This window comes from Scomber japonicus, chromosome 1 (genome assembly GCF_027409825.1).
Source record: "Scomber japonicus isolate fScoJap1 chromosome 1, fScoJap1.pri, whole genome shotgun sequence".
Lineage (NCBI taxonomy): Eukaryota > Metazoa > Chordata > Actinopteri > Scombriformes > Scombridae > Scomber > Scomber japonicus.
In genome coordinates, this window is record NC_070578.1 from 31546191 (window position 1) to 31618279 (window position 72089).

Consider the following 72089-nt stretch of genomic DNA (forward strand, 5'->3'; position numbering starts at 1 on the left):
TGGACCTGCCAGTCACATCTAACAAAGACTCATTTCTGTCTGTGGATGAATGATGGAGGACAAGAGTCACTGCTGCAACCAAAACTACTAACAACTGCAACTTTCACAAATAATCATATTAAAACAGAAACAGTGCTCTCCTGCTCATGTTCACTGACTGTGGAAAAGAAAACCTAAAGACTGAAAGAAATGAAGAAATGTTCAACTGTGCAACCGACCTGCAATCTGTGTTTTTGTCTTTGCTATCAGTGGGTCAACATCGTCTGAGCACACTCCACCTTAGCTGAACCTAAAGAACACCTGAAAAGGGGACATAAGGTGATGAATGTGTCCTCTGTTTTTAAAGTCCATATTCTGTACTCACATGATTGCCATCACACCATTTGTCTAACCCATCTAAATATTAGGAGAGGAAGTAACATGTAGTTTATACAGTAGAGTCTAATGTAAATGCTACAGGAGTATGTAAACCATGTGCAGATATATTCATGACACAGGTGCAAAGGAGATACAAAACTTTCCTTTAACTTAGATTTGAACATTTTTTTCTCTTTAAATTAGAGCTGTATCAATATTTCACAACTACAACTAACATAAATTATAAAAAAAATGTTTTGAGAGAAAATAAACTATATATTTGTATGTAAGAGGTCAATATGAATTGTGCTGACGGACATATGTGAAAGTAACTAACTGAAGATGAACAAATAATGTTTGTCTACTCATAAATACAGTGATCAAAGGATGAAAGAGGACGACAGGATTAAAAATTACTTTATAGGATAAAAACTCACTCTAACTTAGACTAAAATGAAAATAAAATACTAAAAGTGCACTTATTTCTTTGGCCATTGTTTATTAATTTATTTTTCAGTTCAACATTTTTGAGAAAATCACCTTTTTGCTTTCAGATTTGCAAAGGAAACCTGAAAGAAAGAAAGTGAATAGGTGTATTTCCAGACATGTCAAACACTTATAATAATAATTATTTGAATCCCATTTTGTGACATGAATAAAAGCCATTCGTGACCTCTGAGTAGAGCTTCACGCAAAAGCCAACATGCTGCAATATGAGAGTTTTTAGCCCAAAATGCCTAAAATATATTGATACGATAAAAGGTATTTTTTAGACAAAAACAGAAAAGCGTCTAAAGTGAAAGTTATCTAAAGAACACATCTGAATCATCTTTGAATATCCACCTCACTCCCAGAAAGTGCAGTCTTCTACTGTCTATTAGAAATCATCTGCACTCCTCCTGCTGCATGGATTTAATTTGGGAAAGTGGAAGTCCTGTGTACATCAGGGGGACATTTTAGGGCGGTGGCAGGTGCTGTGTTGAAAAAGGCGGGGGCAGTAATGGGGGAACTGAAGGAGAGAGAATGTTTTTGGGGGTAAAGTGAAGTGCATTACCCGCGGGCAGCCAATACGTTGGCACTATCCCATCGCCCTCCATCGCCTCCACTCAGCTCCTCCAGCTGAGGCATACTTAGCACCATCCATAATGCATGGTCACCACCCCCCTCCACACACCGGCCTGTCATGGCTTGTTCCCTTCGACAACTCAGCCCAACTCTACTTTTTCCCCTAAGAGGATGCGAATGGTTGCATAATTTAGATGCTGCCCGCTGTTTTCAGGGCTCGTCTCTTATCAAAAATGTAACAGACTGAGTTTCTGGGGGAGTTTTATCTAAAGGGGGCAATGGAAGATGTTCCAGTTTAGACAATGGACGTAGGCGTCGACCAAAAGTTCAGTAACTTCTTCTCTGAAACTTTTCGGAAACAGGCTAACATCAGTAACATGTATAGCTGATTGCCCGCATGTATGTGCAGTACATAAACCTCAACGCAGGAGATGCTGCATATTTAAAACCAAAAATATCAACATGGAGTAAAAAGTAAAGTGAACTAAACATTCCTCTTGAGATGTCTCTGAATGTCTAAACATGAAACTATGTGTGTGTGTGTGTGTGTGTGTGTGTGTGTGTGTGGGCGTGTGGGGGGGATCAAAGTGAAACATATTTTATAAATCAGCGTATTGTTTTAAATAGAGTTGATGAGGGGAAACAAAAGGCCCATTGAAGGTAATTCATGCAGCCGGTGTGGCCAGCTGCAGTTGGGCAGGTCAAGGTGACTAAGGTCACAAGGAGAAGAAAGATATTTCAAGAAAGTTGCACCTGCTGGAAATATCTGACTTCACTCACATGGATCTCATTGTATGTGCTAATGTGTCTGTAGTTAATCCAGTGTACCTAAATGTCTGACTTTTTTTTTCAAGATTTTGGAATACAGAGTGAAGTTAAATGTTAAATCTTTCACAGTTTCAGCCTTTTTAGTGAAAAAAGAAAATTGTCTTTGTTCAGCTGCGGTGGAAATATATTACAAAAAGAGGGAACATAGCACTAAATATATTTGAAATCTGAAAGAAATTGACTTAATTTCACTGAAGCTAAAGACTCTTATTAGATTCAAATAAACTTGTAAACACATTTTTGCACAGAAGGACTGCAGATTTTGTCCCCCATGTCTAATGAAGCGATTTTCTAATGGTCCTTATGAAGAGGAGGAATGATTATAGCAAGAAAAACATGTGCAAACGTTCATTTGGGCTCCTCTACATTGTTTTACTATAACCTTGCAAAATTGTGAACCTATCCTTTAATCTGGCCTGATTTATGAGTCAGATTTCTGTCCAGTGTGGATCATACTTTGTTAATGAATGTAGAAGATGAATATCTGTTTATTCAACTTGAGGATCCCACAGAGAATTAAATGTTTTATTTTATTGTGTGCTCTTGAAAATACAAGCAGATGTCCTCTCAGACTGTGTGAAAGTGGATGTGAAAAGTTAACTGGTCCAACTGGATAATCAAAAGTATAGTGCTGTTTCTGACACAGGCCAAGACTGATGACGCTAAAGGCTGAGCAATGATTACTTCATTTCAATCTGTTCCACAAGCAGAGACACTAACCAGAAAGTAAAATAGAGTAATAAAGAAATTATATTACAAAATTGAAAGTGAAAAAATCTATTTTGGGCTTCAGAAAGTCTGGTTGTTGTTTGTTAAATCAGACTAAATAGTAATGTCATGTATATGAGACTGGGTTTGGGTTCTGGCTTCAATTTTACACTAAAACTGGATTCAAAGACACCCTTTTTAAACCCTGTGACCCTCAATAAAGGTCTCAGTAAACACCACATCTTCACACAGCTGGTGGCAGCAGCTTTCATAAACAGAGAGACGATAAACTCACCAAGTATCACACCTCTGATGTCAACATACAGTAAACAAGGCTCTAGCGTCATACATAAATAATGAACTCCGTGATGCAAAAAATGAGCTTAATGACTAATATGAACAATGTGGTACACGTGAGCAAACATTAATGAAAATGCTGCCATATTGTCACTTTTTCAAGACTAAATTCAAAAATGATGACTGCACATGAACATATTGTAAATGCAGGAGATTTTATAGGAATATATATTGTATTAAAATCAGCAGTAATTGATTTATTCTACAACAAACTGGGAATGCATGTCATGAGATATTTTATACAGTACATTGAATATCATTAAACCCTAACCCTAACCCTAACCCATATTTCTGTTGTATAAGAGATGTTTGTTCAGTTGTTTTCTAACCTTTCATGGTAGAGCACACAGTATCCAGCAGAGGAAACACGACAAGCACAGTTTAACATCACGCTTGGCCTGTTTCCTCTCCAACTCAGAAAAGATTTAATGCTGATTAAGGTGTTGCTGCGGTGCTTTTAGTGAACTGATATTATTCACTCTCAGTGCTCAAGCTTCACATGTAGCAGTCTGTAGCATGTGAGCTATATTCATATCAAGTGCTTTTTTAATAATTGAACTAGTCATGGCTGCAGTTACCATGTCATAAAGTTACTACCTGAGCGAAACAGCAAGAAATATGTGACAATAGTTTGGACCGAGCAGTTTAAATGCTGGAAAGCAGCATGGAGTGGCATCAGTAAGTAGGTTTATATAACCTGTAATCCAGTTTTGAGTCTTATCCTGGTTTTGATCATATTTAGGATATGCTATTTACATGGAAGTCCTAGTTTGAGATCTGTGTGATCTTTTTTAACACCTCATTTACTCACTGTCATTCTTGTGCTGAGTGAGTTAGCTTATTATTTGAAGATTAACTCAGTTTAGTTTCTGGCTGTCTGACCACTGCTGTATTAACCTCTCTGCTGCTGGGTCTGGCCTCTCCATCTGATCACCAATAATAGAAGACAATAGCGACAACGCAATTAGTGCAGTGTCAGACTTGGATCATTTATTTATCATATTACACACATGCAGCAGACATATCCAGTGACCTGAATAATAACAACATTTCTGTTCAAGTACTCGAGCTAGCATATCCAGGTTTCCCTAAAGTCAAGATTAAAGTTTTGAGACGTTTACATGTAAACACAGACACACCAGGATACTCCAAAAACTAGATCATAACTGGGATACTAGTGTGAAAATAAGCACACTCATCATGTCATTTAGTGAAAATCTGATCAGTGCTGTTGGAAATATTGCTCATGATATGTCACACAATGAGACCGATCTTTCCCCATGTTTAAAAATCTAAATTATTATGCATTATAGACAACTGGACAGATGTGGTGCCTCCTACTAAGGTTATGAATGAGGTGATAAATAAATTAGCACAATAACAACACATTTAATTGAGTGTCTGAAATACTGCCTGACAAGGGGGCATCTTGTAAAATCTCACTGGACAAAAAGGCCATGTCTGCCACATCTCTTTCTACTGAAATAATCCAAATAATTCCAGCAAACTCACAACATCTCACTTTCTTTTCTACTTTAGGACCGTTATGTGATATTCTAAACTTTGATCTGCAGATCTAGCTGTAGTTACGGGGCATAAATTGCTGCTTATTTGGCTCTCCTTCCCTATGACAACTTTTCTAAAGGGGTCATTTCCGAAAGCATGAATGTATTGCATCAGACCTGGATACACTGTATGATTCAGATCATCGGAAACACTTCAGTAAACTTGAAATAATAAATTCAACGTATTCGTCATTTCTGTCAGTGGTATAAAACAGTGCAGGGCATAGGCTAGTTTTTTATTTTGTCATATGAGGGAAAAATATGAGCAGATTGCACCTAAGTGAACTCAGTTGTTTCCATGAGATTGCCAACAACAAATGCAGAAAGAATTCAATTAATTAATTAATTAAGATTCTCAATAAAATTATCCTTTTAAACCTTTCACAAAACTTGGAATCACCTTTCAGACTTTATAATAAGAGTGTTACTGTCACTCCTGAGATGGATCTTTACCTTTAAGATTCACAGATTCTTAACTTACTATCAGTCCTGCTGTTTTCCTTTTTAACATTTATTTATTACTAGTAATATTATAACTATTCTTTATCAGTTTCAATATTCAGTTTTGAGTGTTATGTGTATATGTTTTCATGTCTATCCAACTTGAGGGATTTGAATGATTCTGATACAGACATTTTATATTATCTGTATGTCGAAATTGTATTGATTTATCTGTCAAAAATTCAATGAAAAGCAATACATTACAAAGTGTAATAGGACTAAAATTGAAATCTGCAAATTGAGTCCTGTGCCCTGTAAAAAACTAAATAAAAACAACCACAACACATGGCTAGACTGAACGATTGCTGTTTAATGTGATGCTACTGTTTGTTGTATAATATTTGCTTAATTCAGGTTTATAATGTATTATAAAGTACATGTATTATTGCAACCTTTCAACACTCTACTCAATACTCTAAATGTTTGAGGTTTATTTCCTCCAGATGTGAAAGTGGTGTAAAGTGAGTTTTGACAAAAGTAAAGTGGATTGAGAGCCTGACTGTGAGCTTTTTTTTTTTTTTTTTTTAAATGCATGCTCTTAATTCTTGGACACCCCTCCACTACAACCAGAGTCCATCCCCACTATACCTTATTAGGTAAACAGTGACAAGCGGCCATTGTTTCAAGCAGAAACAGACCAGCACATGTCTGCCAGAACATTTGAACTGTGTTGAGAACAACAAGTGAAAATAATGGGAACAGACCACTTAAACAGACTACAGTTTCAAATAAATAATCACAGACATAACAGTCATAACAAACTACCTCTGTGGTGTTTGTTTGGGAAATAAGATTCATCATTGCTGTGGGTCGTGTCTCCAAAATATCTTTTTACTATCTACTTAATATGAGCTTCTCCTCATATTTTTTACTTTTCCCAGAGGGCTCGGTAACATATTTTACATGCCTCACGAGTCGAACATTCTCCTTTAACTGACAGGAAAATGAGTAAATATTACAGCTTATTACAGGTTTTTTACATCACAACAACCATATGAAGTTATTTTAAAGCCAAGTGAATATTGAGCCCAAAAACCTGCCCAAGTCAATTTACTGTACCACAATCCCTGCTATTATGTGCCAGCAGCAACATAGGCTTCATATTGGTCTCCATAATAGGTCATATCAGCACACGGCTTGTAATTATTGTTTACAGCGACTGGAGTCCATTTATGGTGAAGTGTGTTGATCTGGCGGTGAGCAGTGAGTCTGTAATCTCAAGGACCTGCAAGCAGCTCACAAAATTACTGTCATGGATGAGAAGATTATTTAATTTCTGATTCCCAGTAAGGTCAGGATTTCACCCATCACTGAGTGGCCTTGGCTTTTTTTTTGGTCTTTTTTTTGTTGTTGATAGTACTCCACAATGAAGCTCAACCAAAAATACTTAGGGATTTGTACAAAAATAAAATAGCAAAATAGTGATAATGACAGTAACAATAATGAAAAAACTAATAATATAAAAGTACAATTTAGAGAACAAATATAGAGTGCAAAATAAATAAATTATAACTACATAAAATAGAAATAAAACAAGAATTAACACAAATAGATTACTAACCCCAACCCCTCCAATCCTTATGCCCACGCCCGCACACACACACACACAAGCACACACACACACACACACACACACCTTCACCTAACTCCCCACTGTGACTGACTGTGGCTGGAGTGTGATCACACACCTAAAAAACAAATAACCTCAACAAGAGAATAAAATGAAGAAAGGACGAACTGAACAAACAAACAAACAAACAAACAAACAAACAAACATACATAAGCAGGCAGGTACACAGTGAGATTAATAGGAATACAAATGGTCCAAAACGTTTAAATAAGTTATTAAGAGTTGGTATATATGAAAAAATGTATCAGTTGTCCTCTCAGTGTACATGTTATTTTCTCAAGTTTGAGAAAAATGATATGTTTAAGTCATTGGGACACTGAAGGACTCATGGCAGGGATCCACTGTAACAGTATGATACGTCTGCAATTTTTTGTTTTGGTTTAGAATTTAGTGCCAATGTTTTATGAGGGGAATTTCAAAAATTGCTATCAGTGTACATGGCTGCAAGTGGAAGTTGAGACTGGTGATGACGTAGTTTTTAAAAATCCCATCCTGACAGGTACGCAGTTCTGTACATGGGAAAAACACATGACTCAGATTTCAGGGAGTGTTATGACTTTTACTGCTTTCATCTGAAACATCTGGAAATTTGGAAAGATGAGCAGTATGCAATATATTAAGTCGTATGAAGTTGAGCCGAGCACAATGTAGTATGTACTCTGTTTATGGCTGCCTCCCACCACACATTATTTACCTCCATCCCAGCTCCTGTTCCCATTAAGTTTTAGGGTTAATTGTAGGCTACCATTGTCTTTAAATGACATGAAGGTTTTATACATTTTAGAAATTAATGTTCTTTGTTGTGAATTTAAAGAATGAAGATCGACTTGCTTGTTTAAGGGTCGTGATGGAAAACTGGTAGAAAAAATGGTAGAGGTACAGCATCTCATTTGAAAATATCTGAAAAGATGAGATGGAGGTGTCCAAATGTGGATGATAAATATGAAAAACACTCATCCAAATAAGAGTCTTGAAAATTCTCGAATCTAAAGATGAGGAGAAGAAATAAATTAATGATACATATTTGAACCAAGGTTGATGCAGATAAGAATTTAAAATGATGTCAGAATTGCTGCCAGATTTATAAAGTGGTAAGAACTGCTGGGCTATCTGTATAATGTGTGATTTTCACAGATATGGAGGAGTGCAGCAGGGTAGAGAGGATGAGGCATGAGAGAGTATCTCCAATCCAAACTAAGGAGTGCTAAGGGACTCAAGCCAATAAATATTATGAACGTCTGCAATCATAGAAACAAAAAAATCCCTATTGTGTTTGCAACTCTGAAGTAGAGATTTAGAGATTCTAAATGTTTCCAACCCCCAATATGGAAGACCTCATCATTCAGTCAAGCAACTTTGAGACAGTAATAAAGGGACAGTTTGAAATAAATAAATACATTTGGGTAAAATGTTGATTTTTACAGCATTTACCCTGCTGATCAATAAGATTGGATGGTTACTCCAACTCTAGAAGTCTTTGTCTTGGAGATAAGGGATGTAAAGTTAGCCAAAGAGAGACTAGGTAATGTATGATTAAGCTGAATGCAAATACAATTAAAGCCAGATTCATAAATTTAAACACCAGATGCATGATCAGTCAGGAACAATAATCAATCATCTGCATATAGAAAACGTCTGTGCTCGAATCCTGCATGTATACCTTTAAAGTTCACCTGTGATTCCTCATGCCTGAAAGATTAGAAATAATATTTTACACACTAACCATACAATATCATCATGTATCATAGTAATCTGGGGCCATTTGCACTAAAATGTGTTTTAATCATTTTGATCTCATATGTATTTGATATATGTAAAGCTAAAGGGTTTTTTTAATCATTTCAATATCTTCCATAAGTCTTCTTAAATTTTACTCATCAATTCACAGCAGCTGAACTGCTTTAAAGATAACAGAACTTGGACTTAAACTTTCTCAGTCTTAATGAAAATAAGACTGAGATTGTTATGTTTGGACAACCTGACCTGTTGGATGAGTTTAATGGTAGTCTTGGCCGTTTAGCTTCTACACTTGATCTTTGGTTGAAAATCGTGGTGTGATTTTTGACAGCTTGATAAACATATCGATTGTCAAAAACTGGCTTTCTTTCATTTAAGACTTTTAGCCAAGGTAAAGGCCTTTCCCTCTCCCAAAGACTTTGAGAGAATTATTGATGCTTTCATTACCTCTCAGTTAAACTATAGTAATTCTTTGTATGTGGGTGTAAAACAGTCGTCTCTTCGTCGTCTGCAGTAAAATACAGTCACTCTTCTTCTAAGTGGAAAAAAGGAGTTGTCACATAACACCATTATTGACCTTTCTCCACTGGCTTCCTGTCCATTTTAGGGTTGATTTGAAGATTTTATTGCTTGTTTTTAAGGTTTGAAATGGCCTTATCTGGCAGTATTCCTAAAGCATCATACTTTAGTCAGAGTATTGATGCTGACAAACCAGATGCTCTTGGATGTTCCAGAGATCCAAGCACAAAAATAGAGGCCTAATCTGCCTAATCTCTGGAACAGTTTACCTATTCATATAAGGACTTCTCAGACCCCAGAAACTTTTCAGTTGCTGCTGAAGACCAACCTCTTCTCGTTGGCATTCATTATTGTTTTTCTTTTATTCTTATTAGTTATTTACTTTCGTATTTATAGTATTTTTATCCTGTTGAGAAATACAAATCACACCTGGACCACACACATCCTGAACACCAGTGTCTCCCAGGACTGTGTGCTGAGCCCACTGCTATACTCCTTGGTCACTGTGTTGCCAAGCACAGCACAAAGTCCCTCATCAAATTCGCTGCCAACATCATTGTGGCGGGCTTAATCAACAACAAGGACAACATGGCTTATGAGGAGGAGATCAAACTACTAGCAGACTGGTGCACAAACAAAAAACTTTGGCTCAACATCAGCAAGACAAAGGAGCTGATCCTTGATTACAGATTCATCCACATCAATGGAACTGCTGTGAAGAGGGTCCAGATCTTCAAGTTCCTGGAAGTCCACATCACTGAGGACCTCCACACCTTTACCCTCATCAGAAAAACACACTGGCACCTGCACTGTCTTAAAGGACTGGGGGAGGTCAACCTACACCCCAGGACTCTCACTAACTTGTATCGATGCACAGTGGTGAGCATCACGGTTTGATATGGTAACACCACAGCGTCTGACCACAAGGCACTGCAGTGGGTGGTCAAGACAGCCCAACGAATCACAGGGACTACTCTACCACCCATCTTCAACAAGAGATGCCTAAGTAGAGCCCACCATTATCAGTGACCCCACACACCCGAGTCACCACCTGCTTGTACCCCTACCTTCTGGTAGGAGGTTCTGAACTGTAGAGACATGCAAACCCAGACTGAGAAACAGCGTCTATCCCAGAGCATTCAAACCGCTAACCCCACACAACTAAACACTGGACAATGAGTCACCCTGTCATCCCTGATCCACTAACATTATTAATTCTTACATACATGATTACATTATATTATATCAATCCAGTATATTTAAAGTCACTTAAAACATAATACACAATACAATACTGCAACTGCTTGTGGTGGTCCTGCATCTTTATGTTGCATCGCTGTATGTATTGTGTGTTTCATGTACGCCGTACAATGACTGAGACCAGTGTTCAAGCTTTTCAGTGTAATGACAATAAAGTTGAATTGAATTTACTAAAGATTGTCACATACATTTGTGCAGTATATGTATGTAGACTGTAAAAACATGACTTTCTCCATGAGTAGTGGGCAGGTATCGAGGAAGAAAGTGATGAGTAGAGTCAGTAAAAAAATAAAAATAAGATACAGGCCTGGTATACTGTATGAATGATACAATAAATATAAAGTCAATAAAAACATCATGAAACATTAGTCTACAAGTGAACATCTACTGGCTGCACTTCAACGAGATCAGTGATGGGATCAAGATCAAAGGCTTTGAAATAGCAACAAGTCTCATGTTTAGCCTTGTATGCTAACTAGTGTTTTTCCCCTCCGGGACCTGAGAGAGAGAGATGGGAAGATGATTGCATTGTGGGGACACTCCCACTCGTTCCTGTCTGCCCCAGCCCTCATACACCCCCCGCCCCATTTCTCTCTTTTCACTCTTCCTTCCTCCTCTATCTCCTCCTCTTGCTCTTCCAGTGCTAGCAGGACAACATACCGCCTGCCTCTTGTTTGGATAAGTTAATGCTGAGATGTCAGCCTCGATTCTGATGTATACCACCTGCCTTGGCCTTTGGCTGACCTCGTACTCCAGCTCCCACTGCAGAGACATTCCAGTGCTTTTCTGGGTCTCTGTTTACACTGCAACAGATTGCCCTGAACTCCCTATCTGCTTCATCACATTGGACAGAAGTGGGCCTCTACACCTCAGTCGAGGATCATCCTAATATGTGTGTAATGGGTCGGAGTAGTTAGATCTTAAATTAAGTGTCAACAAAAAATTTGGATATGAAAACCTAAATTCCGTTATCCATGTTCTGCCAGAATTAGCGAAAGAGAAACGTGGGGGAAGTCGGAGGACTGGGCATCTCCACCTCTCCTCTGTCTTAGTTTGTTCTCAGAAGGGGAGGCCTGTCAGCGGCTCAAGTCATTCAGATGCCAAGATCCTCCCACTCAAACTCATGTGAACAACATGACCTCACTGCGCCTGCCCTTTAAATGAATTAGCTCTGTTGATTTACAATTTTAAGTCCATGTAAGATCCTAAACTAAAGATTGACATCAAATGAAAAGAAGTTTTCGTTTTAGGGGGCTGGCAAGGATTTTATCTTGGACTTGACTCCACATATCTCCAGCTTTAATGAGGCGACGTCACTTTCAGGGTCTGCTAATACAAACTTGGCTGGTGAAGGACGTTTTTGTACTGTACTGTTTATTTTCATGTTAAATACTAAGACTACAATCCCATGTACAATCTACTAAACATACAACTTTATCACTTCTAAAACATGCAGACAAACTGGAAAACTTCCAGAGCCATGGGTGATTGTAATAATACATTGTGATTGTTGAGTATGTATGCTGTTGCTGTGTTAGAAGCCTTAAAGCCCCCTCCACTCAAAAAAACATGTTTTGCTTGTCGCTATTTCAGTTGGATGTTTAACTTTCCTGAGTTCAGTGTTCAGTGAAGTAGTAGACATTTTGTATCTAGATGAAATTTACATATTCATTGATTTTAAGGGAGGAGGGGTAGATGTAATTTTAAGAATTTCTAGCAAGTTTTTTCTTTTCAATCATTATTATTCAAAGCAAAAGAATTTGTACATCATAAAATATGTCTGGGGTGAATTTTTAAATACTGAGTCATAAAATTAAGTGCAGAATGTGAAAATGTAGCTGAGGCTGTGGAGAGACATCCTCTGCTGCAGTCGCTAGCATCTTCATATTTATGTAAGATGACAGATAGGATCATGTCAATGTCTCTAAAAGATCACATTTAAATTCTGAAAGTCCTAAACTTTATTTATTTTAAGTGGAGAGTTGTAATGAGCCTACTCTAAACTGCAGTCTGCCACTGACTGATGCTTCATTTGACATACTGTTTAAATTTGTACATACATTTAGTCTGGTGGAAATGAAAACTAAAACAACACAATATTCAGAAAGAGCAGCACTGGTGACAAAAGGGAGGTTTCAGACATATGTCTCTACAGACCGTAACCTTATGGTGACCATGTCATTATGTATGGTTCAGCATTAACAACAGCTGTTTTTTCTCCATGACCACCTACATAGTGTGTAAGAGCGTGCCCATTAATGATCGCACACTGATCAGACAGACACTTGGACGCTGTCCTATTCACCACCTGCTCCTCGACTCAACAAAACTATTTGTTTATTCGGGAAATTATATTTAAATAATCATCTTCAACACTGCTGACTGTTTAATAATGCAAAATTGATGTTAAAAAAGAAATTTCATCTAAGTAACAAAATATTGTGGAGTTGTAGCAACCAGACAGCATTACATCCATCAGTCTTTGTCTTCACGTTAGATCTGCAAGTCAGTGATTGTGTTTATCTGAAGTGTTTGTGCTTCACTGATTGGATCGCATCTGACTTCTTGACTTACATTGATATATAGCTGTAATTACTCAAAATATGTGTTGGTAACTATACATTTCTGAACATGATATGCTTTAATTTAAAATCAACTGTTATTTTTTCTGACTCAGTATCAGAAATATGTCAGTCTCAAGAAAGGTCATCACTGAACAGTATCGCCATCAAGTGGTGAGTCGAACAAATAACATCTAAAGGGGGAATCACATGGAGGGATGGAAAACTGGAGGATGTGATGTTATGTGGGCCTGTCAACACTTAACAGCCACACTGATTTTCACACTTTGACAAACAGATGGTGCTTCTTGTTCATTGTGTCGTTGCACCTCTAGATGGCTAAAAGCGGAGACCTTTGTTAGTCACTTTGCTATCCAGCAATGAAGCTCAATATTACAGAAAACTGGTCAAATGTGGTTAAAGCAGATAAAAGGTAAATGAAAGGAAAATGGTTTATAATTTTCAATGTGATTGATTTCCACCTTGGATTCAAAAACCCAAATCCACAGAAGAGCATCTGTGAAACTATGACCATGTTCTTGTACTATTATTGTTGTGCTTGTATGAATACTGTTTCTTTTTATCTTCCAGGGCCATGTAGGGCATTAGATGTTTGAAGCAGAAGTTTCACCATGAGTATAAATATAATTCTTGCCTTGGTCTAAAGAATCCATGTCTTAAATTCTTGTTACCCTGTTAATTTTATGCGTTACCTTGTTATAGCCTCTGAAAGTACAATATCACTAATTGAATGATAATAATACTGGGAGCAAAATGTTGAATTTTTATGAGGCAGTAAGTATTTGAATTCAAGCTTGAAATGATCTATTTACCGCTGAGCAACTATCACAAAAACAAACCAGACCTGGTCCTTTTGCACATCACAGACCATTTGCAGGACTGATAGCACCACCTTGTGGCAAAAAACCCTCTCACTATACAGAGAGCAAGAATTCAAGTAATCACTTGGTTTATGTAGAAACTCTTAAAAGGCAGCGTGAGGATAAAAAATCCCATTATGTTAGATACAAAACTGACACAGCGTAAGATGTTTGAAGAATACAAACCTACCATAAATTCTACCCACTCTGAAGATTATAGTTGTCAAGTTTTGGTTGAGATTTTTTAAAGAGGAGTCTTGATTCAACTTCATGATCATTTTGGACACTTAATACTATTTCTGTCGCTGTTGAATTATAACAGAGATGTCACTATTACTAGTGATCAACAAACAAATAACACGTCCATCCATCAGTTATCAAACTTTTAATGTAAAAGACAAAACAATACAGGATTCAGTGAACTAAGGAAGAAAAACAACTATTTCGCTCATTTGTCCTTCTCTTTCTGTTCCTTCTCCTTCTTGTCTTTTTCAGCCTTGGCCTCCTCAGCTTCGTGCCGCTTGATGAGCTCTTCTACTTCTTTCTGTTTCAACACCTTGATCTTTGTTTTTCCATTTTCCCGAGTCAGGGTGGCAATTTCCACTGAAACAGACAATGTACAGAATCATGTTAAATATGTATTTTAACCTTAATTACTTTTTTAGAATTACAATATTTCCCTTATCTGGTGTTAATTTCAGACTCAAGTTACAACTACTGTAAAGATACGTCCTACATAAACAACTACATGTCAATAATAGTCATTTCATATTAAACTTAACCAGAAGATGTAGACAAAATTACAAAGATGTATATTGTGAGATACTAGTGGCTTGACCTCACCTTTCTCTGCTGAGAGCTTGCTGACATCCATCGTTTTGTTAAGAACTTTGACGGCCAAGGCCAGAGCAGAGGACAGAGACATCTCTCCCTCTTTGTAGTCCTGCTTCAACATGGACACTGCAGCCTGAAGCCAAAAGAGGGAAGACATCAAACACCATGCAGAGGAAGAGTATAACTCACTTTGAACATAATGTATGAATATTTGTTATTGCTTCAACTGGTTTTTTCCTGCCTAACAAACTCAAAAGGCGGCCCCCCTTTTTGTTACTGGCTGCTGAATTTGCTGAAATTACGCATGTGATATTGATGGAACAAAAGAAGCAGAAGTCAATGTGAGGGTGGTACCTGGACAGTCTACAGCGTGCACACACTAGAGTTATTTTGTAGGTCATCCTCAAAAACAGCCACGGTTGCAAGCATGGTATGAATAAATAATTACCTTTGTGAGACAAGCGTGTAGTATATTGTGAACAGGGCTGGGCAATATATTGATATTATATTGATATCGTGAAATTAGACTAGATATCATCTTAGAATTTGGATATTGTAATATCATGATATGGCAGAAGTTTTGTCTTTTCATGGTTTTAAAGCCTGCATTACAGTAAAATGATGTCATTTTCTAAACTTATCAGACTGCTGTTCTATTATTTGCCTTTACCCATGTCATTATATCCAAATTACTGATGATTACAATATTGTTGTGATATCAATAGAGGTATTTGGTCAAAAATATTGTGATATTTGACTTTATCTATAGCGCCCAGCCCTAATTGTGAACTTGTATGCCATCACTCAGAGGCTAATAATTGCGGTGAACTCCAGCAATAAGACTTGTCTGTCAAATCATGATTTTTTTCATGTAAGCACATGGCTCTCTAAAAGCTGTGCACACCAACTTTGCACACTTCCTACTCTAATATGAACTAGAGTTAGAAGAAGACAGACTTTAATGCCATCAATGTTGCTGTGTACCTGACAATAAAAGCCCTTGAATCTTTATACAATATTCTTAATTTAATGTATAACAGTACACCAACTGCCTGATCTACCTGTTGAGATCATCTCAGATTTTCATTGTCTGTGTCATTTTAGACTTACAGCGCTGTTGTTGCCGATGCAGGTTGCTTTCCAGCCTCCATAGTTGCCGCTGGGGTCACTCTGGTACAGCTGGAAGCCGTAGTGTTTGTCCCAGCCCATGTACAGCAGAGAAACACCAAATGGCCTCTTCCCTGTCAAGATAATGCAGACTGTTAACTGACAACGCAGACTGTTAACTGACAACAAAATCAATGCACTGGTGCTTTAGTTCCCCCAAAATATTTAATTAACCATCATTAAATTGTTTTGTTACTTAATTACATTTTTTTTAAAAAGGCTGTTAGGAATATAAACACCCTTTTCTGCCTTGTAAGTGAAGACACAGGTTAAGCAGAGTGATCTTAGCAGCTTTGCACTGTGTGATATCAATGTGAAGCACATCAATCTGAGGTTAATTTAAAGGAAACTTCCCCCCAAAATTGTTTTAGGTCCAGAGGAAGGATAGGTGTTACTCTTTGAGATAATTCAAAGCTTCCACCATTAAAGCAATGGGGAGATACATGATCAGAGTCAGGACAAAGTCATTTCACCAGCTAGAATCGCTCAGCATGTAAGGATCTGAGCAATAAACAAGGAGACTGCTGTGAATCTTACCTCCAAACTGTGTGTAGGCTTGCTTGATGTCACACAGAGCTGTCACCAACTGCTCACAGGGGATTGGCTCCTGGTACTGCAATAAATATCTGAGGAGGAATACATTCGACTGGTCAACAGCTGGTGGTGTGGTTGCCACTTTTTTTCTCTCAAGATAAAATATTTTCGGTTATTGAATTAAGTTAAATTTTAGATAAAGCCTTGAAATTTGAATGACTCCTCTGAAACGTACCTCTGTGCAATTAGCCGCAGTTCATTTGTCAGTACATTAGCATCTGATGTGATTCCAGCAACACTGCAGGCCATGTCTCTGAAAGATAAATCACACAAAAACACAAGACCACGTCACAACGTTAGGACAGCTGAGGTGTTTATTTTTGGATACTGAGAGTCTCTCTGTGGTTCAGTTCACTCACTCGTTGAGCTTGTAGATCTTCTCTGAGAAAAAGACCTCATCCAGCAGCTTGTGGATGTTGCGTCTCTCGGCTGCTAGCAGCACTCCGTCATTTGCTAGAATGCCAAGACACGTTCCAGCATGACCGATTGCCTCCATGGCATACTCCACCTGATACAGGCGCCCTGTTAAACAAAGTCACAAAGTTTATATTAGTCATACACAGCTAAACGAACCCACTAAAACCTTAAAGACAAGTAAGGTGAAATAGTCTTACAAAAATAATCTCAATTCAGGGTCCTTTATACCACAACTTATGGTCTCTTTCAGCACATTTAGCATTTATGGAGTCGGTTTTATTCAATTCAGCTCATTGTATAACTGAGTTGAATCAACTCCATGACAAATTAGCAAATGTCTCTCACTAATTATACCCGTGAGATACAGCTGGATGCTAGTGGAGGGACCTTGAGTTAAAATTATTTTATGAATTACTGTTACCAAATACAAGAAAGATCCTCTAGCCTAAATTAGTAAAAGTAAGAGTCTGACCATAATCTCTTTAACTACATCATCATTAACAAACCCACAACATTATGGAAAATCATTGTTCAACACAACGCACTTTACAGTTAATTTTTAGCCAGGATTTGGCAAAAAAAAATGTCCCAATTATCCAGGCTGATATTTTGGGAGATCACATGACATAATACACATATGGAGGTATAATACCAGGCATCTAGGATTTTAAGACCTCGCTCAATTATCAGACAATCAAAAGAAATAACACTTGCCTTCAGGAGAAAATATGGTTGTCCGGGAATCATATCGGCGAGACTGAACAACAAAAGAAACAACAGATATTATTATTACTACAGATTATGATGACAGACAAATATGGTATTGAGAATTATGTTGTATATACATTTTTAAAAATAAAAATATCTCTATGCGCCCAGCTGAGATCTAGTATTTTATCAGACAGTAGAAACTAAACTGTATGTTAATCTAGAAGAAGAAAAAGCAGACTTGTTCAATGTTTGTGATCAATGATACAGAATTATTAACTATTTTTTACAGTCCTTTTTATTGGGAACTGTACAGTGCTTTATTTAGTAAGATAAAATTTGGGTGATGTACAAAGAGTATGTTGGCAGTATCACATATAAAACATATAAATTAGACCTTTACTTGGAGAAATCGTGGGAGAAAATAATAAAAAAGCCCTTTATCAAGGCAATTCATAGATATGTAGTTACCAGTTAATTTGTTTTGTTTTCATTTTGTTTGTATTCGTTTTCTTTTTCCACATGCTCTGTGCACGATATACTGCAAAATGCATGATTCCTAATACTAGTGATACCTTGTGGGATGAAATCTGACCATAAATCCAACACTACTGATATTATTACAAAAGCAAGACATATAAGAAACAAATATTTGCATGCTTTGTGAATTATAAATATAAAAAACCTACCATTTTATCCTGTGAATGGAATTATCCTGCAAAAAAACACAAAACAAGTTGTTTAATTACACATTACACAGTGAAGCAAAGTTTCAGCTTGTTTGACACCGAGATAACTTCTGATTTCACAGATCAATTAAAGGGAAATACACATTTCCTATTTCTAAATAGAGCCAAATATCTACGGTACAACAGGTCTATGATAATGTGTTTGTGTGTTTTGATAATTCACTCCTATGTCTCAGTGTGTGACAGCTAAGCTAATGTTAGCTCTCTGTTGCTGCTGCACGCAATGAATCTGCAATATCTGAGCATGCTAGCTGGTTAGCTTCATAATAAAGAAACACTACAGAGTCATCAGGGTCAAACTCTACTTATACACAATTAAAATGATGCGATAACAACAAAACAACACTGTGGTGAAAGGGGAAATGTTTATATTGTATTACCTTGGCTGTAAAGGAGTAATTTGATGTACTTTTCCCCGAAGCTGAAGCTCCTCTACTTTCTGTTTGAAGCTTCCTCGCTTCCTCTCCTCCTCGCTTCCGCCCTCTCTGAGCTCACAGCGCCTCCTGTCGGTAGGAGGACTACTCACTTCATAACATACAGGTGGAAGTAAAGTGGTGGAAAACTTACTCTGTTACTCTACTTACTGAGAAAAAAGCGTATCATTGAATTACAGTTAGGCCTATTTATTTTTTAATTTAGTTATCTTATTCCACACTCCAGTCCAGTAGGTGGCGGTAAATGCACCTAAAAGTTGGTTGCCAACCACCAATTAAAACCAATAGAAGAAGAAGAAGCTGATGAAGTGTAAAAAATGACGTAGAAGAAGAGAGAGCGGCTGCGTCTGATTGGCTGATTCACCAACATGGAAGCAGGAAGGCTTTTTTAGTTAGCTGATGAGCTAGCACACTGCTAATCACAACTGCGTCCTTATGATAATATGTTATAAAAACTTAATGGCGTTATTCAGAATATCTATTGAATCGGATACTGACATGACGTTAAAACCCTGACGACTGAAAATAAAACATCTGTCCGAAGAGGTGAGTGTTTTGAGTAAGACTGATATTTAACTATAACTAGCTCATCTTTGGTTAATGCTGGCTTTAAGCTGCACTCACCAGCAGCTGATCATTGCAGGGCTCATTGTTAAATTAACAGCTGCTGATTTCATTGTGTGATTTACTCTGTTAGGTTTTTAATAAATCAGCTCACTCTCGGCTCACACAGCTGTCTGCAGGCTGCAGGGTACACAGTGTCCTCTGCACTGTACCAGCATAGGGTCAAGTACAAACATCCTCATCTGGGTTTAAACATGTGGTCAAATTTGGTCATAACACGGACCGGCTTCTCAGTGTTTTGTTAAAACCTTTTTTAATTTTTAATTATCTTCAGCTTGTTAAGATGTCTTTTATACAGTCTGACCTTTGAACCTTCTCATCCAAGTGAAAGGAGGGAGATGTTGCTCAAGAAGAAGAAATGTTAGGCAATATATTGACTATACTGACTTAAATTTGAGAATGTGTAACTCACTATTGATTTTCAAACGAAGGGCTTATAGGGCTATTTTTGTGAGTTACACATTGAAATAGGTAGTCTTTTCTTTTTTTCTCTCATTTTCATTATAAGTTTTTGGTGGGTAGCTTAATTTAATGTGGGGTTTTATGTAGGATGGGCATATATAAGCATTATGCTTCTGCCTATACCCTTTTAGTCATTATCATACATGAATTACTTTATATTGTTATTTAGAATCTATATACTTATTGTATACTGTAAGTACATTTCTGTTTGTTGTGTTGTGATGACTGAATAAACACTACTACTAGATATTATGTGAAATGAGACTAGATATTGTAATATTGTGATATGAAGTGATGTCATTTTCTGAATTTAACAGACTGTAGGGCAGGGTATCATTTAAAAATATATGATACCAGTATAAATTCAAATACCCTTAAAGTGATACCGATACTAAGTGAGTACTTCATTTGATACACATCATGCATTGCAAAAAATGACACCACTCCTCCTGAAAGTCCTCAAATTATAAGTATTTATGAAGTTAAAGAACACTTGTGTTGATTGGCTGTGAGCAAGTCCTATTAGACTGTTTTCTTTCCCTTTACCCACTTAGTCATTATATCCAAATTACTGATGATTTATCAAATTATCTCATTGTGTAAATATTTTGTGAGGTATTTGGTCAAAAACATCATGATATTTGACCTTGCTCATATCACCCTCAACTGTACTTTGAACCTTATTGTCCAGATAACAGGAGGAAGAGATATGGTTCAAGGAGAAGAAATAGTTCAGTTAGTAGTAGATGTTTTTACTGTAAAATCTTATGCAAAGAAATGACATACTTTCAACACTTTGGCAATCTACAAACTTAAAAGTGATTACAGAAAATGAATTGCCAGCTATTTTAATAGTTGATGAATCATTTTGAGTCTATTTCTTTAAAGAAGAAATGTCAAAACTTCTGATTGTAGCTTCACAAATGTGATTATTTTCCATTAAATTAAATGTTAAAAATTGATGAACATTTGAGGGTGTCACCTTGTAACAATGAGAAAATAATAAATATATCAACCAAGAAGGAAAATGATTGCAGCCTTGTACTAGTATGATACTCAAGTAATATTGTGAGGGGTTGCTAAATACAGAGCAACCTACTGTTATAATTTTGTAGATAATACGATGGTTGCAGTTAAGAGGATTTTCCATTAAATGAGCTCGTGTCTCTTTGCTCACAAGGAGGGGAGTGTCCGAGGGAGCTTTGATATTATAAATAAATCGTCACCGTTTTAGAGAGCAGAGTTAGACTGTATGGTGATTCACGGTTGTCGGGCATTGCTTCCTGTTTATTTGACCAATTAAAAGCTGTTCAAATGTAGTTATCTCAATATCACTACAACAAAAGCACATGCACTGATGTTATTTATATCACCCACCCCGTCAAACTTCCACTCCAGTAGCTTTTTTTTGCCTCTGGTGTTGATTTGTACAGACAAGTTAACTGACCTCACTGTTGATGTTGTTTCCGCTGCCAGGCAGGGATCAGTCTGATGAGGGGGCTCCTACAGCTGGCACGATGCAGCAGAAGAGGAACATCCAGATCATTGAATGGGAGGACCTGGACAAGAGGAAGTTCTACTCCTTCGGGGTGTTCATGACCATGACCATCCGGGCCACCGTCTACCCGGCGACACTCATCCGCACTCGGCTCCAGGTCCAGAGGGGCAAATCGCTCTACAGTGGCACCTTCGATGCCTTCTTCAAGATCCTGCGGACGGAGGGCGTACGAGGCCTGTATCGCGGCTTCATGGTCAACACCTTCACCCTCATCTCAGGCCAGGCTTACATTACCACCTACGAGCTGGTGAGGAAGTACGTCTCCCAGTATTCTGACGACAACACGGTCAAGTCGCTGGTGGCCGGCGGCTCAGCCTCACTGGTCGCCCAGAGCATCACTGTCCCAATAGATGTGGTTTCTCAGCAGCTGATGATGCAGGGCCAAGGGGAGTACCTGAGCCGCTTTCGGCTCGCTTCAAGCACAGAGACTGGAAAATCCAAAAAAATGTTTGGCCAAACGAGGAACATTATGACTCAGATATTTGCTGCTGATGGTTTCCGGGGCTTCTACAGGGGATATGTGGCTTCCTTACTCACCTACATCCCAAACAGCGCTGTCTGGTGGCCTTTCTATCACTTTTATGCTGGTAAGGTGCCCTGTTCTCTCTGTTAAGACCTTAAGCTTGATTTTTTTTGTCTTGCCTGTGTCTGCTGTCCATATACTGAGAATAAAATGCAGAGTTTCTGGCTGTGTAGGTAATAATGTATCTGATTTTGTGATAATCAACAGAGCAGCTCTCCAAACTGGCTCCCAGTGACTGCCCTCATCTGATTCTACAAGCCATGGCTGGGCCGCTTGCTGCTGCTACTGCCTCTACTGTCACCAACCCGATGGATGTTGTCAGAGCCAGAGTGCAGGTAGTCATCATTTACATCTATCAGGATGTGTTCAAATGCATAATGGGTATTTTACATGTACAGGTAGGGGATCTGCTTTGTTACATTGGTCACTCACAGCACAGTAAAACTTATTTTTTCTTGAGACCACAGTGAAGTCAGTGAATCCAGGAATGTTTTAATGTCTAATGTTTGGTGATATTGATATTGGCTGTAGCTTAATCCTTTATGAAAGAGATCGGTGGCTTTAATGTATCACAAAATTAGTTTTCCTTGTGTGTGAAGTTAGCTGGCAGTGTTTAAGTCAGTTACATATTTTTAAATGGCTGACACAGTAACCGTTACTGATTAGTCATCTTTCTTTTTATGTGTGTTTAACATTTCAAGTTATAAAATGACTGCTGTAATTTGCATATCTCAACACACTTGAGAAGCTTTCTTGTCCGTTGGAAGAAAGTGAAACTGATGCTCTTGAGATCATTTCAGCGTAAGAAAAGTCCAAAAGTCAAGAATGAGCCTCTTTATTCTCAAACATGTTACACTGAAGGCTACAAATAATTCATTTACCACACTAACTCAGCCTCTAGTGTTGGGTTAACGGTCGAACATTCACTATATTCAGTTAAACGTTTAGAGGAAGTCGTTATACTGCGACAATGACTCAACACCAACATATGTGTGCTTTATTTAGGTTGAAGGAAGGACTTCAGTCACCGAGACGTTCAGGCAGCTGATCAAAGAGGAGGGCTTCTGGGGATTGACCAAAGGGCTGTCGGCACGCATCATTTCATCCACACCCACCGCCATCGTCATGGTCGTCGGCTACGAAACGCTAAAAAAAATGAGTTTGCGGCCCGAGCTGGTGGATTCGAGACACTGGTAGAAGCTACCTGGACATTCTTCAACATGGATGTGCCATTTAAGCTCTCAGCCCCCTAATTAGAGCAGCGTGAGATTGGAAAGTGGCAGGTGGTACGCCTCTCTTGCTCTTTTAACACGTGCTTGACTCTTGAGTGGTATGTTACTGTCAGTTTTTGGTATGCTGGTAAAGAGTTGGTGACGAGTGGTGTATGGGAGTGACTGTTTTCATGTACCGGTCAAACAGCAGAAATATACCACTTAAGATCAGCATATGACACTAAAAAAAAAAAAGGCACACTACGGGTATAGCAGGTGGACGGTGGTATCTAGAATGGGAGCGGTGTATCATCAGCCACTTTCAAACTCGGTATCACTCCTAACTTTGACTTCATTTGGAGGCACCGGCCTGGGGATCAAAAATGCAGTCAGGCACTTTTAAAAGACAAACCCGATGTTTAAATATGCATCTGACTATCTGTACTAACCCATTAGTCATTGTTTAAACATCTGGCTTAAACAGTCACACCACACCCATGTTTGCAGTTCGTTTAAGTCGCTGCTAAACAGGATTATTGCTTCGTAGTGCAATTAGAAGGGGCCAGTACAGTGTTTTTTTTTTTTAACAGTGGAAGAAATTAACAAATCATTGCAGCTTTATACGATTTTATTTTCTTAACTTGAAAAAAAAATGAACCTGTGCTCTACAATCTGCATCTTTTGCGGTGGATGAGAGTGGATTGGTCTCTGAGAGAGAAGCTGTCATTATCCTGCTGTAGTGGTATTGGCCTGATAGCTGCTAGTTGTCATGTGTGTTTGTGCCGTCTTTCCAAAAAAAAAAACCAAACAGTGCTGGGCCCACATCTCAAACCTGGTTTTGACACAGACACATTATATAACTTCATGGTAACGCATTTAGATAACCTATAAACAAATCTTTCCTGTTTGTTCCCTCGCTCTCACCAAAACTGGCTTCTAACATCTGTTCATTGTTGGCCTTTTTTTTAAAAAAATCGCTGCCTTCATAGTGTGAATTCATTACGAGCATTCTGCTTTTTATTTAGTTTTATCTGCTGGATATTGTTGCGAGAAGAACAGTATGTGTTAGACTTAGTGCAATGCAGTCTGTGTGTAGTAGGTTTCTTCTTGATTTACAGATGTTGTGTACGCCTCAGTCCAAAATTAACGACTTGACAAATTCCATTCAAACAAGTTATCTGCATAAACACATAGTGCAACAAAAAAAAAAGCATAAATATAACATAGTGGTATGTTTTCCTACTGTCAGTGTAGAAAATATTGCAGTTAAACATCTGGTTAACAAATGGCTGATTCAGTTGTACAGTTAACTACCAGGAAGTAGAGCATCATGTATGTGAAATTGAAAGTTTTCCTTATATTGTGACACTAAATGTTGAGTGCAATAACTTAAATGTTTGATCCTTTCTCTGCACAAAAATGTGACGATACATTACTTGTAAAATTGTGTGAATAACATGTCTTCAAAGAATGTACTATACCTAATTTATTCTGTTGCTTTTTTGGGGGGAGTTTTTCTTTTAAGATTATGAGATTATGACCACAGAAGTGTCACAAACGTCACATTTTAAAGTTTTTTTTTTCTCTCTGACTGAAGATCAATAACTTTTTGATTAGATGGGCTCATGTTGTTTATTGCTTTTGTATGGTTATTGTTGTTGTTTTAAATGATGTTTTTGGTCACTTTGTAGAACTGATTGCATTTTTAAAAAAACTGAATAATGTTATATTTCACTTTGTCACTGCAGCTGTTTTCATTAAAAAAGGAAGCAGCTGTTTCAGGTAGTTTTGAAGGCAAACATCAACAAAGCCATAAACACCCTGAATTTTCCAGTAATTATATTTAAATTTGTAAAATGACTCATCAAGAAGTGTCATTAACATTTAAGTGATACCCACTAAACTTTGGTATTCAGGCTGTCGTGCATTGACAGTCTTTTTTAAAAGGCACATTTCACTAAACTTGCACCCTGGGGAGAGAAAGGTAATGAATTAAGGTTGACTACTGTCTGGAGTTTTTATTTTCTTTGCGCAGCTCACAGTAATGAGTGAGATTATGTTGTCAGGAAGCTGTGGCAGCGATCCACAGAGAGTAGTCCCCTCAACGTAAATCAGAAGTCAGCCGTCATGTATAGAGTACACCCGGTTTTACATCATGTTTTATGTGTTGTCTCTGTGTTTTGGTTCAACTGAGTCGGCCAATAAAACATCACAACTGCTAAACAAAGTCATTTCATGCCTTTTGTGTTGCAAATAAATCAAGCTACTGGACTTGTGCTGCTTTATTCACTTTAAATTCAGACATTTCACTGCTTACTCTGAAAAAAAAAAAAAAATAGACAGATGAAAATACTGATTAATGGGTTTGTAAAGGGATGAGCAGATATCCTGTCAAATTATGTTGCATGATCATGTGTAACCTCAGTTAAAAGACTATTTTCACATTTATCAATTTAACACAAAATTCATATATTCACCTAGAGCCTGATTGATAGAGGATTTTAAGCTAATTTAAAAAAGTAGATCATGGTAAATCAATTGATATATTTTTTAAAAGAAGATGATGCCGATACTTTTTTTGGGGGGGTGGAGCCAAATCCGGATACGGTATTTGGAAAAGTACAAATAGTGGGTTTTTTATGAATATTTGAATATTTTAGTACATACAATTTTTTTTTTAATTATTTGTTTTCAGAAAGAAAACGTTAAATAACAATATGCAGGTCTGGACTCATAGCATAGTTACATTGATGTGGCTGTCTCCGTCATGGATGTTTAAATAGCTGCACGTCCGTCTGTGTGTCTGGTAAAGATGAGCTTGTCAGTGCTCTCTGGTGGACAAACTCTATTGGTGACACTTGTCTAAATTACCTCAAATATGTTAACCATTGATGTACTGAAATTCCTATTTAAATATCAGCTGTTTGAGTTCTTCTATAAGACACTAGTCAAATATGGTGACATAGTGTGGAAGGTACTGAATGGTATTTTATCTTTTAATATATGTATTCAATACCAAAATTGTCAAAGCACTGATTTGACATGAGTGACATAAAGACAAGATTTTAGCAGACTACTTTGAAGCTTTAACTTTTTTTAAATGAATGATGCCTGAAATCACTGCAGACATTTATTTCCTTATTTAGACATTTAAAAAGTGATCAGAGGGGAAAATGTGTTCCTTATGTTCCTAACTCCTGCAGATATAAATGATACATAAGAACGCTGTATTACTAATTTAAAGGCTTTGTTTGAACAATATCAACTGCAACAATTTAGAGAAAAAGTCAATATTGTCCTGTCCCGTTCCTCGGGGAGTTCATTGTGCAGTTCAGAAAGTCCGTCAGGGGAAAATGTGATTATGTGGCCCGAGAAGCTAATGTGTTTCCTTGATGTGCTCATAACCGAGGGGCGTCCATACATCTTGTCGAAGGTGACACTCTGACAGCAAAGGTCATATCTCATTATGTTAGTTAGGTAATGAGATGAAAGGATCTGCTGAGGGAAAGTCAAACTTAGTTTTAATCCAAGTGTTTCTCCCGACACTTTTATCTGATTTGGCAGCAAAGATAAACCTGCAACATTCATGTTCTGAGATGATTCTTCAGGGAATTTAAAGGTTTAACATGTTTGAAGTTACGATGTGATATGGAGGATTATATTTCTTTAAAAAAAATGATATTAGATAATTACGTTTAACATGAAATACAAAAACTACATCCAGTGTTAAAGGGGAAAAAAGGGCTTTAGGTTGAAATCCAATAAAGGAGCAACTTGTTTGGATTCATTTTACTGAAGATGAAAGTGATTTAAACTTTGAATATGACATTTAAGGTTTATCTTACTGGAGATATAATTGTGTATGAGTAAAAATGCTGTTTTTTTAATACATTTAAAGCCACAGAAATACCAGGCACAAATGTTAAAACCCACCCTTTTTCGAACAGGGCGATAGATGGCAGCAAACATTTCTCTCACATTTTTTCCTCTTCATGGTTTGTCACAAATTCTAAATTCTCAAACTTTCCCCTCTCCTCCTTTCACCACTTTCTCTGTTGGAAATAAATAAAAAAAACACCCAGAGACAAAACACACAAATCTACTGATGAATGAAACCAAACAAGGCGGCCTCGTGAAGACGGCGGAAATCTTCTTTGAGCTGACACTTCCTGGTGGGATGACAGAGTGCTCCCTGCTTTGCTCTATACATTAATTATCAAGCGGTGTCTGGAAGGCACTTTGTCAAAAAGACTGATGGGGGGGGGGGGGGGGCTGTCAGAGAGGGAACAAATCTGACTTGGCTGAGGTTAGAGGAAGGGCCTCTCATTCTCATGGGATGTCATGGAGGAAGATATGCAAGTGCATGTGGGTAGGATAGGAGCACTGAGAACATGTTGTGTTGAGAGACAGTTGTGTAATCGTCTGTGCAGCTTTAGACAAACATGGACGATTTAAAAAGCAGTATATAAAAGGTATAACAAATGAGCTATTATCACCATCTTAAATATAAGTGATGCAATCTGTCTGATGAAACTGATGGTTCATTTATACAAATACTTTCCTCCAAGCATCAGTCTTTGCTTCAAAAACTGCACTATAAAACCTTTTTCAGTTCCTTCAATGTCTATCACAAGCTTTTGCAGTTTCTCTTTTTAAATCAGTTGTTCTGCATAAACTGCAGATGGTTTTATTTTTTAATGAGTCAGACAAGCAAGAAACAATATTTTCTCACTTTTCTCTGATGGTATCTATCTATTTGTCAACTTTTGAGTTATCTCTCAGAGACTTTGGCCTTCACCCTGATACAATGGAGGTAAAAGGAAAAAAGGTAAAAATAATACTAAAAAACACAAACTTCTCTTTCCAGAAACTGTGTTGATGTTAACTCTTGATAATCCACAGACCTGGTTTTCATAAAGGGACTAAGAAGAGATTTTGCTGTTGAATTGAAACTTCATTCAGCATCATTGTTTTGGGGTGGCGGCAGAAATCTCAAAACCTAGGAAAATAAAATGAAAACTGCCTGCTTGATGAGATATAACATGGATGAGATATAACATGGAGCAAAAAGGATAATTTGGGTGAAGTCACCCTGCCAAATTTGGCTAAACTTATTAAATCCTCCAGTAAGGTTGAGTTCAAAAAAGGCTTTTGTTGTACAAATCTCTATTTAGCTACAAGAGACAGAAAAAATTGCTTTGAAATGATATATTTGTATAAATGCACCATTAATTTACACTGATAAACTGGCTGATGTTGCAGATGAGACACTCCAGCTGAACCATAATTTAGGACGGTCATTAGACGAATACTCTAATGACAATAAACCATTAAGTGTGTGTGTGTGTGTGTGTGTGTGTGTGTGTGTGAGGAGGCAGAGGTGGAGGGGGTTCGGTCTGCTGCATGGGATCATTACACACACACACAGGGAGGAGAGAAGGAGGGAGTGCAGGGAAGAGAGAAAAAGCCTAAAGAAAGGGGAGCGCAGGAGACAGACGACGAGAGGCGACGGCTGACACACAATCAACACCCAACAAGACAAAATGCCCAATTTTGCAGGCAACTGGAAAATGAAAAGCAGCGAGAATTTCGACGAGTTGCTCAAAGCTCTGGGTGAGGACATTTCACTCTTTGTCCTGTGAGGGTCTGAATGTGTTTTAATAGAGAGGGCTTAGAAAAAATGATCCAGTGACTGAAGATGAAATGAATAAGACTGTCAGAGTTGTGCTTTCTGTGCTGTAGAAGAAGAGACCTGCTATAGTGGCCTTAGATTAAAATTAAGATTTATTTTTATTTGTTTTTAAAAGGCATGCAGAGTTGGTTGGTGTTAAACTGAATAGTTTGTGGATTTTCAAATGTAAGAAAACTAAATGAATTACACTTAGAGGTGAAATTGGAGACTATACATTGATTGTAAGCAGTTTATACAAAAGCTAAAGAGATCACATGATAAGCTACCAATTTCCCACAAAATCCAACATGTCTAATAAAACCTCCATAGCTACACAGGTTTATGCTGCAGAGCTTAATTCATTTTAATTATTTTTTGGATGTTCCATCGCAAGAGACTGATTTAAAAAAGTCTTCTCTTGTTCCAAAGTGGAGAAAATCTGGTTTCAATTGCAGAACGAAATGTCAAACTCGTCTTGTTACACATGCACTGACGTTGCTACTCAGTGATGGACTATGAGGAGGACGGATGGGAAACAGACTTAAGGGTTCGCTCATCTAATTGTTTGTACTGTAACTGTGTGACAGAAGAAGGTTGAGAGCTTTTCCACTCATTCTGCGAGACAGAATCTATCATGATTTACAGGAGAGATAAACAAAGCAAAGGGCGCCAACATTCCCCTCTCTCATCACCTTGTCACTGCTTTCCCCGCATTTTTTGCAACATCTGCTGATAACAATCTCAGCTGCTGGAGGAGTCTAATTTTAATTGAAAACCAACAGCTATATAGTGCAATAGCTCCTCCTGACAACTAAAAAGTCATTTGTCTTCACAGTCTCATTTAGATAGATACATTTTTCTCTTTGCATTCTTTCATCACTTAAAGAGCAACTCAGATTTTTTCTAAACCACACATTTGGCGCCAGAGGCAGACAGGCAAATATGTGTGGTGACACAACTCAATGCCAGACGATACAATAAAGACAAGGTAGGTGGCATTTAGTGGGAATTCTTGTCTGGGGCTCCAAACGCAGGAGTTTGTTGCTTTTTTGCACATCAGGTTATTTCAAGTTTTCTTCATTCAATATTGTTTGCACACTCAACAGTAATACTTTATATTCACACAGACTCACAGTTAGGTTTGTTCTCCTCAGGTGTGAATGCCATGCTGAGGAAGGTCGCAGGGGCGGCTGCTTCCAAGCCTCACGTGGAGATCAAGCAGAACGACGAGCACTTCTACATCAAGACGTCCACCACGGTCCGCACCACCGAGGTCAACTTCCTCATCGGTGAGGAGTTCAATGAGGAGACGGTGGACGGCAGAAAGTGTAAGGTAAGGTAGTTAATCTGTAATGCAATCCATCAATTTGTATTTGGATCCACATAATCTGGCAGTAACATAGCACCTACTCTTCCACCTGTCCACACATAACTAAACCAACACATATATAACAAGACTAATAATACAAGCCTCAATTAAATAATGTTCATGAGTAAAAGTCTAAAAAGAAACCTTCAAATATGAATCTATTATTTGAATTTAGTGGATTTTTGCATTAAGTACAAGTCTTAGATGCTGGAGATTTGCACCAGCACCTGAACACATCATCTGGAAGACTTTAGAAAAGCTAAATTTCAGCCCTGCTACCATGTAATCATATCACATAATTCAAACTGCTTTCATTATCTCAAACTAGACTCTACATCCTGCAATGTAATTCTCATATTGTACCAAAATAAAGAAAGTCCATGAAGTTCCTGGAAGAACCTGGAAGAAATAGATCTGAAAAGTAATGTTTTGAAAATCAGTAGGCAGTAGTAAATTGAGTTCCCAGGATCTTCTGCTGACGTTCGCTTAGCCAGGTGAAGGCGAGGGCCGATATGTAGGAGGAGATCTCATTGAAGTGCTTCCTCTTCACAGAGTCTGGCCACTTGGGAGACGGAAAACAAGATTTACTGCAAACAGACTCTACTGAGCGGGAACGGCCCGAAAACCTTCTGGAGCCGAGAACTCAGAGGGGACGAACTCATACTGGTGGGTAGTTTTTTAACTTTACAGTAACTAGAAATATAGTGACAGAAAAATAAAGTGAGCACTAAATTCAGAGCATAGATAGATTTTGGAGCTACATGCGCTTCCTCAGAGGACCCCTCTTTCCTTTCTAGACACAGACTATAACAGACTGTTCTGTGTTTTATTAAATTGTGACTCCCAAATGCTCTCATCCCATCAGCCTGACGCACAGACTCCCATTTTAATGTAAAACGTCTCAGTAGATCTATGAACAGATGTTTTTTGCAACGTGGGATGAGGTGTCAGATCCTGAGGTCACTATCTTGAACCACATGGGTCATTATCTTGTGTCTGCCAATAAGAAAACAGTCCTCAAATTCGTGTGAAAAACACAGTTGGTCTGGCAGTGTGGTGTATCCTTAAAGGAATAGTCTGACATTTTTTTGGAAATGCATACAACATAAGTGAGATGGGAAAATGAAAAGCACTCTCATGTCTGTGGTATCGATGGTTGCAAAGCATGAGTTTATTTCCCAAAACTATTGTGATTAAGATGATGAGTTCTTCCAGCAGCAGCATCACTACAGAAGCAGAAAGCAAAACTGACAGAAGGTCAAGAGAGTCCATAACTGGGCGGTGATACTTTATGTGAAAATGTTAAATAATATTTTTCCAAAACACTACATACTTCCAAGAAAATTCTTATAGCCGCTGGGAGACCGCATCCATTTCATAAATTTCACTCTTTTTGCCAAATGAGGGTGTGTATAAACATGTCCGTATCTTTAAGTCAGAACAGTATCCTGGTGCATTGTTGGTTTTACCCCCCTTTTTCTGGCGTTCATTGTCCAAATAAAATAAAGAAATCCATAAAAAATATTGAGAGAACTTGACATGAAGTTCAAATGTAAGCGTGAAATAAGAGACAGCTGAGGGGAGTTTTGCTTTTCTTGGGGCATTTTATGATGGTCTAATGTTGCTATTGTCTGCATGATGTACGTTAATTTAATGAGATATGACAAAAAAAAGAAGTGAGTTATTTGCCAATTCTCCTCTGGATACAGTTCTAGTTTGAAGCAACACCTAATCTGGGGGCCCACAGGAAAGCTTCATCTGGATTTCACAGGGCTAAAATTAAGATTTCGCTGCCATACGTTTATTGTTAAGACTCGACATTCCTCGCAGCACTTCGTGACCTTGCATCCATCAGAAACACCGCTGTCTCAATTTCCTGGCAATTCAAGATCACCACCATGATGCAGATTTTTCTGTAAACATCTGGGCCCCGCTCGGATTTATTGGCCAGATGGACAACAAAGTCGAGTCCAGTTTGGATGTGATGGAGATCTCCTCTTCTTACCGACTGTGACTAACCTCTGAAGAGAGGCAATCAGGAAAACATTTGAGAGGGGATGTAATTTGGATCGGATGAAGGTTTTCAAACTGGAAGGAGAGCTTTGAACAGGACAAAATCTGTTTTTATTCAAGATAAGGGTGTGTTTGTCTGTCCATGTGGAGTGATGGGCTGTAATAGGATAGGCACATGGGGTTGAATCATTGGAAAAAAACGAGCTTTTTCCAAAAGATAAAATCACGGGGTTTTACCAGCGAGGAGGGAGAGGTCTGATATATTCCCTGCTGCTCTGTAATTTAAACATAATTGCCTCCTTTTACAATGCTGAAGCAAAGACATTGGCCTCTGAGGTGATAAAGATACTGTGAAATATTTAACAAACAATCTATTTAACCTTCAGTGCGATGTGGAGGTCTGGAGATTGAAGTCAGCTGCTGTAATATATTTATCAAGCCTCACATCAGCTTAAAAAACACTATTTAAAAAAAGAAATATCAACATGTATAATAAGTTAATTATTTAAGTTTCAAAGTTATCTTGATAACATCGTGAGGTGCTTTTTCAAATGAATAAAACCCTACCATAGTGCACATTTTGATATGTCACAGTGGGAAAAGCTCAAGTGTGAATAATCAAATTAATGTAGAATGAAATCTGCTGCAGTCTAATAAATGATAAATAAATGGTAAAACTTTTAGTCCAGGTTCTCATTTGAGGTTTTCGGCTAAATCTTTTGACAACTATTGGACGTGTGCACCAAATATCATGGCAATCCGTCCTTATTTCAATTCATGCAAAGTGGAATAACTTTAGTGATCTGTTAACCTTTTGTCTAGCTCCATCATCGTCATCGAATCAAATTAGAAATTGGTCCAGTACTTTTTATTTGACTACATACTTGAAAAACAAATGTCATTCCCAGCTCAGTCTCAGCTGTACGCTGCTAGCATGGCTGTAGACTCGACTCGTAGTCTTACTGTACAACATACTCAATATATACTTAAACGATCACAGGTGGAGGTATGTAGTAATTCTGGATAGTTAGCAGCAGTTTATGTCTGTCAAGTCTTCATAAACAAAATAAAGTGAAAGTCTTTAAAGTCATTATACATTATAATTACAAATCTCATCATGTTTATATCACTCGGACCAGGATTATACCTGCTCAAAACTCCAGAATTACATATTTCCACTCTCAGGTCTCAAGAAAAGTCTTAAGTAGACCACATCTCATCTCCATCGAGTCCTAAGTCATCATGTTTGAGTCTGACTCGAGTCCAAGTCTTACATCTACAGCTGTGTTCAAAGCTTCCAGACGAGTCGAAACATAATCAAATATCAAAACTGAATTCCTTCTATAAGATGATGCATGGAAAGTATCGGTTTGATATTCTGCAACATCCACAAACACCAGTTTTAGTTCTCCTTTCTACTCACAGAGGAGTATGATCAATTCTTCATTATAAACAGAAAGAAAATTTGCATAAACTTGAATAAAAAGCTCTAGGCAAGCAGTTGAGGAAATGAGGCTCTCAGGGAAAAGACGGATGGCTGTTGGGCTTAATGAAGACAACATGTGGTGGCTTACAGCACTCACGGTAATCGAAGACGGGCGGACTACAATGATCATTTGGAGTCTGCAGTGAAAAAAAGGATAAGTGAGTGGAGGATAAACGCGAGACAGAGAGAGAGAGAGGGAAACTACTCTTACATGTCCACGTGAGGAAGCTCATATACCTTCCTTTACATTTGAAGCTGTATTGATTTTTAAAGATTAATTCAGTCCTCAAAATGGCTAGTTTATGATTGGGCTGGAGCCAGGAGAAATTGTGTGGCTGTGATAGCGTTGGGGGGGGGCGGGGGGGGGGGACTCTTGGTCCAAATTTGTTGTGTTCTCCTGTGGGCTCTAATTGGTCTCATTGATCACGCTGTTGAAAAATGCCAATGGACCCTGGTGTTACCTCCAGTTAATGTCTCCCTCGGCATCGGGCCACGTGCCAGATGGAGTCATCTCGGCTCCATTTTTCACAGCCAGGGCCTGTTTCCTGTTCCGCCTCGCCGCTTGGCCTGAGATAATGATGATGTGTGGCGCTGCAGTTGGCCATAATGCTTTGCCTCTGGGACTCCCATAAATCTTAGGGAACTGGACACACCCACCCTTGATCCAGGAGCCTTCTGTGTTTCTTCTCCATTTTCATGTCAGTTTCTGTCACATCTATTTCACATCGAATTAAGATCAAAATATTAGCTTGGTTTTTGGGGATTTAAAAAAAAAAAAAAGGTTGAAATATAGCAGAGCAGCTACAAATATCAGGAGGAAATAGACAGCAATGAGAGTATTATGCCATTATTAAAGTATTTACAGAGATGTGAACATGTGTTTTGCTTCTGCTTCATGTGATTAGGAAGCTTTTGTCCGTTTCACAAAAAGCCACGAGAGGTAATGAGCTTCGAGTGCAGGGAAAAGTATCATTCATAAATAACAAGAAACCTCTAATGAAGCATGGCAACATAACAGGCTACGAGCTAATGCTGATGAAATGTTAATCAGATTTTTTTTTTCCTCCTTCTTCTTCCTCTCAATCTATTTTCAGACTTTTGGAGCCGATGATGTGGTGTGCACACGGATCTACGTACGAGCATAGCAGAAGAAGTCGTCCACATGTTTCCAAATTTGAATGAGATGCTCTCATTTATACAGCAATGTATCTCAAAACAGCTGCTTTAGAAACTTATTGTTTTTGCATCTTCATAAATCACAATTTCAGAGCTGCATATAACTGTTCTGTTCCCACTTTTTGTATATAATTTTTCTAGCATTGGAAATTAAACAATCAAAGTATGATTTCTTCTTGTTATATTGTTTAACTCACGCTCCATCTGCATCTGGGTGTAAAAGACAGATAAGAAGAAGAAGAAGAAATTAAATGTTACAGATACTATAAACTTATATTCAGTGTGTAGATGGTTGAGCATTAATGGCTATTTTGTTTTAAAGTGGCCATAAATCATACAAACACAAAGGCAGAAATGAAAAAAGGAAAAAAGGTTTCTGTCTATTCAAAGGATAGTTTAATGCCAAACACCATACTAACACTCATGTACAACATCATAAAAGTCAAGAGAAGAGACACATTTAAAACAAGGTACAAACGATGTCTTTTATGTACAATCAGCTCCCCGGGACTTCCTGTGGTATTCCATATTAAACATAGTGAATATAAAAATAAAAACCCAAGTAATAAACTGTTCCAAGATTGTCTGTAGCTGGTTATGTAACTTGACTGTCGCCTTTAAATGTCCCTGGAAAATGTTGACCGATAAAAATGTTTTGTTGCCGATGTGCACGCCCACATATCAAAACCTTTTGGTGTGTTTGCTCGCATTATGATCCATTCATGTGAATGTATAGGTGGTGTAATTGCTTTCCTAAAAAGTTAAATGTGTCTTATGTCGATTCCCCCTTGTTTCACACACACTTGACAAGCTTTAGTGTGATATAGATATTCAACATTTACCCACAATATCTACAGCGCTAATTCCACTTTTTAAATAAACAAACTGCAGAGGGGAAAGGCAATAAAAAAAAATCCTTAGTTTACATCCCTCTTTTAAGGGAATTTAACATTCACATTTGTATTTCAGCGAGAAATACAAACAGATAGCTTTGATTAACTGCAATCGAAGGAATTATTGCTCACTTGTTGTCTTGATCCTAAAACTGTACACAACTCACACAAGTCTGACATTCACGTATAGACCCCACTATACATCTGTCAGTGTTTGTCATCAACACTGTGCATAAAAAATAAACACAAATTAATGTACAGTTTTTATAGGTGATGCGCTGTGAGACCACCACATCTGTCGAACAGATCCTAACCATTTGGTTAAGTTTTACATACAAGAAAAAAAGTTGAGTACTGTAGAGTCAGTACTTCAAAAGAAAAACGGACATTTAATGTTGCTTTCAAAAGCAATAATTGCTGCTGGGCTACATTCAATCATGTTAACACCACGAGAGATACTGATGCTGAAGACTGAAGGTTGAAAAGCGCAGGGAGAGTAGACGGCTCTGTCTCGAAAAAACGTACAAACGGGTGATTTTTTTCTACTAAATGAAGACTTGAGGGGAAAACATGTTCAACAGACCACAAACGAAAAAGGTCTCTATTTAACACCCTTTGGTAATAAACAGTTAAAATTTTTGCATTTTCTTAATAAATGTCTCTGCAACCTCTAGCTAAATATCAATACTATGTGTGTTAATGTATGCTACACATCGATGACATCTGATTTAAAAAAAAAATCTAGATATAAACAACATATTTACACAAAGAGTTTGGGCAGTCATAACTTATTGTACTTGATACACTCTGCTGACATTGTACTGATGTCAAGCATCTTCCCAGCAGTTGCCAGAGATGTCGACTATAGAGTGCAGTATTGCACCTTTACCTTCGAAAAAAGAAAAAAGAAATTCACAGGCTATACAATTTTACAGCTGGAAGCCAGATTAAGCTCCAAGTCAGAGTATGCACATTTTCACAGAGGTAACAGGTACAAGTTCTTGCTACCTAAAAAAAACTGAGGTTGTTTGTTTTTATTTCCTGTGGTGTGATGAAGTGGTCCTCTGAAAAACAGCCAAATAATTGTTTTATGAAATGTTTAACCAGATGTTTTGTTCAAACTGTGAATTATTCCAGAGAGGAAATACAGCAGGGAGTGCTTTTATTTTGTATAATCAATTAATAATATAAAAATCTGCTTTAAACAATTTCTTTTGGAGTTACTAAACCAGGTGGGTTTTTTTTTTTTACAATCTACTGACAGCAATACCTGCAAAACTATTATTTGACAAACATTGCAGAGTAAGCTTAAAAGTTAGCGCAAAGTTCCTGAAACGGTTTCGCCCGCGTTTGCAGAACAGGGAAACAAAAACTTTAAATCTGACATGAACCCTGGACTGATAACCACACAACATTTGGCAACTAAATCCAGTAACGGCAGGTGTGAAAAATCCACATGAAGCTGCTTTTATATTTAAAAGTCATTACCGGCAGTCTGTTGTGCGATGACGATCACAGCCACAGTTTATCTTTCAGAGAGACTACAGTGTTCTGTACTTCACCCGGTACTTGTTAACGTTGAGATAATGGAGGATCTCGGGGTTGCAAGTGGTGGTACAAGACACCAGGCCTTCTTGTCCGTCTCCCATCAGCCACTTGCGGTTGTCGGCAGCCATGTCGCTCGTCACGTGCTCCTTGGCCCAAGAGTCCAGCCACGTCTGGAAGCGTCTGTGCAGGCGTGTGTTGACCCGCTGCTGAGACTGAAAGAGACAATCGAGCAGAGAGATGCAGTTAATACCAACTGCTGCTGTGATACCAACACAGAAAAAAATGTCTGTAAAGGTCATCTTCATCCAGATATAACAAACTAATCAATCCACTGGGCTGCAGAGAGCTATTTTCAGGTCTAATTCTCAGCATTCATCCTGTGGCAATGTCACTCCTCTCGTCAGTGAGGACGATCGTTTCTAAAGGCGGCAAAAGTGAGATGATATTTGAATGTGACGGCCCGTCTGTATGTGACAGGCTGAGATCATCTGCGTTCACTAGGGGGCATCGTATCACCACAGGATGAATGCTGAAGGACTCCTGTCATCACCTTAAAAACTAAAATACGTTTTCATAAACAACATGCAACAAGAGATTTAAGTCTGGACTGTAACATATTAACTCCTGACTCCTATTAAAGAGTCATATAATAATTTTAAAAGAATATTTATTGATAGAACAACCAATATTAAAATATCCACCTTGCTAACCCTTGATTATCACTAAAAATGGATTTTACAGTAAAATGAACTCTATGATCATAAGCTTGAGTTTTTGGGTCAAATTTTTAAATTGTAGTTTTATGATAATGACAACAGACAAAGAAAGAAAATCATCTACTAAAACTAACTGATAATATATAAATATGTAAAAAAAAAAAAAAAAAAATTCTCATGTACAACAGGTGAACATTTCTGAACTTGCTTTAACTGTACTGTATCGTCCACTCTACCTTACTAAAGCTTGTAACATCTTGACTTTCCCCATAAAATTTAGCTGAATGTTTCTTTAAGGTTGTGAAAAACATCACATGACTGTACTGCACACTGTATGCTCTTCTTGTTCAACCAGTCTGTGACCCCTTATATCCTAATTCTAATAAATTAAATTAAACTAAACATTCATTAAAAATTTAAACCTAACATAACATGATTTTATTATTGGCTGCAAATAGGAATATTCTAGATGGTCTATAGAAATATACTTCTTGTCTTTGAATCCAACGTTCTGTTGTTTAAAAGAGTGCTTGGCTGCACACTAGGAGTTTATTAATAGAGACACAACACTCACTGTGTTCTTCACAGTTTTGAAATGTTAACCTCTAAAGTTTTGCTCAGACAGAATACAAAGCAAATTTTCGCCTTGGATCATTCGCATGTTTTTGACCACTGCCCCAAACAGCCAAAATACCAAACTGTCTGTTAGCTGTAAACTAGATATCAACAAGCGGGCCGACTACATCTGTGTGTTTGTGTTCAGTTCAACCTCGGACTAAACTCAGAGACTCTGTGTTTTTCTGTCTTTTCCCTCCAGTCTCTCTCCTTTTCCCCTCTCGTAAATGTCCAGTGAAGCACAATCATAAAGCTTTGGTATTCACACAAATTTTTCACTCAAGTTGAAACAGTTTCAACTAGTGCAGACACGTATTTCCACTGCCCGGGTGAATCTGCATCTGCTCGCATCTGTGACTCTAATTAGCATGCTTTACTTAAAATCCACCTCTTTGATAAAGTGAAGAAGTGATCAGACGCGTGGCCTTTAGTGTGTTCGCTCATTGTGACCCACTTTGTTGTTCAGGTGCTTTTGAAATATTCCCGATGGTGACAGACAAATTTAAATATTTACTTTCCCCATGTCTCTGTGATGAACTAACGTTTAATGATAATTAGAAGCAGACAAAAGTACAAAAGTCTGTAGCTGATTACAATTGATGACAACAGGTGATGACAACTTATTTTTTTTTCCTGTGCTTACCTGATGAGCCCGTGTGAGCGCTGTGTGCCTGTACATGTAGTCCTCTGATTTGCAGACGTACACCATCTTGTAGGAGTTGAGCTTGAACATGCACTCCATCTTTAGTTCACTCTTGCCGTCCTGCGACTTGTCGGAGGAGCCCTTGGACATTCTCTCCTGCTGCAGTTGCTCCCATCCTCTCTGGCACTTCCTTATCCTCCTCAAATTCCTGAAAGCCAGAAGAGATTGACAAATATGAATAATACTGGCTGACCTGAAAGAAACAAAAAAAAAGAAAAAAATCCTGCTCTTCATCAAGAGTGTATCACGTTTACAGGGAAAGTTCGCACAAATTTCTAAAAATCTGTCAACTTTTATTTTCATTTAAGAATGTTACATGACACAATTTTGTGTTTGACAGTATGCACTGTGCTTTTTTTTTTTTTTTTTTTACAGCTTAAAAGAGGATGTAGTCAGCCATCATACACACACAATCTTAACAAGCTAAATTGAGAGCTAAGTCAAATTTGAGAGGACTGTCCCTTTAAACAAGAATTTTTTGTTTTTTTTTAAACCCATGCATTGCAACTCACCGAGTAACAGAATTAGATAGGGAGTCAAATCATTCGTGGGAAATGTGGATCTATAAGAGCAGCAGAGGCAGCAGTCGTAATATTTCTTTACAGTGCACTTCCGTTGAACAGCCACATAGTTGAAATCTAAATATGCTTGGCAAACAAATATTCCTTTTAAATTGGAAATTGATCCCGATTTTTGTGCAGGTAATAAAAAAAAATAATAAAAAAAAAATTTAAAAATGCAAATATTCACCCCACCTGAAGGAAAGTTTTAAATGTGTACTTACCACAGAGGGTACAGGTGAGAGCGAAGACTGAAACCATGAAGCATATTTTTGCATTCAGGGCTCCACTTAAAAGACAATGACAGTGAGGCCAATTTCAGGTAAAACTGTTAGAAACAAAAACAACTAGAAAATTGCTGCCTGATCGGAAACCAATCCAAAAAAATATGAGCTGAGAATACTTTGATGTGCACATACTTCCACCAACAATGTACAGAGTGTTATGATCATGAGATGAAGACCCAACACAACTGGAAAAAAGGAAACTGCTAGATTTTTTTTTTTTTTACTGCTGAAGGTTATTTTGGTGAAGAAGGGCTTCTTTAGACCTCCTGTGCTGCTGACCTCTCATAGATTTGGTGGGGGGAAAAAAAGGACAAGATGTGGGTGAGCCCAATGATAAATCATAGTCAGGTACCAGATTTATGCAATGGGTTAAATAAGAGAAAACTAATAGCAAGATTGTTCTGTATTTTAAAAAAAGCTTTTTTTGAAATGTTTATGGTAATGGACAGCCATCTCAAAAAAAAATATAACAAAATATATAAAATAAAACAAAAAGAAAAAAAAAAAGCATTGAAAATCAAAAGACAGACAAGCATTATATACACAACACTCATCTGGAGCTTTAAGACAGAGCGGACACAACCACGCCTCCATGCACAGCTCTGAGGTGTCAGGAAAGAAATACACCAACATATGAACATACAATTTAGACGATCATTTTTATTTACAAACCCTACTCCTCTGTACAAGTGTTGCAGATAATGTGCTTGACCAGAGTTTTAAAAAACTTGAGCACAAATCTCTCTCAAAACCAGTGGAAAAAAAAAACCTCACCCAACAACAAAAAGTTGCAACGGGAGTGCACTGTTTCCACTGAAAATTATTACAAACATAACACTGAGTATAACAGACTTAAACAAAATGGACATTTTTGAACATTTACAATTGCAAACAGTGATTAAGTCACATACAGGACCTTTGATTTGAATACAATCACAAACAAAGGGCATGATAAGGTAGAAAAGAAAACCATGACTTCACTGTTCTGTCTTAACAAAGTCACTCAGGTCCTAAACAAGAGCTTTAGTCTCTCAAACTCAGGTCAAAGACATCGTAGAAAAATGAAATAAAATGACAAAAAGGTGAAACCCATTTGTTTTACTTTCAGTTTGCGTGTTCAAAGACTTTTTGTTATCACGTTACACAATGAAAAAAATCAGCATTTAAATTCAATACAATGTGAATAATCAAACCAAATGATTCCTTATAGATGTCTGCTAAGCGGGAAATTCAAAACCACGATCAAGCCAAAACCATTTTTAAAAACCTTACTATGAATAAATAAAATTCCCATTAAAAAGGAACTCAATCGATGAATAAATAAATTCCATTTATATTTTTTAAAAGAATGGCCATGTAAAGTGCAATCTTCTACGTGAGGCAGACGTCAGAAACTGAAAAAATGTTCATGGCCAATGAGATTCTTTCCAGACATGGGTTGCACTGTAACTGTGGAGTCCCTCTTGTAAATTAACTCTCTCAAACTCTCGCTGTTTGTCCGTTACTATTAAGGCAGAGCTCCTATGCCCCAAAAATGTTGTGAATACAAAGAGCTTCCTAAGTCAAGCTTGTAAAAAGTGCCACTGTGTTTTTTTAATCTCTGAAAATGAGTTGTTTGGCAGCTGGTCTGGCTTGTCAACAGTGGAGTGGCTGCTCGGCTGACTAGAGGCTCAGGACAGAAGTTTTAAGTGTGCAGACAAGAGGGAGACATGGCTGGGGCCTCACCTGGGGAGGAACACCGGCTTCTGGGCCAAATGCTCACGCAGCTCTGGAGAGGCTGAATCTGAGTTCAGGTATCTGCCCACGTAGTCTGACCACCTCTGTTGGGGACAGAGCAAACATAGATAAACACGTTTCTCATAAATAAACATCTACATCTCCATCTTTTTGGAGCAGTTACAGGAGGAAGCAGTAATTGTTTCAGGACTAATACCAATTTATGTCAACTTTTGGTGGACACAGTATTAGAAACACTACAACATAATTAAACTTCACCATTAACTCAAACCTTAAAAAAGACACACTTAGTGCAAATCTGTTCCTCTGGGTAACACAGATGCAGTGTACTTAAGAAGTTCCCTGTGTCTATTTATGTGTATGTATGAGTCTTACCTCTGCCTCGGCTGGCTCATCAGAGTTGTCCTCTTCTGTGTCCAGCAGCTCCATGGCCAGACTGACAGAACCTCGGTTCTTCAAAAACATCAACTAGACACACAAGCAATGAGAGAAAAGTATAAAAAACATGTCTATAAGGAGAGTGTTCAAAAGAAGAGCAGACTGGTTAACAAAGATATGATAATGCTTGATGTGCTTGGTGTACCTTGAAGCAGTTCTCATCAGACATGAGCTGCTCTGCTTTGCGCTGGTAGGTGCTCTCTGCTGTGGATCTGGATGCCTGCGTGGACATCGTGCCTCCTGTGGCTTTATTGGCACTTTCGCTCAGGTACAAGTCCGTCACACGTGAACAAACATCATCAGTGACAAGGTGCTGGAGCTGTGAAGTTAAAAAAAAAAAAAAAGCAGTCAGCGTGCAACAGGTGAGTTCACTGACCTTGTCGGATCATACTCTTATCGGTACGGAGGCTACAAGTGATACAGTAGCATAGATAGATAGATAGATACAGTAGCAACACACCCAATGACTGAAGGGATAAGGGTTCAGTTATCTATCACAGACAAACGATAAATGTGTTATTTAGGGAAAAACAGGAAATAAAGCTCTCCTCTGTTAAAGCAGAGTTTTTCTTTTTACCCCACCTCACTCTTAACAGAAAAAATATAATTTTTCTGATATTTTCATGAACTAATGACACTGCCCTGGAAAATACGTGGATAAAAAATCAAATCAAATGATGAAAATATTGTGCGTGCTAACCTGCCGGACAATGCTCTGGATGAGTTTGTCCATGGTGAAGGCAATGTAGGCATGGATAGTAAACATTTCCCTCAAAGAGTCCTCGTACTGAGCCGGCTCCATGTTTCCATCCAAAAGGTTACGCACCATTTCCAAAAAGACAGAGTAATAGTCCTCTACGTCAACGTCCACTGTAATGAGAAAATGGACAGCAGACAGATTGGTTATATAATGAGAAAACAGACTATGACACCCCCTGCGATTTAGTGGGATCAAAATGCTTACAATTATATTAAAACAAAACAAACCACACAATGTTTTGCACTTACTGGGCTCCTTCATCTTAAGTTGAATTGCTGGATTTTCATTCTTGTCTCTTTTGACCCCCAAAACTTCTCTTTCCCACTCTTTCTCGCGGGCATCCTCCTCGATCTGCTTCTCCGCCTGCCCGTAGATTCGCAGCAAACGAGAGCAGAGGATGTGATGAAGACGGAGGAAGATATACCAGTAGTTGTTCACGAAGTACAGATTGTAAGCATCATCTGTGCCCCGCAGCTTCTGAGCTGCCGTGTTGCTGAAGAGGAGCTTGGACTTTGATGGGCTGTTGCCTGGCAGGCCATTGTGCTTCTTGGGACCATCTTGATCTACCTCCATGTCCTCTTCCTCCTCTTCTTCCTCTTCCTCCACATCAGAGAGCTCACCTCGCTGAGCAAAAAGCAGGTCAGGGATGAAGTGGTGGATGATCTGTTTGATCTTGTACTTGTCTTCTTTCTGGATGCCAACTTGTCTTTTGACATGGTGGATGATGAGGGCGGCGGCATCCTCCAGGATCTGGCTGTCATCATAGGTCAGGTTCATGTGTGGGCCGCTGGGAGGCGGTGTGGCAGTTTCCTCTGATGCTCTCTCCTGGCGCTACAAGACACAGGCAGAAGTTAATTGGCATCATTGAAGATCTCTCTTTTGAGAAAGTAGTGTACAGTATGAGAGTCAAATATCTAAATGATAGACTGTTCCAAATCACATTTAAAGCTACAAATTTTCATAAGTAATTATAAAGTATCAAAAGCTTCACCGCTCTGTGTGAACAAAAAGATTCAAAGACAGTTTTATCTGTTCTTGTTTGAGCTAACTACAAATAAATCATGCATCACGCTGTTATGTTTTCCTTATTTTCTATCTATCCCATCATTGCTTCCTTACCTCATCATACAGCATCTCAATTTCGTTGAGCAGGGTCTTTGAGCGAAACACTTTGGTATCATTCTGCTTGAAGTTGATGCCTTGATGGTCGAGTGACTTCAGGTAATACTTCTCATTCTGATCCCGCCAGATTTTGTTGAAGCCTCTCTGGGCTTCTCTCCACTCTTCCTCCTTTATTTTTAACCTGTAAACAGCGACAAGAAGGTGACTCACAATCTTAAGTGGTTCTAAATTAAACTGTATAAAATGAAGCCCTAAGTAGATAAAAAGCAAAGAAATCAAAGTCTTAACTAACCTCTTCAGCACTATGGGGACGGACACAGCTGGGTTCTTCTTTAGCCCGTCGATGATGTCGTGGGCTTTGTCTCCATATATCCTCTGGATAGCTTTGCGGTGAATTACCTCTGAGGAGCCGCCCAATGTGTTGTCCAGCTTGAAGCGCAGCTGCTCCTCAGCAGACATGCGAGAAAGCCGCCGCTGCACTGTCTCGAGGGCTCGTATCGTGGCAAGGTTGGTCTCCAACACAACATCCAGCTATAGGGGGCGCCACCACAGAGAAGTTAATGACTGAATCCTTTTATTATAGTTTTTTTTAAAAAAGCTTTTGCCAATCAACTCTGACTAATATTACTTTAAATGACATTAGCAGGGTTTTTTCAACTGTATATCTACATTTTGTCAACCACTTCTTGACTCCACACATTCTTACAACCAAAGAAGACTACAATTTTTACTTTATAGAGTGTACTGAGTATTCCTCACCTCAAAGCGCTCATCCTCACATCTGTAAATGTGCTCCTCATACTGAGTTTTCTTGGAGCTTACAACTGTAGAATCCTCAGACCATGATGGAAATGAGACCCATGTGTCATTCAAAACCTGCAAATACACATTCAAACCTTTATTTATTCTGAGGAAAGCAGTGAGAAAGTGCTCTTAGTTGTGACAATGTCAATAAATAATCGATGATTAATTTCAGTGGTGTACAGTAAACATGAATTGGTTGCAGCTTTGGATGTTAAAGGCAATCTGCTATGCTGTGTTAAAGTGGAATTTGTAATGTTGAACATATCTTGACCTAACACTTCCTAAAGCTACTTAACCAAAAATGCATTAAATAGGAAAAACTTTAAGACGCAGATTTCAGGGACTCACCTCTCTGCAGAGTGGCGTCCTCCCTGTGCACTTAGGCTGCTGGTAGCTTTTTGGCAGTGCTCTGTAGCTGGACCCCAGCCTCTTGCAGGAAGCATAGTCAATCTCCATGGCGATGCCCTCTGTTGCACGCTCCTTGGGTAAACTCTCCGCTTGGCTTGATTCCCCGTGGCTGGATTCTCGGTAGCCCAGGAAGTTTTTAAACCATGTGAAAAGCTCTGGGAATTTTCTGTGAAGTGTTCCACAATGATAACAATGTGAAATGCAGGAAGTGTGAAGCTCTGTGTTTGACTGGTATTTCTAGCGATAAACAATGGTGAACGTTTTTAATAAAAGCCAAACAAAATGACTATATTTTAGTATGATGATATTCTTTAGCAACAATGCACAGAAGTACAGTTATAGAAGCAATAAAACATTGGCATATGTGGTTTAGGTGTATGTATCTGCATCACCAACAGACTGCAATGTGTAAACTCACCCAAGAAATGGGATGACTAACTGGACCAGCTCGGCACGCGAAATCACCTCCTGGTTGAAGATGTGTAGACACCGCAGGAAGTTGTCATATGCCTCAGAGCTCCTAAGAGCCTTCTTCACCTGTTTTCATTGATGTTGGACAAAAAAACTAAATTAACACACCTTCTTCTGAAATTCATTAATTAAAGATTTTATTCATCTTATTAATAAAAGACAAGAACAATAAGTATTGATTTTTAACAGTACTGACCTTCTCAAAGAACATAGTTTCAGTGCTGGTGCTGTGTTTGCCGACTTCAGTCATGCCGTGGTCCTTCATCACTATTTTGGGTTTCTTCTACAAGAGTACAGAGGATTTGACAAAACAAAAGAAAAATGTTCAATTGTTGTTTCATTTGTTTTTAAAGTAGAACAAAATATCATACTGAAGATGATTTAAAGGCCATAACCTATTACTAAGTTATTGACCAACTTTTTTTTTTTTGGAGTTATGTGCCAAAAATACTTGTGTACAAATTCAAAAGTCCAAAGCATGACTAAAATGTAAGATTTGTTTATTTTGCAAGTGCCATTGCAGTACACTGACATTACAACTGGTGTCAAGTTATAAACATACTTATATACACACATACTATAATATATGACCCATTAGGTCTAAAATCACAGAAAGACATAAACAGTACAATAATTTAATATGCAGTCAACATGTAGAGCGGTATGTACCTTGACTGGGGGCGTGACTCCCACTCCCACTCCCACAGGTCTCCTGATCGGCAGGCCGTTCTGGCTCAGTCTCTGTTTGTTGTTTAGTAGGGGTCTCTTTACTGTGCCGCCATGATCATTACGCACCGACTCTGCCCTGTCCGGGGCAGTCTTGCCCAGCAGCTGGGAAGAGAACTACACAACGTTACCTCACCAAACAGTTGACAGATAAATAATATCAACTATTACAAAGATTAGGAATAAGGGTTGAGGCACTTAATTGAATGAAGAGAGCAAGTTATTTATGTTTAAGCCACTGTTTCAAAATAAAGTTATTAAAAACATTATTACTTTACAGCAATGTTTGTTATAATAATATTTCCTCTGTGTTTAACTGTACTATAAAGAGACTTACTACTGAGCTGTTTGCATCAGGGAGGAACTGTCCAAACTCTGAGAGCAGGTCCTCCTGGTTCTTGAAGAGCCTTGCCACCTGAGTGTAGACCTCCTGCTCAGTCAGTGCTGGGGTGTAGTTGCCTCCTGCCTCTTTAGCATTTCGTTGTTCCTTCTAGAAAATTTGTAATTAAAAGAAAAGAGTTAGTAGTAGGATAAGAAAGTGTTCCTTTTTTTTAGATGGCAACACAAAGTCATTCGGGGACCAACACCCCTGTATATACTACAAAGAATGAATATGTTGTTATTGGTGTGCATTTCCTTACCTGGTATGTGTGCAGGATTTCCAGGAAGGCTTTGTAGATGTCTGGCTGGTCCTGGAAGCGGTTCTTGATCTTGTTGACGTAGTTTATAGCATGGTTAAACTCCACAGGCTGGTTGTTCTGGAGAGGTGGCCCACCAGACGGTGTGCTGCTCACAGGGGTGTGGGACTGGACCGAAGGCGAGCGTGGTGAGGCGTAGGATGGGATAGATGGGTTGGGCTGGCTGGTGGGGGTGTGGGCTGGAGACTGCATTGGCTTATGAGATTAACAGAGAAGTGCATAAACATGTTATGACACTTAAAACATACAAAAAGATTCAGTTTGGTGTGCAAGAATGACAAGTTATTGATATCTTTGAACAAATCTTAAAATATTTAGATAATAACAAGATATCAGCCTATGGAACAGAACCAATAAGACTCTAGTCTGCTGCACTCAATTTGGTGAACCAATATAGAAGTTCATATTCTACCTTGTTGGTTTTGTTTGCTGCAGGCTGGGCGGGGATGGGTGGGGTGGTAGTGGCCGTGGTGGTGTGTGGGCCAGCCTGTGGCAGACTCTGGTGCTGGTGTTGGCTCGCAGGTTGGCTGGGCGCTCCACTTACAGGGATGTTTTGAACAGAGATACCATGAGGGGTAATGTAGTGAATCTGGCCTGGCGTGGTCACATTGACTAGATCGTTAGTTTGAACCTCAATCTTATATCCGGGTGGCAAGAAAGTGTTGAAACCCATGATGAGGTCTGGATGGCCCTTGAAGAGTTGGGACACACGGCTGATAACTCCAGGAGTGTCTATGCTGTAGTGACAGAGGAGATTATGCTTATTTAGTATCTGATTCATCAAAGCAGATGATGGATATTGTTCTAATTATTTAATATGTGAAGACTTAACACATAGAAAGGCTAAATATATAAATTTGAACTGACCTCTGTGACTTGAACTCCTTCATAATATCAAGGAAATCATTATAAACTTGTGGCTGATTCCCAAACTGCAGTTTCACTTGATCCAGATAGGACAAGGCATCTTCAACCTACAAAAGACAGGTGTGAAAATAAACTGACAAATCCCCCTAAAAGAACCATTAACTGCAGAATAAACATCATCTTAGAAACAGAAAAAGTTAAATATATCCAACTTAACAAGTAAAAACCTGAAGCATGTCAAATAAATAGTCCTTATTTTTTGGTTTCATCCATGATTTCATTAAAATACTTTGCCTAGACTGGCAACCAAGATTTCAGGTTAACTTTGGTGCACATATTTTAAAGACCATGTCCATGTTTGCATGTATGTAGTTACCTTCAGTCGCTGAAACTGCTGTTGTCCTTGGGCTGAAGTCAAGGGTGCCGGTGCATGAACGTGTCCCTGGACCACTGCAGGGCCCTGGGACTGAACTGCTATGCTGTGTGCATGGGGCCCAACATGAGGTGCAGTGCTGTTATGTCCATGACCACCTGTGCTCTGAGGCATTGTAGGCACCTGTTGAGAGGAAGAAACACACATCCATTTCTAGATCTATAAAAACACTTACTCTTTTCTTTACAATCTTTAAATAATTAATTAAATGCAACGTGAGCACAATAGATAACTACACATAATTTATCATTTTTAAATTATTTTAGCTAGCGATCTTTCTCAATTTTTCCATTTATCAACATATCTTATGTGCAGAGCCAATTCAACAAAGATCAGATGTTTACAACCTTGTTCGCTTGTTGTGCACAACCTCTTGCTTTGTACTAGTTCTTTGAGAAATGTATAATGTAGTACCAAGTTAAGAGGTTGTGTTACATAACAGAACAAGCTACCAAAGCTGTAAACAGAAGGGGTTTCCCACGCATACTTAGTGGTATCATACTGGGAACTTTACTTTAGAAGGTAACTATCTCATCGCCGTTTCTAAACAAGCTACCGTAGCAACCATCTTGAGGAATAGAGGAACATGCCACCCAGTGCAGCGGTGTGACATGTTTTTAATAGTTTTTGGATAACAATGGAGGCCTATGGCACAGAGTAAGAAAGATAAGCTGGAAAAGAAAAAAGTTTTGACTCAATATGGCTGTATTAATTTTTTCACTAAAGGCAATTTACTGGCATTTGGTGTCTGATAAATGTAGATCTAAGAACCTGTTCAAGCACCAACTCCTTGCACCATACCTGGTAGCCCTGGGGGAGAGAATACTGGATGCCAGTGGAGGGCTGCATGTTGTCTGCGGCTGCCTCTATCACAGTAGGGGCCGGGGCAAGGGCCCGGTGCTGGAAGCTCTCTGCAATACCCTGAACTGGGGGGCGACGTGATTGCTGTTGCTGGGATGCAAATATTGGTTCCTGGTCCTCCACACGCCTCTTCATTGTATACTCATACTCAAAGGGGCTGCACAACAGATAAAGACAGATGGACAGTTAACAGCTTGTTTGGTTTTTATCTAGTCTGTGAACTTTAACGAATAGTCTCAAGCATTTCTCAAGAGTGTGCAGACTGTTCATATTTCCTTTGTAGTAAGAAAGGTACACAAAGATTGGGGGGGTAGTGAGTAACACTTTTAGAAATCAAGTGATCAACATTTTAAAGTAAAGTACTTAAGTTAAGTGTTTTTTTACCGTTACATACTCTTCAGGGTCAAATCTGACCCATTTTTATTTATTTTTTTAAAAATTCAAAAATAGCTCAAACATGTTGTATTCTTCATATTCTATAAAATGTTCTTTTGGACCACAACATAGTGATTGTGAATGTCTTCCCCCCCACATAAGATTAATAAAACATTTATTAATGATTGTATTTATGAATGTGAACTGGAGACTAATTAAGAGTCAGAATATGAACAATATGTGAGGGTTAAGGTGAGGAAATTTAATTGGACAGAGGAGAAAAAGAAACAGCTGCCATCACAACAAGTGAAAAACACAGATGTGAATGAAGATATAAAATACAGTATGTTGTCAAACACTGATGGGACGGGTAGATTTAAACATTCCCAACACTTGAAGAGGAAGGCAGATTATGTTTAATGTTTTAAGCTCAAATTTCCTTCATCACAGTGACACCTGAACAAACTTTCCTTGCTGACAACATATTTCACTTGTCTTTGAAACTTGACAACACTGCTTCCTTCTTTGACTCTGATGTTGTAACTGCAGACTAAACAGAACAGTGATTAAAATCTATACATAATTAATCAGTTGAATGAGGATATATATATCGGAGGTTGTTAAAAGTGTCTCCGTGTCAGTCCAATGCAACAATGCCACATGCATTGTAGTGGAAGTATGTCAGTGCAAAAATGTTGTTTTTTTTCTCTTATGTAACATTTCCTCAGTACAACTCAACAATAACAATTTGACATCTGAACTGCTGGTGTTTCACACTGTTTTAAGTGAAGTAACACTGAAGTGAAAACTCCCCCACTGTGTTAGGTCTATACGCACAATACCGCTAAACAGTCTGTAGCCATCATAGAGACTTGAAAAATGTTTAAACCTTGCTGTTATTTCAAATTCAATACCTTTATTTACACATGGCAAGCCATACCAAGCAAACAAGAGAGCCCGCTTTTGTGTACCGAGTTCACAAACCACAAAATAAATAAATAAATAAAAATCAAACATGCACTGACAAAAAAAAGTCAGAATGGAAAAAAAGAGAATAACTACCTGCATTTAAATCAAACGGCTGTGAGAAAGTAGTATGCAAATAATATGTTAGAGCACCGCTTTCCCTAAATGGGCTTCCTATCATTTTACAGCAGTCTCTCTATGGCAGCTGGTTAGGGACCGTCCTCAAAGTAATACACACGCTGCAGCTTCATGAGAGGACCACATGATCACTTCACTCAAAAAAAAAAACCTAAAAACATAAACATATATATTAATGTAGGAGTTTAATTTACACAACTTTTACCAGGTGTTAATCATTAATTTCATAAAACTCTACCAATTATAATAGTGACACGTTTTCAGCATTACAGTGCTTCAATTGAAATTTTAGACATTAAGGCATCTGAGTTGCTTGTGATTATTTTTGAGCAATGTATTTGGGATCCTAGATGTGCCGTTTTCAATGCTTTGTTCCCATCAAAAACTTTGTGTCCAGGCATGAAAGCTTCACTTTTAGGTTTATAAAACAGGGCAAATAACTCTAATGGCAAGATAGGTCATCTTTAAAATATAAGTGTTTTGGTTTTTGTAAGTGGAACTAAATCTATAGTTTATATAAAGCATCATCAAAAATTATCTGATATTATGCTGTATGTACAGGACACTTTTTAAAGTGTTGCTGACTTCTTGACAATTCATGATTTCTGGATATTGTGATGCCAAAACCTTTTATGTATGTACACAATTTTATTAATAATCCACTACTATATAATGTTCTGCAATTATTCATAAGTGGCAACAGGAAAATAAAGAGCGACATGATCCACTAACAGCAACATTGCTGAGTGACTTTAAAGGAAATAATACCTGATATGATGACATACAGTCACCGTCCTCTTCATTAGGTACACCAGGTGCAATCTAATTCAGTCCAATACAAAAGCTCTGCTTTAAATTCTACATTTATGAAGGTTATACATTGTCAGTTTTTGTTGACTTTGTCATGAAGGTGATCATTTTACTTTGTTTATTACTGAGGTCATAGTGGGTGATAGTGGCACACTGAGGTGCATTATATTGACTAGTATTCCTAATATTTTATTCCTCTCATGTATGTAAATGGCGTGGACAAAATATTAGGAACACCAGTCAAGATACTGCACCCTAATTATACTGAATTAAATAAGATTACATAGGTGTACCTAATGAAGTGGCCGGTGAGTGTAAATAACCAATTTGATAATTACATGAGAACACCTAAAATACTAAACACATACTAAAGCATGTATAGCCTAAGCTAGATAGATGGGTTTTAAAAATACATAAAACTAAATAGTGAAATATATATGAAACTGAGCAAGACTCAACACCAGTACTGCGGAGTAACTAGTTACATGTGACAGCATTATGTAGTTCAAGTACAGTTACTGAAAAAAAGTATAGTTAAATTACAGTTACTTATGAAAATGTTGATTACAAAGAGGGTTACATCTGAAGTCAGACCTTTAAGATATTGCTTTTGATTTTTTTCATTTAATATTTTATATCTTATCTGAATACATTTTCAAATGAGGGATACATCTCCCTCATAAAACATGTCAGTATCCATGAAAAACACCTGAACTACTACTACTACAGATTAAATTATTTAAATAGTTGCATTACTTATTTAAAAAGGGGTGTATATTTATATAATAGAATTGTTTCTATTCTTCATACTTCATTTTTGGTATCAATAAAATATCTATCTATATGGAGAGTGGAGGGGTGGAAACCTTTTACAATACATTTGATAATTCATACTTAAAAAGCAGAACTGAAGTGACATTCATTACAAGATGATTAGTTAAAACATTTCAAAATGCACCCGCACTATTTTGCATTTTGTGACTTTCGGTCAAATAAAGCAATATTTTTCCAGTTATATTTCGTCATTGAAGTTTTCTTCAAAAATTAGTATTAAAATCATGTATCATCTCGCCTCCTGAGCTGCTTGTACATGATATTATTTAAATAAATTACATAGGTTTATTTGTGTTATTTCTCTTTGCATTGTTATTGTATATTATCTCTTATAGGTGAGGTTCTAAGATAAGCCCAGAGTGGGTGCCTACCTCACCTGCACATGTTTTATTTTTATTGTTATTTTTTATATTTATCTGACTTTTATTTTTGTGCAAATAAACTAAACTAAAACTAAACTAATCACACCCTTATTTACTACACTTTAAACAAGGTAACTATTAACCTATAATTACATTTAATAACCATCCCAACCCTGGACTTAAAAACATATAAACACACACATATTTTTAAGTTTATCTGTGAGGCTCTCACTATCACAGCCAATACATTTTTCGGCAGAAGAAAATCAGTAAGTTATTGACGCTCCCTAAGCAAACGTCATTGCATTTAGTCCGGCCGGGGGAAGAGACGACATTGTGCCTCGCTGCCCTGCTGCACCACCTCCACCAACACCGACCAAATATCGGCTGAAAACACGGTGCTGGCTTGAGTCGCTGAGGTCTTGCTGGTTTGTTGCATATCCAGCTTCATATATATATATAGAAACGGCATACAGAGCGGAAAAATTGCTCGACATACGACATAGAGGGTTTTTTTTTTTACACTTCTTTTTGCAGCCATGTAGGCGCTGTCTCTCTCTCTCCTCTCATCCCCTCCCCCTCTCTGCCAAACACACCGAGCTTAACGCCATCCGTCTCTCCGTGAGCTTGTCTTGATGGCTGACGTTGGCTTTCGTCCTATAGCCCAAAAGTTATGAGCTGACCTTTTTAAATGGTACTACATATGTATTTTATTTTTAAAGAAAGTGGTGGTGTACCTGCTTACAGTGAAACATGTTGAAGGCTACCTATATATTAATGTTACCCTTTTGCTTGTTATACTTAGGTGTCAAAAAGAAGCAACAAACGCCGGACACCTCAGACTCATATTTAACATGTGGCATGGGTCTTAACATCACAGCACTGCAGTTAAATTAAGTTTAAGATGGTTATTTATGTATTTATTTGGTGATTAGGGTCAGTTAGCATGTTAGCATGTCGAGCTAGCCGCTACTAGCCTTCACACACACACACACACACACATACACACATTACATTATATTAACATCGCGGTAAACATCCAAATAAAGCGAGAAAAGTTTATAGAGAGATACGTATTAATTACACGGTTATATTAATAAACACACAGCGAAAGAGAGAGAGGGAGAGAGAAAAAACAAAAAGTGTTGCTTTTTTAGCGTTAGCCTTGTCAAAGCTAAATCATGGTGGCTAGTTAGCTTCTTAGCTTGCTAGCTTCACTCAAACTAGCTTAACTTATTGACGCCCGCAACTCAAACCTATCCTAAAAATAATCAGCTGGGTGACTTCTAAATGAATTATTAAGTCGTAACAAATATGCAGCCCGGTGTTTATTTAGCATGCTCGTTATATACTTGTGTCTATCTAAGGGGGCAAGGTTATGGTGTAAAGTGTAAATGCTACGTTAGCACAACAGCTAGCTGGTTTTTAACTCACCTCGCAGGACTGCCACCAGCCTTAAACGGGGCCCAAACAACCAGGAGAAACCTTGAAAAAGATGTGAGGGTTTCTTATTTTTTTGCAAAGGTGGTCTCAAGTCGGATGAGGAAGAGGAGGAGGAAGGGGGTAAAAAATGTCTCCCCCCCCAAAAAGAACTGAAATTGTCCGTGTAGCAAGGCTGCGTCGCTAACAACAGTCTGTATGAAGCTCCTTGATCATTTAGAGGTGTGGCTTCACTGAAGGCGGGCTGGTCTCCTCCCAGTCTGAACTGGGATTGGTCAGAGCTGTAAAAATGAAAACAAATACAGTAAAAGGCAAAAAAAGAAAGAAAAAAGAGGCTCTGTCTCTTGGTATCTCCTCTTTTTAAAGGCGTCTGGTTTAGTTTTTTATTGTCACTCCCAAGTGCAGGTTTGTGCTTTTTTTGCAGGTTTACTAGTACTATAACAGGTGGATGATTATTTTACAGTTATATTACATACATATTTAATGTGTGTGTGTAAAGAGCAGGGTTAAGAAGGTTACTTTGGAAATGTAATAGGTTACAGATTACTAGTTACCCTATTTAAAATGTAATAAGTAATGTCACTATTTAGATTATTTAATCAAAATAATGGAACTTGTTACATTTGATTACTTTATGATTGCTTTTCTAATTTTATAACAAATGTTTTCAGCTGTTATAGGCAGGGTTTCTGCAGGGTCTTAAAAAGTCTAAAATTTGATAATCTCAATCTTAGGCCTTAAAAAGTCTTAAATCCATCCATATGTCGCATACTTTTGTTGTTGTTTTTTCAGAGAAATGAATTGGAGTTCTTTCTGAAGGATCCAGGTGGTGTTGGCTTGAACAATCAGGTTTCAGTGGTTGGTTAAAACCGATACCAAACAATCAATTTGAAGTGCAGTGCATTATCTGCAAGAAGTCCCTCAAATTAGGCACAGTTGGTGTGAAAGCACAGGTGTTTTGTTACTTTGAAAGTAATCATCAACATTTTCATAAGTAATTGTTATTATACTGCAATAGATTACAGTTACATTTATTTTGAAATTAAATTAGGTAACGCTGCGGTAACATGTAACTACATGTTACATGTAACTACATGTTACATGTTACTCCCCAACACTGGTAAGGGAACAAGTAGAGCATGAACTTTTGCCACATACCAGCATTTATAGCAGGGGTGTCACACTCATTTCAGTTCAAGGGCCACATAGAGGGCCCAGTTTGATCTCAAGGATCAGACCAGTACCATTGCATATTAACCTACAAACAATACACTATAGCTTTACTAAAACAAAGCATCTATATACTGAAGAAAAATGAGTGCAATTTCAACAATATTGTGTCTATTTTTCAGATTATTTTGCAAAGAAGCTGCTGATTGACAACATTTTGCTCAATTATCAATATATGAGTGATTTAAATTTGACCACAATATGAATTCATTGTTTTTTCAGAGAGTTGTATTCTGGTCAGGGTTGCGGAAAGAAACAACATCTGAAGCAGCAGGAAAAGTGGAATTACTTTTCTGCAATTTTCATACTTTGCAAGTTATTCAGTGGACCAGATTGGACCTCTTGGTGGGCCGGGTTCTGGCCTGTGGGCCATATGTTTGACACCCCTGATTCATAGCCAAATATAGTTTGTAATGCCTATCCTAGATGGGCTTTAAAAATACACACAACCAGGGTTATTATAGTTTTTAGATTTTTTTAGGTATTACGAGGAAAGCCTTGATTTGTGGAAGCTGACATATTTACCAAGTCATTGTTTATTAAAAAGGTACCATATTGTGCAAAGCCATTTTATTATGTTATTATTTTATTCTTTTTACCATTAATGATGCTCAACCCTCAGCAGAGCTCAGTAATGTTCACCTGGAGCTAAATCAAAAGCGGAACTTTGAATAGTCTGCCACAATGAAACGAAACTGATTTTATCTGAAATTCGGTTTCGTTTAGCTCCTTGTGCATTGTTCATTGTAGTTTTTATTTAGTTTTAGTTTAACTATAATAAACCTGCACAGACTTCAACAGTAAAATATGAATCTGCACAAAACTCAAAAATACATATGCACACATTTTTAGCACAAAACACTAAACTCTAGAATAAAAATGACTACACAAAACTAAAAAACAAAGTACATTCTTGTTGATTGCGAGATAACCTTTTAAATGTGTGCATTGTGAACTAAAGGCAATGGTGGGAAATAGGTAGATAATTACTGTGCTTAAGTACAAGTTGAGGTACTTGTACTTCACTCTGCATTTGATGCCACTTTATACCTCCACACCACTACATTTCAGAGGGACATATTGTATCTTTCTACTACACTACATTTACTTGACACACACAGACAATGTTTATATTGTTATCAGAAGTATTTATCACCCATCACTTATTAGCAATACACTTATCTATTTACTACTTATGTGCAATGCTGTACCTGCACATCAATGTCCAGTATAAATATTTGTATATATTTTATATTTTAATGCTTCCCTCTCTTATCTTTCTCTTCTGTCTCATTTTATTATATACTATAGCTGTAAATATAGCTTGAAGAAGTCAAATTTCATTGCCTTAAATGTTTCCATCTGCTGTGTTGTTGTGCATGTGACATTAAAAAAAAATCTCTTGTATCTCTCTTGAACCTTGATTTTCTTTTCAGATGAAGATTTTGACATAATAATACAAACATTGTTAAAGATGAAGTAACCTTTTTGGCTTTTGACATCTCACAAACGGCAATGTGTAGTAAGGGTAATATTTCAGATGTCTTGAGTTGTTAACAGCTTCACCAAATAGTGACTTTTCCCTCTAAACATCTTCTTTCACCTGGACTAAACTAGCTAAGTGTATATAAAGTAGTGTTATCTAGCTCCACCTCCAGCAGCTACAACAGTAACATGCTCTTCTAACACTGATGCTTCACTATTAATAATCTAATGATGTCATATATAATAATAAATCAGTCAGAGGGATCAAATAACGACTTTTACTTTACTTTTCATGCAGGACTTTTTAGTACCAATTTTGTTGTGCTTTGCAGTTGGGAAGACAAAACTACTGGACCACTTGCTAAATGTATGTGTGTGATATGTTTACAGAATTTCATTTATGACATTCAAGCACTGATTTCTTAAGAAGTGATTATTTATTATCCATTTTTGGAAGATGGTAAACAGACTGCATTCACACACACACACACATGCACACAGCTGGCACAGCTTTTGGGGGAAATTTTGGGTTCAGCATCTTGCCCAAGGGCACTTCAACATGTGGACTGGAGGAGCCGGGGGTCTAACCACATCTTTTGATTAGCGGATGACTGGCTTTACCTCCTGAGCCACAGCCACCCAATTATTAAAATTACAAATGACAAGTTCTTACAATAAAGTAAAGTATTAAAAAAATACAGGAGATATGTCTTTTAATGTTATTTTTTATCATGAATTATTCAATTTGGAAAAGTGTATAATAAAACATTCATGTTATAAAAATGTGTTACTAAAATATATGCATTTACTTTTTACATTTAAAATGAAGACATACACAACAAACAACATGAAGCGCAGTATTGCTTAAACTGATTTTGTACATATTGAGCAGCGAAACTACTAAACTGACTAAGGGTCAGTGATATTTAAATAGGTTAGGTTTTAAAATACACATGATTTTATCGTCAGTGTTTGCAATAAGGAAAACATTTCGACAACATTGACCAGCAGTAGTCAATAAGAGCTCACGAGGGGAAACAGGTGTATGATTTTTTATTCCTTGTGATAAATAACAAATTTAGGCACGTTGTAATTACATGTTCAGTGTTTTAAACATTGTAGGCCTACATGATGCCTAATATAAGCAAATTAGTAATAAAGACCTTTTTCAAGGGGACATATTTAAGGCTTGACTGCTTTTCTGGGTCATATCATTGAACATCCTAGAGAGGTTAGGATAATCTGATGTGAGCAGAGCAGCATCTTGTGTTGTCTTTTTTTTGTCAGTAATAAAGTGCATTATTGCTTTTATTTGATCTTTTGAAACAGCTCAAAATATACAGTAGAATGGGACTCAATCTATAAATGGCTAAACAGGAATAAGTAATGTTCCATGTTGCTGACAGATCATCATCCTGCATGCTCAGTAAAGGAAGATGTGCTGAAGAAATACGCTGACAGTCGCCAAAATCAATCCCACCGCCATGGCTGAGGCCTGTGCTGGAGCTGCAGGAGATAGAGGAGAGATTCATTAGTTATCTTGAATATGTATGTAAAATTTCTCAAATCACACTTTAGATTTCCCTCCAAAATAAAACATCATTCACAGAAAAAGAAATGATTTTCTTGAAGTAATAATGTCAGTGTTTGGTGCACTGATATTTCATTCAATAGATAATTATCAATTAAAAAACAAAACAAACAGATGTTGTTTTCTTTACCATGTGAGGTGGTGGCGGCCTTTGTAGTTGTGGTAACAGCAGCAGTAGTAGTAGTAGTAGTAGTAACAGTAGTCGCTGCAGTAGTGGTGGTGGTAGGCTGAGTGGTTGTGGTTGGTGCTGGAGTGGTGACCACAAGGCTAACAGGTCCTGAGTTGACGGTGTAGGATTTTGTTAACACGCTGTTAACCAGCATTCTGTGATTAAGGGAGCGGGTGCACAGATCAGGACACTTCTGTGAGGGAAGGGTGGCGATGCACAGATTGACTGTGCACTGGACGTACATCTGTAACACAGCAACAAATGGACACAATTAGCGAAGTGGAGGCACAACATGACTTCAAATGTTATAAGACATTGATCACTGTTTGACAGCATACTGTAATATTACACCTATTCAAAAAGCGGAAATTATTCAAATTAGTGGAAACTAAGGTCATCCTCACACAAACATGAGATTTCTGGCAGATATGAAATACAACCCAACAGGCTCAGGTTAGTTAGGTAACACCATGTTGATGCTAACAGGAGTGTCATTAATTCTGTATATGGTTATAAACTAAAATGTTTGACAAATTAGAATTTGGACCTGATAATTCATTAGAAGAGAAGTTATTTTATCGCCAAAGTTATTAGAAATCATCATGTATGTCTGTCCCAAATGTCATGTCTGTGAGTGTGGCTGTGTGAATCTGTATATAAATTTGATGTGAGATTAAGGTGATGGAGCATTTATAAAAAATATATATTTTACTATATTTTTTTTAAAATTATAAATTCCTCCACAGTGGGCAGTTGTGCCATCCACTGTCTTGTTTAAAACAGGGTGGGCTGAATGAAAAATGTGATATTTCTGATAATAATTACAAAAGACAAGTAAAGAGAAACCTATGATATTGGTTAAAAAAGTAAATATTTAACCAAAACTGAATATCAACTCTTTGAATAACTAAAAGTAGGAACTAACACATATGAAAGTCATTTTTGAGAGACACAAAGGCCATACGCCTTAAAGTGGAACTATAAGCTACATATTTATGAGTATAGAATAATTCGTCAAATAATAAAGGGCAATGTTTACTGATTTCTTGATAGATTCTCTGGTCCTGTTTGTTGTAAATTAATAATGTTCGCGACACTGGTATTTTAGTGAGTATCTCAAGAGACTTCAATAAAGGTCATATTAAAAAAAAACATGTTTCCACATGTTATTCTGGTGCTAGCACCTGCAACTGAAAGTGTGTATTATATGATGTATTACTCATGAAAGATGCAATGTGTGTTGCATGAAAGTGCGCACCGTTGATCCTTGGGTTCCCACAGAGCTCAAATCAAGCCGGTAGATTTTGGAGTTTGTTTCTGTTGTAATGATCTCCAATGTGGTGCTGGAAGCTGTACATCTGAAAGAGAAACCGGGAAAGTTTACAGGATAGGCTTTCAACTCAGGTAAAACAGATGTACACATCAGCTATTTCTTTCAGACTATTTCATATCTAGCTTCTTTAAAATGTTGACCTCAAACTACTACAATCAATGAGTAATTTTCTACTGACCCTTGCTCCAGAATGGGTTTCTTGTCAGAAAAGTCCTCCGTCTCAGACTCCATGCAGTTGCTCACTATCAGCTCAGCTCGACTAATGCTACAGTTGGACATCACATGAAGGTCCAGATGGTCGAGCCTGGACCCGATGGCTGGGAGGGTGGAGTTGGAGTCAGTGTTTGTGCTGTTGTTGTCTGATGCTGAATGCACCCCTCGACGCACTCGTGCTGGAGGAAGGGGGAGGACGCGCATCTTTGGGTTGCGTGTGAATTTTCCCAGGGGCCCCTGTCCTGGTAAGTGAAATTCTATCCAAATCTTAACCTCACCAAAGGTTTCTTTCTCTGTGGGCATGTAGATCTTATAGTGTGGTCCTTTGGCCTGGACTGCAGGAATCCGGCAGGCCAAAGGGAGGATGAGGGAGGGCTTGCGGCTGACCATGGTATAAGGACGCACACTTTTCAAGGTGTTGGTGTAAATCAGCTCTGAACCAGAGTGCTGGAAAACAGGAGAGAATGAAGAAGACTATGGTTTGAATTCACAATCAGCTGAAAAATCTGTTAATGCAAAGTGCATGTTAAGAGTAACTTAACACCAGATTGTTTTATTGCCATCTCAGAAGTGTGCATCTCTAACCACACCCAATAGCAATCTCACAGGTTCCTGCAGTACACCACTGCAACGAGGTGAAAACTGAACCCACTTGAAGTCAAGATTTTCAGGTGTGTTAAGTTACTCTTTAAGTATCACTATGATTCTTTTCTTATCATCATAAATTGATGAAGACAGGATGATATAAATCACATAACATGAAACAAATAATATTTTACTCAATCATTTACATTGTAAGTCAAAAACAGTAATTAATATATCTCCTTTGCCTTTAAAAAAAATGTTATATGTGATTTCAACAAACTTGTCCACTGTTCACTTTTTTCAGTACACTGCCAGCAAAGGATGATGAAAGGATTCCTACAGTAGATGTTCATTGGATGTAGACGTACATCCAATGAACATCTAGGTATTGTAGCATTTTTAATACATCATAGGGGGATAAAAAAGGACATCAGTGTCCAGGCTAATATGGCTATTATGGATGTGAACAGCACCAAAGCATCATTCTAAGCACTTCACTACAGCAGTCAACATTGTTTGATTTGAAATCCAGTGTGTGAGTACAAAGTCAAAACACTTACATCTACATGCCAAGATAAAAAAAGACAAAGGAGAAAAAAAAAGGTGGAGCTTTTACCACAGCTTTGGTCCCGCAGCCATTCAAGGAGATACGTGCAGTCAGGTGCGTGCTGTTGTAGGTGACGGGACAGGTGGGGCTGTTGAGCTGCAGTTCGGCCAGGTTGATTTTGCTCAGTGAGGCGATAGGGAGCACCAGACTCATCGCTGTGTCCTCACACTTCAACTCTGCAGGCAGACAGCAGCATATTCTTACATTATCAATCATTTCTCATTTCTTAGACATAATGAGTCATCAGGCAATATTTGAATCATACATAAGACTTGATTATAAGAAAGTGTAATATGTTCTTTACCTGTTCCAGCTGGTAGGGTCCTCATTTCTCCTGAAAATATTAAGAAAGGCATGTTAGTTATTAGTCAGTCGGTAATGGTGAATAAAACTACTGACTGATAGAGGCGTGGGAACTACAATACAGTAAAACATATCTGACATTCTTATATAATTTGTAGGAAGCTAAAGGTCTTACTTTGATAGAACCACACACATCTGGGCTCTGACTGCAAACTGGAAAAACAAGAAATGCAAATCAGACCACGCCATGGACTAAATATAGTCTCATTAACATACAATTTGACTATAAGGGTAAGCAGGGTGTGCATGTGAATAATATGCTATATTGAAAAGGCTCATATAATTTCCCACAACTTAAAAAAGCAAACTTTCTTATGTTCTTAAATACTTTAAACACGTAACTGTACACAGTTAGAATAGATTATTCAGTTCAGATTAGTACACCATTGATCACAAGTGATTACATAACTTGTTACAATTATACAATTTTTTTTTTAAGTATCTCCATCCTTAACTAATCATGCTCATAAGTGTGAATCAAACAAGTATATCTTTCAGTATTAGTATAATTCAGTTGACATGAAAACTTACTTCTCAGTATTGGCAACAAAGCAGATGGGCAAAAGACGAGTCAGATTGTTTTCGGAGCGGACCCAGCCCATGGTCATGGTCGACAGGGAGCCCACTGATTTGAAACCAACTCTAAAGAGTTCAGGTGGGCCGACCACTGCTATCTCTGAAACGCTGCAAATATAGAGAGAAACCTGTTTTTATTTTATTTTAACACACACACAAAAAGGTACATTTAACTATTGTGCCGCAGTTATGTAATCACTAAGTAATTAAGTAATAAGTAATCACTTCCTTGTTCACTCATAGACAGCCAACAGACCATTTTCAAGACTGAATGTCAAAAAAAGGAAAAAAACACAGGTGCAGTTAATAATGATGGCTGAATCCAATGTAGTTTTTCCAAATTCATGACCCATGTGATACAGGGCATGATGGTTCGCCAGCATGCCTTCCTTGGACATTTCAATGGAGTCATAATGAATGTCAGTTTCACTTATGCTCAATGAGGCAAGTGACTCTACTGGGACACTAAATATTGTCATGTTGCGTCATTCATCATTGACAGGTGTAGAGTTTCACAACAGTAATTGACACACCTGTACACATTGCATTGTGTACATGTCATGGGATCTTTGAAGGCTTTATATTTAGCTTATTGAATTCATTTGTATCCGGAACCATGTACAAAAAACATTGATCTTAAACAAAGACAAAAGATGCTTTTTACCAGATTTAGCTCTAATTTCCATCTGTAATCCCTGATATGAGGCACACAGTTCAGGCTCAAAATTCAGACACTAAAATGAAATGAAATCTGGATGCAGCCCTCCTTTCAGGACTTTATAGGTGTGCACAGAGTACACTTAATTGTTATCCCCCAGACTCACGTCAGAGTGAGTCAGATTACACCTTTCTCCCTCCTATAAGCCTCTATCCTGAAAGACTTTTACTGTCACGCTATTATGGCCTACTGGGACACTTGAGTTGAACAGAGCCACTGTTAATGATATTAGTAACACCTGTCCTTTTTGGGTAAATATGAACGCTGATTCATCGTCATGCAATCACTTGCAATGAGAGGACAGCTTGTGTAATATGCTGTCAACTTTTTAGAGTCGTTTGAGAAGTTAGTAATAGCTGCAAGTAGCCTACATCTGTAGCGATGCACTTGTGTTGCGTAAATAAAAGTATATACGGGTATTAAATACTGGTAACTGCATTATAGTATACACACTGTAGTATAAACATTAAAAAAAACCCAAATTGCATTCTTTAGAAAATAAAGATTCGGATTGAAATCATACTGCAAACATCATTTGGAAAGTGTCTTTACAGAAAAAGCTCATATAAATCCTCATATTAACATTTTAACACTTAAATAGAACAATAGAAGTCAAATAGAACAGACGTCAAAATGTCTGCTGTGTGTGTGTTGCTACATGGAGTATGGTGGTTTTACATTTTTCTAACATGGCTCCACCCGCCTTAAACCTGAGCAGAGGTCTGATCAACAAGAACGACTGTCTGCAGGTGCTTTAGGCAGTTCTATTTATAAAGCACATTGCACTTTAGGACAGGTTGACAATTTTTGAGTTTGTCTTCCAAATGAACATTGAAATATGTTTTTCCTGCTGTAATCATTCTTCCTGTCCATACTGACCATTAGAAGATCCCCTCATAATGCATTTGTAATGTAAATGATGGATGCAAAAATCTACAATCCAACTTATGTGCAAAAATGTATTTAAAATAAAAAATATTCATACATTTATATGAAGTGAATATGAAGCTTCAGTAGTCCAAATTAGTAAAATCAAGTAGAGATCTTTCAGTCTTACAGTCTTTCTAGTGCCAAAGTCCCTCTTTTATTACAATATGACCACTAAAGGAATTTGATGCAAAAAAAAAGACTGTAAATGTGGCAGATCCACTTGACTAACTGACTAACTCAGACTGTTGAAACCTCATATAAGCTTTAGATAAACTTTTAAATGCATTTTTGCACGGAACGACTGTATGGACTGTTTGGCCCCCATTGCTTACATTTGAAGCACATATGAAGGGGATCTTTTCATAGCCAGTATGAACAGGAGGAATGACTACAGCGAGGAAAATTGTGATCCTATCCTTTAAGGTTGGGAAATTGATTTGCAATGATGGGACAGTTGGTGTAGTGTGCTGTGTTCATGTCACACGGTATGGTTCAGTTTGTTACACGGGCATCCGGGGAGATATCTCTCATTTGATGAAAAGAACTAAAGAACTGTCAACAAACCACTGGCAAAATTTCTGCAAATCATTGGCAGTGATAATAATAATAATATCCAGCATTAATACCACAAGAATCAATTCAGCTGCAGTGCTTTCACTTCAAAGCCTCTACAAATATGTAACACAACAAATAAGCTAATTTAGGCTTTTTATGTGATGGCTAGCAGCGGAGGTAACCATTTTGGAATAATGTGTGAACACTAACATTAAAATAGTTTTTCATGTTCTGGGTTGAATCTTCTTGAATGCAACATGTGTGAATATGCAATGCTTCCTATTTAATGTCATACAATCTTCAGTAAAGTTACAATAAACTTTACTAAAGATTTGTAAAAGAGATAGGTTTATTGCCAGTGTGTATATATGTATTTGACCTTTTCAAATGGAAAAAAAAATCCAATATGTTTAATGAACCAAGACAATAGATAATATGTGTTTGGTCAAAAATGATTCATGTGGAAGCACAAACATGACATAAAGACTCACCTCTCAAGGTCTGATATGAAGTTAGTGTTGAATTTCACCTCCTGGAATGGCAGCACGAACAGCGTTGAAGCATCTTTGGGGGTCTCACCTGTTGCCACAGGTTCAGCACTGCAGCTGGAAGACGCCTGCTCCACTGGAGGTAAAGGAGAATAAGAAACGAATAAATAACAGCATAAAAAAGTTTATATTTCTCTCTCTTTTTTTTTTTTTACAGAGGAAGGACTAGAACATTTGTGCTTTTATAGACAACATACATGACTTCCATCTGATTGACAGACTCACCGGTGAGAGAGAGGTGCACAGGGACAGCGCTGAGGGGTTTGTTGTTTGTGACTTGGCTTATTTTGGGCACGGGAATCAGGTCCTCAGCCATCAGGTAGATAAAATATTGTCCTGCTTTTGCTTTTCCAGTGAATGTGAGCGTACATTTCTCCTGGTGAGAAAGGGTGAGGTCAAACAGAACATCACTTTGATGTGTCAATGAGCAACCACAACCACAGGAATGCATTTAATGAACAAATTAACCTAACCTAAATTTTCCCTTTTGCCCTTTAAATGTTATGAACATATAATCAAGATTAATTCATTGAGACTGCTTCATGCCTCGTAAATGCTGTTTCATGCCTCGTAAATTTTACTGTGAGGTTTGTGTTAATGAAGCCTCGCTTTACAATCGAAACAGACGAATGCTGTCAGTCTTGTCCTCCTTCATTACTGAGCCACCTTGGTACATAGCGATCTTCTGAAGAAAGTTTGATTTGGTTCATTTAGTCATTGCTGCAAGTCGCTTCAACACTCAAACAGTTTTGGTTACTTGGTTATTTACTTTTCTTATCTGTAAAGGCTCACCTTCAGTTTCTTTTTAGGCAGGTGTGTGGGAGGAAAGTTTCACAGGCAAGAGAAGAGAGAATTCCTGCACACTGTCCTTTTAGTTACAATAAACTTTATTAAAGATTTGTTTCAGACCTTAGACCTTCATCATCTAAAACGTGTATTTACTTTTTAATAAGTCTAAAAGTTACATGTACTTTTGCAGTACACACCTTAGAAAAAGAATGTGGAAAGTATTATAATTAAGTTAAATATTTCCATTTTATGCTACTCTAAAGCTATACTTCACCACATTTCAGAAGAAGAAATGTTGCTCTACTACATTCATCTGACAGCTAAAGTTATAAATCTATCAACAGGTAAAGATTTTACACGCAGAGTATTTGATCAGCTGCTAAAAGACAATGATTTGTTTGGGTGAGCAGTTCAAATGAACTCAGCCTCAGCCAACTACAGCAATAAAATACTGCTGACAAGTTAATGCATCAGTAATTACAATATAAATATAAAATATATGCAATAAAAATGCAATAATGTTATATATTTGTTATTTATGTCATCTACACTGTATACTAGTATTGTATTTAATTTTGCATATTGAGTTCTTTTACTTTTCCATTTTATTAATAATATTTTCTACTAAAGGTTCTGCATTAAATTTGAATGCAGATATTTTTATTTAAAAGAGGAAATGTGCTTTTTAAAAATTATACTTTTATATACGTAAAAGAGCTGAGCACTTCACCACTGTTTATGTATCTATGGACATTTTATTCTATACACTGTAAATATACATACTGAGATTCTTTCAGATCATTATTATTATTATATAATTATTATTATTATTAGATAGAAAAATGATTGCTCACATCAAATAAAATATATAATAAACACCAATAATCTGTTGAATAGTAAAAAGAGAAACTAATAATTTGAAGAAAAGTTTAATCATGTTGCTTAAACTCACTTGTGTTATTGTGTCTACTGTTAAAGGAAATTCTCAAGTCAGACTCACCTCATTCAGCTCTATAAAAGAGTGCTGAGTGCAGTTGACACACTCCCCCTGGTCGGCACGGGCAAAGCGACAACGCACGTTATCTCCATCCAGGTCTTTCACTGACAGAGGGAAGTGGTGAGGACAGTTCACACGGGCCCTGATCCCAAAAACACAACAGATAATCAGATCCACACATCACACATACAGTCACAACAGAGGAGGCAAACAAAAGGCGAGGTGATTAATTGAACTATTGCAGACTTAGAGACTTCATTTGAAATCCCAATTTTGTAAAGCTGATTATAATGTTGGCAGAAGTTTTATACTCTCCTGTAACATTGACTTCACTTTACATATTTTCTTCAAGCTTTGCAAAATAAGACCAAGGCTGCCTTTTTCAAAAGCAACTCTTATTTCATGCTTTTAATTTCAGCACAGCTCTAATTTCCCTTAACTTTTTAGGTTGATGGCCATACTCCTTTATGCATTTTGTAAGTCCTGGATTTTATAAATCAGACAAGTTTCATATTTTCAATGTGCAATGTAAGTAAATGATCTGAATTATGTTGTTTCTGTGGCACGTTTTAGAGAGCTTATATAAGTGTCTGTGTGCTTTTACCTTAGAGGAGGCGGGAGTGCAACAAAAGCAGGATGGTTGAGTCTCCCACTGTTAGCCCGAATCTTTGGTGCTGCGTTCAATGATACATAAAAATTTGTGGTGTTCCTAAATATTTAAGAAAAAAAAGTGAGTATTAGAATAATTGAAACTAACTATACTGACAAAGTGATAAAGACAGAATTGCCAACAGGGGTGAACAAAGAAATAAAAGGGTTGAGGACCCAGAAAAACTGCGAATCAAAGTAAGTGATGTTATATAAAACCAATCAAATAGCCACAAACAGTTTTCTAATAATGCAGATTTCTAATGGAGGTTAAAAAAAGGGGGATAGATTTACATATTTTCTAGTCTGTCTTAAACCAACAGTCAGATGTCCATATGAACACTGAAAGAGATTTTCCTCCTGTTCATACTGACTATTAAAAGATTCCCTTCAAAAGTGCTTTCAATCTAAGTGATGGGAGGCCACAGTCCTCCTTCTGTGCAAAAAATGTATTTAAACATTTTTCTGAAACTCATTTTAAGCTTCAGCCATCAGCATCAGCAATCAAATCAAGTAACTCCAGACAGTTTATGCAGGTCTACACATACCCTAAAGCAATGGTGTCTTTGTAGTTACTGGGTACAGCTTTCTGCCACTGGCGGACGCACCAGCCAGAACCGGGTTTGGTGCCAGTGAAAGGTAAGGAGGTAGTGTGGAACTGACAGTCGTCTCCTATAGAACACAGCTCATTAAACAGTGGGCATGGACTGGGAGCGATGACGGTGAAATGAGCCCGCACCTATAGACAGAGATGAAGAGGGGAATGAGAAACATTTCTTTGTGTACAGTGACACATTTTATGAGTGAAGTAAAATTCAGCTGAGGATGAAGAACCTGTCGGGTGAGCTCAGTCTGATCTTAGTCACAAATATGAAACAGATATTTACAGCCTGCTAAATTCTTAATTTGGATGGTTTCAAAAGATCATTTAAAACGATAGATTACTAGATGCAAATAATACAGTATGATATTGATGTATGAAATGATAACTTTAGATTCCTTAGAGCTTTTAAACAGCAGCAAATTGTTATTAGTCATTATCAATAATAGAAAAATAGAAACGTAAAAAACCCCCCAAAAAAACAGATGTCTGCCAGATTCACAGAACTCCACAGAGTAGGACTATAGCCTCAAAGACTTCACAGACAGTTTTTGAGGAGAAACTGATGCCCACCGTTTTCCCTCCATCGCTGTACAGGGGTACAGCATGGACTGTCATCCCCAGAGAAGAGGCCTCGCAGGTGGGCGCCCAGAGCAGAGCCAGGCCCTGCAACAGGATGCTCAGACTGAATCTGTTCGACACCCAGCTCCTCACTTTGACAGGAAATACACAGAGAGGAAGGTTAACCAGTTATAATTCATTATAGGATGTTAACAACCATAAATAACCTTGGAGTTTATATCTAATTCACATGTATTTATAATAAATGAATCTAAGACTTACCCAGCATAATGAGTCTTGACACTTTCTGAATAAAGGAGGTTGTTTGTCGCCTATGAAGGACGGTGATGTGACGAAGATGTTATGGGATTATTCTCTTGAGAAAACTGTGAGAGAAATGATAGAGGAGAGTTGACTAATGCTATAACTGCCTTTAATAATTGAAAGTGTTATCAAGATTAGAGATATGATATAATCACTGATATAGCATATATCATATCATAATTTGAGTCATGAAATTAACATCAAGGTTTAAACCATTTTATTTCAACATATATGCTCTTGAATTTGGTGCTATGTCTTTAACATAATCTGATTATCCTTGACTTTAAAGTCCCAATCAATAACACAATCAACATGAACTGTCACTGGATCAGCTGCTTTAGACTCTTTATTCTTTGTTCATCTTGGTTTTTGTTTAGTAACTCTCCTGTGATTGCAGATTTTGCCACACCCTACCCTGCAATCACCTCACCTTCTTCTACAGCGGACCCTCCTCAGCCTCCTCAGCCCCCCACTCAGTATTCCTTTCATATACAGCTTGTTCTCATAAAACTAAATGCTACAACTTTTAGAGATGCAGGACTAGAGATTTCACGATGTAACGAGTTGCCTTGTTGAATTTGATTCGTTGAGGACATTTATGATTGAATGGAACAATAAAATGATAAAAAACCCTGAATATCATGCTTGATAACATATCTAATTATACCATAAATAAAACTGACTTTTGTGGTTAATTTATGTTCAAATAAACTTGAGAATTCACAAAGGACTACATGCTAATCCTGGAGAAGGAGACGAGGAGGTGAAGGGAGTTAGATGTAAAGGCGTAGGTTAGGCAGGAGCGTTGAGCAGTAATTACATTTATAATTGAATGGTTTATGGAACATGTGACTAGATTTTTATATTACTTAAAAAAAGAAGAAATGACAAAAATACACGTTATATTTCCATTTTAATTTTAAGTTAAAAAATTCAGCATTTCAGTCAGCTGATTTTGATTGTTCTTTCACTAATTGACCTTTGTCTTCAACAATAGACAGGATATTCCTCACAGACACTGCTCATTAATGTTTATGTAACCTTTCAAAAGGAGCAGAGACCTTACACAATTAAATGAACGCTGACTGATTACATGGACCGCCTTGTAGAATTAGAAGTTGTGGAGACTTATGATTGGTTGGTATATAAAACATGATGATAAAACAGCATCTGAGTCAACCTCATAACGTGTTATTATTTTTAATTGTGCAAAACAACAATCATCTAAAGCATGACTCATTGTTTACTGGGGCTCACATTAAAGGAGAAAAATTTGCATCATCTTACAAACTCCTTATGAGATTTTAACTGGTTTGATCTGATCTTTCTTCGTGCCCTTTTTCTATTGTACAAATTCTGCAAAAAAAAAAAGCACAAATGGGGAAAATACTGCAGGGCAACATCTTTCTCACCTAAATCAAAACGTGTTCTCTTGGGTGTGTAATATGTATATCATTTAGAAGTAAAATTAGAGTTAAAAATGTAATAAACAAAAAATTTACATCTATCTCTAAAATGTTAAAAAATCAAATTAAGTACATAAAGTACTGAGATGTGACATCTGTATTGTGTATCTCTTGTTTACCTTAGATACAGTTAATGACAGTGGCAACAGGGGCCTATTGTACATATTATCGCCTGGGGGCCACCAGCAGGTTAGTCCAGCTCTGATCCCCTGTCATAAAAACTGATATTTCCACATTACTGGGACGTGCAGTACATTCAAATGTTTTTTTTTTTAATTCTTAAAAGTACATTTTAATTAATTGTGACATCATGTGTCAGTAGTGTCACTTGCTAGAGCAAAAATGCAAAACGGTCGAGTGCATCCGATGTTTTGAGATGAACTTCTTTGAATGTTTTTGTTATTACCGAGCTGAGCAACTTTTGTCTTTCACCTTTGTTCTCTTAAAAGATGAATTCCAAAAACAGGCTCAAAACTGGAACACATTTCAGCAGCATTGCTGACTGTCAAGCATGCTGAGTTTCCATCAAAGCATTTCAGGAGGGATATAATTTACCTGAGACACTGGTTGTGCAAAACCTTGTGTTTGTAACAAAGCAAAAAAATGTGTTAGTGTCACCTGCTTCATCAAAGACTTCCCAAAGTTATCCTTAAAAAAAAAAACAAAGCCCAAAAGCCATGAAACTTTCCTTCTTTCTGCTCAACAATTTTTTCTTCAACAACATTAAAGTTGCAGTTGTATAATTCTTTCAGGTTATAACAATTTAAATCTTCATTTGTTGCATTTGGTGGAAGAGGAGCTTGTCTTACTTTATGTTCATCATTTCAAGCAAAAGTGTGAGACCATCACTTATTTACTGTAGATACGTTTGCTATTATCTTTGAGCACTGAAACCTTCAAACCACATAAACACACCATTTACCCAACAGCATTTAGTCAATGTAAATCTCAGCAATTTCTATTAAACACAAACACAGAAATACAGCGGACCAAACAGAAAGTCAGAAATATATAATACATAAATTAAATAAATCCCATTACCTTAAGCTTCCAGCCACACTTTCAAATGTGCCAAAGTCCCCGCTAATCTTGAGATCTTCACTGGCTTCAGACAAAAAGTATTATGAGTTTTGAGTGAACATCGTCTTCCCCTATTGGTGTTATGAATAAAAGGTGGAGCTCCAGTGAATTTGGGCTGAGATGGAATGGAGTAAAACTGGCTAAACCAGGGACTGTAAAAGAGGCATGACAATAGTTGCACGT

General features: G+C 37.6%; 4 protein-coding genes across 6 annotated transcripts; 2 read left to right on the forward strand and 2 right to left on the reverse strand.

Annotated features, from left to right (window-relative positions):
- Nucleotides 1–14339: 14339 nt before the first annotated feature.
- On the reverse strand, nucleotides 14340–18916 carry LOC128355757 (proteasome subunit alpha type-4). Its single transcript, XM_053316100.1, has 9 exons — nucleotides 18819–18916; nucleotides 18379–18404; nucleotides 17696–17738; nucleotides 16924–17086; nucleotides 16740–16817; nucleotides 16508–16596; nucleotides 15914–16044; nucleotides 14813–14936; nucleotides 14340–14572 (listed from the first exon to the last, which is right to left on the reverse strand). Exons 2-9 carry the CDS (start codon nucleotides 18379–18381, stop codon nucleotides 14418–14420), a joined length of 786 nt encoding a protein of 261 aa, XP_053172075.1. The 5' UTR covers nucleotides 18382–18404; nucleotides 18819–18916; the 3' UTR covers nucleotides 14340–14417.
- A 348-nt stretch (nucleotides 18917–19264) lies between these two features.
- Nucleotides 19265–25451, forward strand: LOC128357543 (solute carrier family 25 member 44-like). The gene is made up of 4 exons (XM_053317910.1): nucleotides 19265–19418; nucleotides 21435–22103; nucleotides 22247–22374; nucleotides 23045–25451. The coding sequence occupies exons 2-4, from the start codon at nucleotides 21476–21478 to the stop codon at nucleotides 23234–23236; spliced, it is 948 nt and encodes a 315-aa protein (XP_053173885.1). The 5' UTR covers nucleotides 19265–19418; nucleotides 21435–21475; the 3' UTR covers nucleotides 23237–25451.
- A 3298-nt stretch (nucleotides 25452–28749) lies between these two features.
- LOC128358472 (cellular retinoic acid-binding protein 1) lies at nucleotides 28750–35195 on the forward strand. 2 transcript variants are annotated; one of them, XM_053318771.1, is made up of 4 exons: nucleotides 28750–28863; nucleotides 30076–30254; nucleotides 30843–30956; nucleotides 34884–35195. In XM_053318771.1, the coding sequence occupies exons 1-4, from the start codon at nucleotides 28794–28796 to the stop codon at nucleotides 34932–34934; spliced, it is 414 nt and encodes a 137-aa protein (XP_053174746.1). In that variant the 5' UTR covers nucleotides 28750–28793; the 3' UTR covers nucleotides 34935–35195. The 2 variants fall into 2 exon arrangements, with proteins under 2 accessions (XP_053174746.1, XP_053174754.1); XM_053318779.1 differs by lacking the exon at nucleotides 28750–28863 and adding an exon at nucleotides 29800–29909.
- Nucleotides 35196–35241: 46 nt separating this feature from the next.
- Nucleotides 35242–54724, reverse strand: LOC128356034 (paired amphipathic helix protein Sin3a-like). 2 transcript variants are annotated; one of them, XM_053316474.1, is made up of 21 exons: nucleotides 54532–54724; nucleotides 49553–49769; nucleotides 48695–48874; nucleotides 48319–48425; nucleotides 47864–48188; nucleotides 47395–47646; nucleotides 47091–47243; nucleotides 46697–46858; nucleotides 46224–46310; nucleotides 45975–46093; nucleotides 45497–45722; nucleotides 45104–45220; nucleotides 44637–44875; nucleotides 44342–44525; nucleotides 43471–44053; nucleotides 43163–43332; nucleotides 42608–42781; nucleotides 42400–42492; nucleotides 42013–42107; nucleotides 39381–39588; nucleotides 35242–37618 (listed from the first exon to the last, which is right to left on the reverse strand). In XM_053316474.1, the coding sequence occupies exons 2-21, from the start codon at nucleotides 49745–49747 to the stop codon at nucleotides 37400–37402; spliced, it is 3888 nt and encodes a 1295-aa protein (XP_053172449.1). In that variant the 5' UTR covers nucleotides 49748–49769; nucleotides 54532–54724; the 3' UTR covers nucleotides 35242–37399. The 2 variants fall into 2 exon arrangements, with proteins under 2 accessions (XP_053172449.1, XP_053172441.1); XM_053316466.1 differs by having other exon boundaries at nucleotides 46697–46870.
- Nucleotides 54725–72089: the final 17365 nt, after the last annotated feature.

Excerpts from the sequence above, each read along its gene's own strand:
- LOC128355757 (XM_053316100.1), bottom strand. Across the intron at positions 16,597-16,739 it reads CTGCGGCTAATTGCACAGAG|ATATTTATTGCAGTACCAGG; the intron begins GTACGTTTCAGA and ends ATTCCTCCTCAG. Across the intron at positions 14,937-15,913 it reads GCATCGGCAACAACAGCGCT|GCTGCAGTGTCCATGTTGAA; the intron begins GTAAGTCTAAAA and ends TTTTGGCTTCAG.
- LOC128357543 (XM_053317910.1), top strand. The coding sequence starts at position 21,476 with ATGCAGCAGAAGAGGAACATCCAGATCATTGAATGGGAGGACCTGGAC. Across the intron at positions 22,104-22,246 it reads TTTCTATCACTTTTATGCTG|AGCAGCTCTCCAAACTGGCT; the intron begins GTAAGGTGCCCT and ends GATAATCAACAG. Across the intron at positions 22,375-23,044 it reads TTGTCAGAGCCAGAGTGCAG|GTTGAAGGAAGGACTTCAGT; the intron begins GTAGTCATCATT and ends TGCTTTATTTAG.
- LOC128358472 (XM_053318771.1), top strand. The coding sequence starts at position 28,794 with ATGCCCAATTTTGCAGGCAACTGGAAAATGAAAAGCAGCGAGAATTTC. Across the intron at positions 28,864-30,075 it reads CGAGTTGCTCAAAGCTCTGG|GTGTGAATGCCATGCTGAGG; the intron begins GTGAGGACATTT and ends TGTTCTCCTCAG. Across the intron at positions 30,255-30,842 it reads TGGACGGCAGAAAGTGTAAG|AGTCTGGCCACTTGGGAGAC; the intron begins GTAAGGTAGTTA and ends TCCTCTTCACAG.
- LOC128356034 (XM_053316466.1), bottom strand. The coding sequence starts at position 49,747 with ATGAAGAGGCGTGTGGAGGACCAGGAACCAATATTTGCATCCCAGCAA. Across the intron at positions 48,875-49,552 it reads CTCTCCCCCAGGGCTACCAG|GTGCCTACAATGCCTCAGAG; the intron begins GTATGGTGCAAG and ends TCCTCTCAACAG. Across the intron at positions 44,876-45,103 it reads GTGAGGATGAGCGCTTTGAG|CTGGATGTTGTGTTGGAGAC; the intron begins GTGAGGAATACT and ends CGCCCCCTATAG.